This window comes from Fundulus heteroclitus, chromosome 11 (assembly GCF_011125445.2).
Source record: "Fundulus heteroclitus isolate FHET01 chromosome 11, MU-UCD_Fhet_4.1, whole genome shotgun sequence".
Taxonomy (NCBI): domain Eukaryota; kingdom Metazoa; phylum Chordata; class Actinopteri; order Cyprinodontiformes; family Fundulidae; genus Fundulus; species Fundulus heteroclitus.
The window spans coordinates 470,517-538,036 of NC_046371.1; the positions used below are offsets into that span (position 1 = coordinate 470,517).

At 45.5% G+C, this 67,520-nt stretch overlaps 5 protein-coding genes and 1 pseudogene across 8 annotated transcripts; all 6 read right to left on the reverse strand.

Annotated features, from left to right (window-relative positions):
• Window positions 1–3,758: 3,758 nt before the first annotated feature.
• Window positions 3,759–26,290, reverse strand: nup98 (nucleoporin 98 and 96 precursor). 4 transcript variants are annotated; one of them, XM_036142657.1, is made up of 35 exons: window positions 26,124–26,290; window positions 25,199–25,307; window positions 23,657–23,752; window positions 22,864–23,049; window positions 22,648–22,787; window positions 22,450–22,557; window positions 21,329–21,509; window positions 21,091–21,257; window positions 20,627–20,764; window positions 20,231–20,366; window positions 20,063–20,155; window positions 19,759–19,896; window positions 19,549–19,682; window positions 19,285–19,472; window positions 18,811–18,918; window positions 17,130–17,316; window positions 16,743–16,857; window positions 16,551–16,664; window positions 16,331–16,469; window positions 15,482–15,659; window positions 15,222–15,383; window positions 13,885–14,112; window positions 11,773–11,905; window positions 11,457–11,698; window positions 11,189–11,358; window positions 8,624–8,889; window positions 8,274–8,543; window positions 8,034–8,191; window positions 7,656–7,796; window positions 7,436–7,584; window positions 7,131–7,352; window positions 6,816–7,057; window positions 5,507–5,661; window positions 4,287–4,398; window positions 3,759–4,086 (listed from the first exon to the last, which is right to left on the reverse strand). In XM_036142657.1, exons 2-35 carry the CDS (start codon window positions 25,275–25,277, stop codon window positions 3,887–3,889), a joined length of 5,475 nt encoding a protein of 1,824 aa, XP_035998550.1. In that variant the 5' UTR covers window positions 25,278–25,307; window positions 26,124–26,290; the 3' UTR covers window positions 3,759–3,886. The 4 variants fall into 4 exon arrangements, with proteins under 4 accessions (XP_035998550.1, XP_035998552.1, XP_035998551.1 ...); XM_036142659.1 differs by lacking the exon at window positions 3,759–4,086 and adding an exon at window positions 4,911–4,940 and having other exon boundaries at window positions 4,393–4,481; window positions 5,480–5,661; XM_036142658.1 differs by lacking the exons at window positions 3,759–4,086; window positions 4,287–4,398 and adding exons at window positions 4,403–4,448; window positions 4,878–4,940 and having other exon boundaries at window positions 5,480–5,661.
• A 1,571-nt stretch (window positions 26,291–27,861) lies between these two features.
• On the reverse strand, window positions 27,862–29,802 carry LOC105922908 (odorant receptor 131-2). Its single transcript, XM_012858834.3, has one exon. The coding sequence runs from the start codon at window positions 29,626–29,628 to the stop codon at window positions 28,678–28,680; it is 951 nt and encodes a 316-aa protein (XP_012714288.2). The 5' UTR covers window positions 29,629–29,802; the 3' UTR covers window positions 27,862–28,677.
• Window positions 29,803–31,681: 1,879 nt separating this feature from the next.
• On the reverse strand, window positions 31,682–33,010 carry LOC105922910 (odorant receptor 131-2-like). The gene has a single exon (XM_012858836.2). The coding sequence runs from the start codon at window positions 32,783–32,785 to the stop codon at window positions 31,826–31,828; it is 960 nt and encodes a 319-aa protein (XP_012714290.2). The 5' UTR covers window positions 32,786–33,010; the 3' UTR covers window positions 31,682–31,825.
• Window positions 33,011–40,013: 7,003 nt separating this feature from the next.
• On the reverse strand, window positions 40,014–41,876 carry LOC105922909 (annotated as a pseudogene).
• A 7,632-nt stretch (window positions 41,877–49,508) lies between these two features.
• On the reverse strand, window positions 49,509–50,762 carry LOC118564443 (odorant receptor 131-2-like). Its single transcript, XM_036142610.1, has one exon. The coding sequence runs from the start codon at window positions 50,606–50,608 to the stop codon at window positions 49,658–49,660; it is 951 nt and encodes a 316-aa protein (XP_035998503.1). The 5' UTR covers window positions 50,609–50,762; the 3' UTR covers window positions 49,509–49,657.
• Window positions 50,763–55,010: 4,248 nt separating this feature from the next.
• On the reverse strand, window positions 55,011–56,937 carry LOC118564487 (odorant receptor 131-2-like). Its single transcript, XM_036142661.1, has one exon. The coding sequence runs from the start codon at window positions 56,769–56,771 to the stop codon at window positions 55,842–55,844; it is 930 nt and encodes a 309-aa protein (XP_035998554.1). The 5' UTR covers window positions 56,772–56,937; the 3' UTR covers window positions 55,011–55,841.
• Window positions 56,938–67,520: the final 10,583 nt, after the last annotated feature.

A 67,520-nucleotide genomic window follows, 5' to 3' on the forward strand; every position in this document is an offset into this window, starting at 1 on the left:
CTTTGTAGGAGAATATTGTGATCAACTGTATCAAACGCAGCACTGAGATCTAACAGGACAAGTATAGACACAAGTCCATTATCTGAGGCCATGAGAATATCATTAGTGACCTTCACCAGAGCTGTTTCAGTGCTATGATGAGCTCTGAAGCCTGGCTGAAACTCCTCAAGTAGGTCATTACTTTGTAAATGTTCACATAGTTGATTAGCAACTACTTTCTCAAGAATTTTAGATAAGAAAAGAAGATTAGATATAGGTCTGTAATTTACTAACTCATCTTGATCAAGAGATGGTTTCTTAAGTAAAGGTTTAATAACAGCTACTTTAAAAGCCTGTGGTACATATCCATTTACCAAGGATACATTAATCATGTCTAAAATAGGACCACTGATCAGAGGGAATACCTCCTTAAACAACTTGGTTGGGATTGGGTCTAACATACAGGTAGAAGGTTTAGATGAAGCTAAAATTTTAGATAACTCAGAAAGCTCTACTGCTTTTAAACAGTTCAGACACTGCGCAGGTTCTAAGGATTCCTCCAATGCTGCCTCACTTACTGAGGATGAGGTAATCATGTTTGGGAGGATGCCAATTATTTTATTTTTAATGGAATCAATTTTATTTATGAAGAATCCCATAAAATCATTACTGCTAAGAGCTAAGGGAATGGATGGATCAACAGAGCTGTGGCTCTGAGTAAGTTTGGCAACTGTACTGAAGAGAAATCTAGGATTATTCTTATTCTCCTCAATTAATGATGAAAAATATGCTACTCTAACTCTGCGAAGGGTCTTGTTATACAACAATAGTCTGTCCCTCCAGATTAGGTAGGATTCCTCTTGGTGTGTAGAGCGCCATTTTCTCTCCAATTTCCTAACATTGTGCTTCAAGGAACGCAGCTCTGAATTAAACCAAGGAGCCAGCTTCCTGTGAATAATCACCTTCTTTTTCAAGGGAGCTACATTGTCCAATGCAAAACGCAATGACGAAGTCATACCGTTTACAAAGACATCTATTTGTGAATTGGAATAAACAACATTGCTGCTATCTACAGGGTATTTCTGCAATACTAACGATATTAAGAGGGGGACAGACTTTTTAAAGTTTGATGCAGCATTGTCCGATAAAGATCTACTATAATGGAACCCTCTTTTGGGGGTGGAGAACTCAGTTAGATTAAACTCAAATGTTATTAAAAAATGATCAGATAGGACAGGGTTGTGAGGAAATACTGTTAATTCTTCACAATCAATGCTATATGTCAGAACAAGGTCTAAAGTATGGAGCCACGAGTGTGTCGGTTTATGCACATTTTGAGCAAAACCAATTGAATCTAGGATAGTTTTAAAGGCTACACTAAGGTTATCACAATCTGTGTCAACATGGATGTTAAAATCACCCACTATAATAGCCTTATCAGTATTTAACACCAAATCAGATAAGAAATCTGACAGCTGATCCAAAAACTGAGTGTAAGGGCCTGGTGGACGATACAAAACAACAAACAGAAGAGGTTTTATTGCTTTGCAGCTTGGATGAGGGAAACTGAGGGTTAAATGTTCAAAAGAACTGTAGTTATTAATTGGCCTGGGACTAATTAATAAATCAGACTGAAAGATAGTTGCCACTCCTCCTCCTCTTCCCACAGATCTGGGAATGTGGAAATTTGAATAATTGGAGGGAGTTGACTCATTTATACTAACGTAGTCCTCTTGTAGCCAGGTTTCTGTGAGACAAAACAAATCAATCTGTTTATCAGAAATCAATTCGTTAACTAACAAAGTCTTTGGAGGGAGAGACCTTATATTTAATAGACCACATTTAATTGTTTTATTTTTAGGTTCAAGGTGAACCGTATTGATTTTTATTAGGTTTTTATGATTTGTTCCTTTTAGATAAGTTTTTGATCTGTTAAGTTTTGGCCGTGGGAAAGACTCTTGATGCTTTCAGCGTCATTCAACAGGAAAATGAAACGCCCAGAGATTATTACTATCATTTAAGGAATGTTTATTCTCAGGGATGTAATTCAGCAGGTCCTGAAGAGGACCCACTTTTTAAGTCTTTGTTCCTTCATAATCTACATGAGAGTGTACGTTATGAAGTGACCATGCATTGCAGAGAAAGTTACTTTTCTATGCATGAGATAAGCAGATACGACCACCTTGTTTGGAACACTCGTTTTCATTTTAAAAACAAAGAGAGTTTAAGCTTCAAACAGGAAACAGAGCCGCCCTCCTAACCCTGCCTGGTAGACGAGTCCTCGGTTATCTGCGCGTTCACAAACATCAGACTCCTTCTGTAACGCTGAGCTTCAACCGTTTGTGAAGGAATAAAAACCGGTGTGGGCCAATCACGTTGCAGTTTATGGTTTAAGGCGGGACATCCATGACCTTCATGTGTTTCTTATGGCGCTGCTGCTTACATTTTCATCTGATCCTGTGATTGGCTAAAACCAGCCTTTGGTAGGCGGGCACTAGGGGTCCGTCGCCCAATCAGCTCGGAGTTCTGCTGCTGGTCCCTCCTCTCCCTGAACAGATTTAATGGAGCAGAACCAGACGGAGAACGTGCAGAACAGAATGTTCTCCGTCTGGCCGACCAGGTTACCGCCTCCAGCTGTCAGTGGATCAGCAGCAGGTCAGGAACAACCAATCAGGCGCCCCCAGGTGTGTCCTGTTGTCTCTGCACACCTGAGGAACCGTTCCTAAATCAGATTTTTATTTATTCTCAAGGCAGCGGTTCTCCCTGCATTGTGATCAGACCTAGACTTCTTCCTTCCACCAAACTTTCCACCAGTGAGTGCAGACATAGCTGCTGGACCGGGTCGGCACCAACATGAAAATTTCTGTATTAAAACCAGTTTTATGGCTCCTGATTGGAGTAAAATCTTTTTTTTTTTTTACAGCTCCTTTAAAACTGAAGCCGTTCTTCTCTGAGAGAAACCAGAACCTTCATGTTTCACTGTGTGGACTGGACCCATTCACTCATTCAGGCCCGGTTTCTACATAAGAATTGTTCTGGACCCAATCTTAGTTGCTGGAAGCGGTTCTTTGCAGAATAAAGCCGACAAAGTTTATTTCTACTTCAACTTTATTAAAAATAGCAACAAAGCAGCAGGACATGCACACACACAACGCTCCGTTCCTCCCGTCTGAAGGACTTAGAAAGTTCTGATCCAAACGGTTCTGGAGACATGCAGCCAAGAAGCTCCTCGCCTGGAATATCGGATCAGAACATTTCATCTGAGCTTCTCATTTCCATCCAAAGCAAAACCTAAAAAAATAGAACATCTGAGTTTGGTTTTCATAAATCCATTCTGAACCCGACCCAGACGGCGCCGGTACCGTTCAGACCCATTTCAGCCCCGGCTGATCAGAATCCCTCACAGAACCAATAATCCTTGGAAACCTACCAGAGCGGATCAATAAATTCAGGATATAAATCAGAACATTCCTGTGGGTTCTGCTCCGATCGGAGAAAACCCAGAACCTCCAATCTGGCTGGAGCAGAACCTCCTGGTGTCAAAAGGTTCTGATTTTATTCTGCTGAGCAGAGGAAAGGTGAGCTCTGCCTCTCGGTACCGAGCTGCAGACTGCCTGATCAGCTGGTTCTGGGACTCTGGGTCCCAGAGAAAGGATCAGAACCCAGAGTTCTGGGCTGACGGATCAGAACCCAGAGTTCTGGGCTGACGGATCAGAACCCAGAGTTCTGGGCTGACGGATCAGAACCCAGAGTTCTGGGCTGACGGATCAAACTGACTGCTGGGCTTCTCTGAAGCGGAGGAAGTCACTGGTTGAAGGTCCGGGTCTGGGGAACCAGAACCGGGCCAGTTTGTGGTTCAGAGCCTGTGTCTCCGTCAGAGTCCGGTTGTGGGACACGGGCGGCGCCGTCACTGGCCAATGACGAGCTGCTGCAGGTAGGACTGGGTCAGGCCCCGCAGCTCCTCCAGCGTGTAATCCTCCGGCATCGGCAGGCGGCTGATGTGCGGCGCCAACTGGGCCAGCGGGATGCTGAGCGGGTCGGCGCCGCCGTCGCCCTGCTGCAGGCTCAGCACCACCCGCAGGATGTTGGCCACACGCTTCGCCATCTCTGCAGGAGGGGGAGGAGGCAGAGGGGGCGGGGCTTAGTTAAAGGGGCGGAGCCACGGAACATCTGGTCAGAACAGAACCGCCTCTGACCCAAAAGAGTTTAATCTCCTGGAGGAGAACCTGAAACTAGCATCTTTGGGCCAATCAGAGGACAGACGGAGGCGACTGCGCTGTGATTGGCTCGCTCCTCTGAGCTCTCACCTGATTGGGCGAGGCGGTCCCTGGCCGTCCTGCAGGGCAGCAGCTCGATGCGGCTGCAGAGAGACGTCACGTCCGTGTAGAGGCGCTCCAGCTGGTAGCCGGCGTTCTCCGTCTGCAGACACCACAGACCCGTTAACGAGGAGCCCAGAACCCGAGCAGAACCTGGACCGGGCCGGCCCAGAACCTGAGCAGAACCTGGACCGGGCCGGCCCAGAACCTGTGCAGAACCTGAGCAGAACCTGGACCGGGCCGGCCCAGAACCTGAGCAGAACCCGGACCGGGCCGGCCCAGAACCTGAGCAGAACCCGAGCAGAACCTGGACCGGGCCGGCCCAGAACCTGAGCAGAACCTGGACCGGGCCGGCCCAGAACCAGAGCAGAACCTGAGCAGAACCCGAGCAGAACCTGGACCGGGCCGGCCCAGAACCTGAGCAGAACCCGAGCAGAACCCGAGCAGAACCTGGACCGAGCCAGCCCAGAACCTGAGCAGAACCTGAGCAGAACCTGGACCGGGCCGGCCCAGAACCTGAGCAGAACCTGAGCAGAACCTGGACCGGGCCGGCCCAGAACCTGAGCAGAACCTGAGCAGAACCTGGACCGGGCCGGCCCAGAACCTGAGCAGAACCTGGAGATCGGCCCAGAACCTGAGCAGAACCTGAGCAGAACCCGAGCAGAACCTGGACCGGGCCGGCCCAGAACCTGAGCAGAACCTGAGCAGAACCCGAGAACAACCTGGACCGGGCCGGCCCAGAACCAGAGCAGAACCTGAGCAGAACCCGAGCAGAACCTGGACCGGGCCGGCCCAGAACCTGAGCAGAACCCGAGCAGAACCCGAGCAGAACCTGGACCGAGCCAGCCCAGAACCTGAGCAGAACCTGAGCAGAACCTGGACCGGGCCGGCCCAGAACCTGAGCAGAACCTGAGCAGAACCTGGACCGGGCCGGCCCAGAACCTGAGCAGAACCTGAGCAGAACCTGGACCGAGCCGGCCCAGAACCCGAGCAGAACCTGGAGCGGGCCGGCCCAGAACCTGAGCAGAACCTGGACCGGGCCGGCCCAGAACCTGAGCAGAACCTGGACCGGGCCGGCCCAGAACCTGAGCAGAACCTGAGCAGAACCCGAGCAGAACCTGGACCGAGCCGGTCCAGAACCTGAGCAGAACCTGGACCGGGCTGGCCCAGAACCTGAGCAGAACCTGAGCAGAACCTGGAGCGGGCCGTACCTGCTGGATGTCCTGCAGGGACTTGATGACCCGGATGTAGTCCAGGTAGACTCTGCCGGCCGTGTCCCAGTCCTGGATGCTGGCGCTGTGCTCTGGTACCGCCAGGCCCTCCAGGAACTCCAGCAGGTAGTCGTGGTTGTCGTTGATGATGCAATCTGCAGGAGATCACAGGAGCAGACGGAGGCGCCTTAAAGCTTTTATTTATCTATTCTCAGAACGCCGTTTCATTTAAACTGGTTTTATCTAGAAGCTTCAGATCTCCACTTTTCTGTCCCTCTAGACCAAAGAGACGTTTTTCAACCCAATAAACTGTTTAGAGCCGCTGATGATGTTCTAAATATCTTCTATAGTAAATAAGGAAATTATTTAAAGAACCACCTTTTTATTTTTAGGATCTTAAAATTGAACTTTTTATTTATATGTCAGCAACTCACTCTGGTTGCATACAAAGTTTTATGAATTAACTAAATCCTCATCTCCTGCTGAGGATTTAGTTATTATTTTGATGTTTTATACTTTGTTTTTGCTCAGTTTAAATAAAGCACTTCATGTTTATGTACGATTTTAACACAAGTACGTACTGAGCATGTGCAGCAGGGGTTACAAGAAAGTGGCTAACAGCTGTTAGCATTTCCCAGTGAAAAAAATGAAGAAAGGTCAAAGATCAGTAAAAAAGCTAAAATCTATGATTCCTGGAAGGAAAAGCCTGGAATGTCTCTGGGAATCCAGTCTGAACGTTGGAGTTCACTGAAGTAGACGCTAAAGCTGCTGTAGATCGTTTTATTTAATAATGTTTGTCTTCATCACACAGAGCTGCTGCTTTACTGAGAGACATTAGAGAGGACCAGGCTGTTATTTTTTAAAAAGTTAATAACGTTATGGTAGTTCTGTGATACTGCCACTAGGTGGTGCCATGTCTGGTTCCTGGGTTCTGTTTAGCCCTAAAAAAAGATTATTAAAACATCATCAGGATGGAGGCTTGGTGGATATAACTATCTTATCAAACGGTTTTTGGTCTTTTTTTTTTTTAAAGTACATAATGTGGCGATGTACCTTTAAAATAAAAAAGCTTTTCCAGAAAAATAAACCTAAAACTATTTTACTTTTGGTGTCGTTCCGTTTGTTATTCCAGAACATCTGAGTCGGACCTGTGGACCTTCTAACCTCATGTCTGGTCTCCAGAACACGATGTAGCGGACCTCCTGGGACGGGTCGGCCATGTTTTAACTATAACTATTTAAACTGGTTCTGATCCAACACAGAAGATTCTGACTCCTGGTGTCTAGTCCTGGTGAGGAGTTCTCCGTACCTGAGGCCAGGTGCTGGATCAGCAGCCGGTGGCACTGGTTCCAGAACCCGGCCCGGTACAGGTGCAGGGCCTGCTGGTGCCGGTCCCCGTCCCGGTGGGCCCGGGTGGCCTTGGCTTGGTGGATCCAGCTCTGAGGAATCAGCAGCTGCTCCGTCAGGAAGCGCTCCCGCTGCGCAGACTCTGCCGTCTCCAGCAGGGGGCAGTGCAGCATCAGCATCTCCCGGACGGCTCGCTCCCGCTGCCTGAGGAGAAGCAGGAGGGTCACCTGGAGAACAGGTGAGGCGGGGCGGCGGGGGGGGATTGGGGGGGGCTCACCTGTGGTCGGGGATGTGCAGCAGGATGAAGACGGCCATGTGCCAGAGGCCGGCGCTCTCCAGCTGGGCGGCGTAGCTGGCGTGGACGAGTCCCTGCCGCGCGGCGCTCAGGTGGCTGTAATGCAGCGCCTGCAGCACGCCCCACAGGTGCCAGCTGAGCCGGAAGTCCAGGCGCCGCCAGGTGACCGTCAGCGGGTCCAGCAGCGGCTGCAGGCTGTAGTGTCTGCCGAGGAAACGGACCGGGTCAGAACCGCCTCGCCAACACCGGTCGGTTCTGTGAGACGGGTCAGAACCGGCTCTGCTTACCTGTCGCTGTAGAGCTTCAGCAGGTGGAAGCAAAGGTCGTACAGCGGCCGCTCACACTCCTCTTCCTCCTCCTCCTCTTCCTCAGGCGGCGCCCCCTCCTGGTAGGGCGGCAGGGGGGCGCAGGCGTACCTCCCGGCCTCTGTGGAGCCCTGCAGGACCACGGCAGCCGGGTTAGTGGAGCGGCCCGACCCGGCAGAGGCGGCGCCGGACCAGAACTCACCTGGAAGGCGGCCTGGTACTTGGCGAGGGCGTCGGCCACGGAGGCGGTGGGCGGCAGCATGAACCACAGGTGGACCGCCAGGCAGCGCTTCCAGTCCAGGTCCGAGCACACGTTCACCGCCGAGTCCGACGACTGCCACACCTGCAGACACGGGATCCCAGAGCGGGTCAGAACCACAACACGGGTCAGAACCACAACACGGGTCAGAACCACAACACGGGTCAGAACCACAACACGGGTCAGAACCACAACACGGGTCAGGACCACAACGCGGGTCAGGACCACAACACGGGTCAGGACCACAACACGGGTCAGAACCACAACACGGGTCAGGACCAAAACACGGGTCAGAACCACAACACGGGTCAGAACACGCACGGCTTTGCCAGCGAGCAGCGCGAAGATCCGCAGCCTCTCCTGGCTCAGGTGGCGGTCCATGTGCATCTGGTTCCAGTCGGCCAGCTGCAGGGCCAGCAGCTGGCGGCAGGACCGGGAGCCCACGGCCTGAGACAGCAGCAGGGACAGACGGTGGTCTCCTGTGGACAGACATGAGGACATGTGGTCCATCAGAACCACGGAACCGACCCACGGCCCGGTTAACCGGTCCGTCCTCCTCACCTTCCTGCTGGGCCAGCCGGCACGCCTCGCTGATGCGGCTTCCTGTCAGGTAGCTGAAGACGGCCTCCGTGTGGCGGCCCTTCCCCGCCAGCGCCACCTCCCTCTCCACCCTGCAGGAGGCGCTGTGGGACAGCCAGGCCGAGAAGGCGCGCCGCCGCTGCAGCTGCTGCTCGTACTCGCCGGGCGGGTCCTGGTCCTGGTCCGGGGGCCCCAGCCGGCCCCACAGGGCCTGGCAGAGAGTCCAGACCTCGGCCCAGTGACCCAGGACGGCTGCAGGGGGACGGAGGACACCGAGTCAACGTCAGGACGTCTGAAGCCGAGAGGAAGCAGCCGCTGCGTCTGAAACTCACGGTCCGTGTGGCCCTGCTGCTCGTTCAGCTCGCTGATCCACTCGGCGTATTCGTGCAGCGCCGCCACGCCGGGCCGCGGCGCCACCACAGGACAGGACACGCCCTCTGGGATGCTGACGGTGCTGTGCTTCAGGCAGATCTCCAGGGGGCGCTGCAGCACGCCGTGGCTGTCCTCCTCCTCCTCCTCTTCCTCACCGAGCCTCCCCAGCGGAGGGTCCAGGCCCACCAGGCGCTCCAGAACCACCTTGTAGGGACTCTCTGTGAGTCTGGAGCAGAAAAGCAGGTTTAGAGCAGACGGAGCCTTTAAATGGGACAGATTCCAGTTTGTTCATGTTAATAATAAATCTTCCTCAAACTCTAGGGTCACCTGTGGAGTACCACAGGGTTCAGTCCTTGGACCAATTCTCTTTACTATATATATATGCTTCCGATAGGCAAAATTATCAGACAGCATGTGATTAATTTCCACTGTTATGCTGATGACACTCAGCTATATTTATCCATAAATCCTGATGAATCCAATCAGTTACTTCGACTGCAGTCATGTCTTGATGACATCAAAAGCTGGATGACTTTAAATTTCCTGCATCTAAATTCTGACAAGACAGAAGTTGTAATCTTTGGACCAGAGTCCTCAAAAAATAAACTTCTTAATCAATCACTTAATCTGGATGGCATTAACCTGGCCTCTGGTAATAAAGTAAAAAATCTTGGTGTTATTTTTGACCAAGACATGTCATTTAAATCCCATATTAAACAGGTTTCCAGAGTTTCCTTTTTTCACCTCAGGAATATCGCCAAAATTAGAAACATTCTGTCCAGGAGTGATGCTGAAAAACTAGTCCATGCATTTGTTACTTCAAGGCTGGACTATTGTAATTCTTTACTATCAGGAAGTCCACAAAATGCAGTTCGAAGGAACGTTTGTATCTAATAAAGTCAGCAGCTGCTGTGTTTGCTTTTCTTTGTCTGGTTACCAGTTGCAGATGTAGAATTTCCTTTTCTGTGAAACTGAAACTAAAGCATAACTTTACAAGATGCTCAACATCTTTGATCTTAACAGAGGGAAGAAGGCTGCAGTTTATTATAAAATAATTTATTCTCATAATTTTATGACTCGCTGTAACTTCAGCGACTGACGAAGCGTCTTCAGGCTGAACCTCAGCAGGTTCTTCTGGATCAGAGAAGGAACATCTCCAGGAGGTCCAGCTGTGTTCTGCTGCAGCGTCCAGATGTTTGAGGAGACGGAGCAGAGCTGGCCGGGCGTCTCCACATCAGACCGACTCACTTCCTGCGTTTAATCTTCTCTTAAAACTCATTTTTCTCTGAATTGTGACCCAGGTTGAGATGCTGGTTTAGTGGTTTTACGCATCTTTTCTCTATTTTTCTCCTCTTCTTGTGATTCACTTTTGCTTCTACTTTCTCATATTAAATTTTTATAGTTTTAAGCTCCCGGTGAATTAAAGAATGAAATCACTTCAGGGCTGTTAGTTAAACGACGGTACTTTCACATCTGAACTGATACCGGTACTTAAGGTTAAATATTTCTGGTACTTTTGTGTGTTTATGCAGTAATAAATGTCAGTCAATATATAAACTTATTTGGATCAGCAAATGAACCCTATTAAATAATTTATGAATTTTAACACATTGCCTGAATAATAATCAAGGCAAAGTTTTACTACAACAACTGTTAGAGTGAAGGAGGTTTAGACGGGACTGAAGCTGTGGGAATAAAATTCAAGGAACTGTTTTAGTGCAACAGTTTCAGAGAAAGAAATATTTAAAACCTATTTTATCGCTCTGTAAATCAGGGCAGGTTATGTTTACGATGAGGAAACAGAGCGGCTCTCCACTCTGCTCTGACTGTAGGAGAGTTTCAGGCCGAGGCAGCAGCTGTCAGGGATTCAGCGGATGGAGAAGCTCGTAGGAGAGCTTAACTGTCCAAAGATAAACTCCAGAACGATTATTTTCACAGGAAGTCACTAGATTTTTAGGAAAAAGGTCTCTGGATGGGTCTGAAAAGTCGCTAAATATAGTGAGAAATCAGCTAAAGTGGCAGCAGTGACCAGATGCTTCCTGAGAATAAAAGTATTCCCACCCTGGCCTGGCTCTGTGCATCACATGCAGCTAACGGCCAGGCTAGCTAACGGCCAGGCTAGCTCACAGCCAGGCTAGCTAACAGCACATGCTGACATCACACTCAACGCTGCCTTCATGTTCAGCGTGAAAAAAAAAAAAAAATCGCCCGCTCTCCTGCTCCCTCAGTGCCAAGGTGATGCGTTTAGGTACCGTTTGGTTTTACGTGAATCAGGATTCGTTCGGTTCCTATAAAAGAACCGAATGCGGTACCGTCCGTACTGTTGGTGTAACTCATTCAGATGTTCTGCGACGTTCTGGGCTGAGAAGTGGATTTTATTCTGAGGGTTGGATCCCAGGATTGACCCGTAAACTTCTGGATTATGAGCAGCTAAACCTGAAGCTCCTCAGCATCGGGTCTGCACACTGAGCTGCAGCAGAACCTGCCGGGTTCTGATGGACCCGGACCGCTCCGGCTGTTCTTACGGTTTGCTGCGGGGCGGTTTGGGCAGGAAGCTGAAGTCCGTCTTGGCGCCGAGCTGCGGGGCGGCGGGCGCGCTGAGCGGGCTGCCGCAGTGGACCAGGGTCCAGCCGGGACCCCAACCCACCCTGAAGGAGCGCGTGGCGAAGAGGCCCGTGTCCATCAGCAGCGCCCCCTACAGCACAGAACAAGCAGCCGCTTACAGCAAGTCCTCGGTACCACCAGGCTTCATTTCACAGGTTCTGGACAGAACCTCAGAGGTCCGATACCAACCTTCCCCTGAATGACGGACTCCTGAAGCGGGACGGGCCCGCCCAGCCGCCGGACCCCCACCGTCCGGATGGCAGGCTCTGAAACCCGGGCAGGCAGCAGGATGGAGGCCGGGCCCGGACTCTTCCACTGGAGGGCGCGAGGCGGGTCGGCCGGCGCCGGAGAACTCTGGGTCAGAAGACGAGGCGAGTCGGAGCGCTGGGGGAAGAGGCCGGAGGAGAAACGCGCCTGAAGAAGACCTCCAACTGCAGAGAGATGAAGATCAGGGCAGGAACCATCATCATCATCATCATCATCATCATGAGGAAGAGCTGCGTACCAGAAGGTCGACCCGGTTGACCCGGCAGAACCAGCCGAGGAGACGAGACGTCAGCGGCCATCTTCATCCCTCTGTGATGCTGGAACATGTCGCTGTCATCCTCATCCTCAGCAAAGAGCGACGCCTTCATGATCTGAGCAGGGCGAGAATTATTAAATTATTATTAATTATTAGTAATCAGAGTCAGAAATACTTTAATAATCCCAGAGGGAAATTTAATAATTATTAATTATTAGTAATCAGAGTCAGAAATACTTTAATAATCCCAGATGGAAATTATTAAATAATTATTCATTATTAGTGAGGAAGATGGTCTTAATAGTGAGGACAGGAGGCTAAATAGTTAATTTTATGTCACCTGGATGGTTCTCAGCATCTAAAGGTCAATTAAGGGAATTAAACTCAGAACAGAGCTGGTTGGTTTTACATTGTTCCATCAGAACGTCACTATGCACCGTCAGCTCTACTGGTTAATGGCAGAGTACAGACATGTTTTAGAAACCGTTTATTCTTTTCTGTTTTGTTATATAAGCAAATTATCAGATGTGATCAGGGTCAGCTAATGGTGGTCACATGATGTCAGAAAGAATCAAAAGCCTTAAAAAGAGAGTTAGTTATCATGCGATCAGTAATGGAATAATTGCCCACTGAATGTACGTGAACTGAATAGTAAACTATCTTTTAATTATTAAGAATGCACTATTTCAATTTGTGAGTAGTGAATTAACATTTACTGTATAAAAGTGAGACTTAATGTAATTTATTCTGAATGATTTCTGATGACATCTATAATAATGTCTACAATGTTTATTTGTTAAGTGATTTTTGTCTTGTGGAGCCCAGGAAGACTAACTCTTCCCACTGTGGTGACGGCTAATGAGAATCTTTTTAACAATAAACAGATTACTCCAAAGTAATCTGACTACATTAAACAGGGGAACTACCGTATTTTCTGGACTAAAAGTTTATTTCACACAATTAATCTGGTAAAAATGTATTCAACCGGCTGAATAACCTGGAACAGGGAAAGTAATCAGACTACTGCGGACGGGGAAAGTAATCAGACTACTGTGAACTACTGTCTGCCTGACAGAACCAGTAGACCGGTTAGGTCCACATGGTTCTGCTGCAGGAACCGGGTCTAAATCAGAGAACCTGGTTCCTGCTCCTTCAGGACTGAAGCTCCAACCGTCCTGAGACTCAGTTACTTCCTGTCTAAGCCTAACTTCAGTGAAACGGGTCAGAACCGGTCAGAACTAGCGCTGAACGATTTTGGAAAATAATGTAATTGCAATTTTTTATCTTAATATTGCGATTTAGTGCGATCCCCCCAGTTTAATTTATCACGTCTATTTAAACATATAGAAAACAACAAATCAATTTGTTTCCTCGTCGTGTGGATTAGTTGCTATAAGACCCGAAGCATCTAAACTCAGAGCAGAAATGATTACGTTCTGCGTTTGGTTGAAAATATATTTCAACAAAAATTACAATTTTGACTTTTCTCCACATTAACCACAAGCAACAAAAATGGCCTCTAAATAAAGATGTTTGTAAACAAGGACTATTTAAAACAAGAATTTTTAATGTTTCTATTGATCAGAATATTATTCAAGAGAACAGCTTTTAATTGATTTGGACATCAATCCTTGAACATAAAGTGCAACCAACAAACAAGTCTATGTAATAAACTGATTGACCTGTACTTAATGCTGTGTATGATTATATAAACTCTAAAACAAGAAAATTAGATTATCTCACTGCTGCAACTGTCTTCCCTTCCATGTGGAGCAAACCCACTTTAAACATTTTACCAACACCTAAAGCTCTAATTCACTAATTGTTACATAGCCAAAAATTGCAGAAATCTGCGATTTGGAAATTACGTTTTTAAAAATCGCGATTATATTGAAAATGCGATTAATTGTTCTAATCAGAACGGGTCAGAACCATGACTGGACCTCTCCACAGCTATAGACACCAAACATTATTCCCCTTCTAGCAGAACCAGTCGGAGCTTCACGGCCGGAACAGAACCATTTCATCCCTCCTTAAGAACCTGCAGAGGTTCTGGTTCTGGTCAAAGGTTCTGCAGACAGACGGCGGTTCTACCTGGAGGGTGTGCGGGTTAATCCCCAGCGAGGACGGGATGTGGCCCGACCCGCTGAGCTCGTGGTCCGTCAGCGCCACGCCGCCGAGCTTCACGGCGTCCATGTGAACGGGCGACAGCTCGCCGTCGTCCTCTCCTCCCAGCATGCTCTCTGTCAGGGCGCTCTGGGTGACGTCGGCCATGTCGCTGTCCAGCTCCGCCACGCCGCCCGCCAGATCCACGGCGGTGGACTGAAGACACAAAGAGAGAGCGTGAGGACGCCTGCTGCCGTGGACCGGGCCGGTTCTGCTGCAGGAAGAGTCCTTAAAGAACCCAAACCAGGTTCTGGTGTTAAAGGGGAACCGGGTTCATCGAGTCAACCGGACCTCAGCTGGTTCTGAAGACGCTTCAGCCGTAAAATAAAAACAAGCGTCACACAAAAACCAAAGAATCTCCATTAAAATCTTTATTAAAAGGAAAAGAAATTACAAACATTCGTTTATCATCTTCAGCCGGAAACCCAAACGGCCCGGCAGAACTCAGAACCAACGGTCCGACTGTCGACCCGTTCGTTCCTAAAATCTAAAAGGAACATTTTTATTTTACAAACTCCATAAAGGCGACAAAAACCAGAAGAGTTCAAAAAGGAATGGAAAGTAAAGAGTTCTGGTTCTGATGGTTCTGATCACAACTGGGTCATTTAGCTGAGACCGACAACGGACCGCCAGCAGAAATCCTTTTTCCTTCTGGTCCGATCCACTCTGGTGCCTGGAAGCATTAAAGCAGAACCGGAACCAGAACCCGACTGGGTCACAAACCTGCTGATTAAAGCGGTTCTAAGTTTTAATCCTGTAACAAACCCAACGGGCCTGGTCCCACCAGAACCAGCTGGACCCGTCTGGACACACCAGAACCAGCTGGACCCGTCTGGACGCAGCAGAACCTGGCTTCGCTCATTCAGATGTTCTAGATATAAACTAAGAGCCCGAATCAGAACCTCACTGTTCAGATCTGAACGGAACTTAAATCAGACGCCAGATGTTCTGGTGGATCCATCAATCTGCTGCTCAGAACCTCTGGGTTTAAGGTCCGATCAGCGGATCCTTTACAGAACCTCTAAATAAGAAGCAACGGTTCTGATGAGTTCTGATGAGCAGCCATAATCCTTCATGTTTTCCTGCTAATGTCTGCAAACTAAAGCCCGGCTTCAGGTGAGCAGAACCAGAACTTTTCCAGCACGGCAAACACACGCAGCATAAAGCTGGTCCAGACCCGGACGAGCCGACCGCTGCAGTCGGACCCGCCTGAGCAGAACCGGAGCCGCTGCATCGGGTCAGAGGGAAACCACAGTTGGCGCTACCTGAGCCTGTGGCGCCACCTGCTGCTGGGAGGGAGGCAGCAGCTGCTGCAGCCTGGAAGCAGGAAGTGACATCATCGTCTTCAGCTTCTTGGGGTCGGTCTTAGGCGGGACCTCGTCGTCTTCGTCCGAGTCCTGGAGGCCGTATTTGGAGAAGTGGGTCACCTGGAAGAGAGAGGGGGCGGAGTCAGACTCACCTGGGGAGGGCGTGTCGTATGAAACCTGCGGAGCCAGAACCGGCTCTCCACTCCTACCGGACCCACCTCAAAGACCCAGGACCCGGTCTCGGGTCGGTACTCCAGGAAGCGAGCGCCCTGCTTCCTGGAAGCCTTCTCCAGCCGGCCCTCGTAGTTCATGTCCGCCAGACGCTCGGGGCTCCGGATCTGAGCGCAGGTCGTCTTGTCGTTGGGCCAGACGCCGTCCAGAGTCACCTCGGCCCGCCTGCGCACAGGAACCCACGCTCAGAACCTTCAGAACCTTCAGAACCCACCGAAGCTCTGCTCGTTCAGCGGCACCAGCCCACAGGTCTAAAAGGTTGTTAATAACCTAAAAGTTAAGCCTAGGGCTGGGCGATATGGATTAAAAAATAAATCTCAGATTTTATCAAAACAAATCCGATTAATCGGTTTTAAAATTTTCTTTATTTTTATGAAACAAAAAGGAGGAAAAAATCTTGTTTTTATGTCAAGCATTATCAGGGAGTTGACCTGAATTCAAAGTGCAACTAAAAACAAGCTGTGAAACAAGATGGCAGCCGTGAAATTATAAACAATGAAAATATAACAAAACATTTGCTGCTAGTGGTTTTACACATTGAGCTAAGAACAGGCTTCACTGCACTGTGAACTTCTAACTAAGTTAAAAAAAAAGTAAATAAGTAAATGAAGTACCTCGTATTATGGTAAAAAAAAGTTTCCACTTAACAATATTCTGACAATAATTTTGCCTAAACATATTCAGCATCACATGCTGTTCTCTTCATGGAAACCCAATGAGTGTATTGGCAAAATAAAATCCAGATTTTCCAAAAATTAAATCTTAAAGAATTGTAAATTCTAATCGATTAAATCGATTTATCGCCCGGCCCTAGTTAAGCCCCTCCCCCTCCTCACCTGTTAAGCCCCTCCCCCTCCGGCGGCTTGTTCTTGTCGTCCGGGTAAACGATGACCTCCTTGCGTCTGAAGTGGACGATCTCGTCCAGGTTCAGTCCCGTCAGGTTCACCTCCCCAGGGAAGAAGACGGAGCCGTAACCTGCGAGGACCAATCAGAGCGCAGCTCTCAGACGGCCGTCCAATCAGACGGGTTCAGGAACAGGGATGTTTCCAGCGTTACCCTTCCTGCCGACGGTGAAGTTCTCCACGAAGCAGTCGCCGTGTTCGTCCACCATGTTGGCCAGGTCATCCAGGGAGGGGATGGTGTAGTAGCCCACGCGGTTCAGAACGATGCCTGCCAACAGAACCCACAGTGGACCGGGTTAGCCGACCCGTTAGCACAAAGAGAGGAGCAGCCCGGGCCGGTTCTGACCTGCGGGGTGAGGAGACCGTTTGGACTCCTGCTCTTCCTCCTCCTCCTCCTCCTCCTCCCTGTCCCCCTGCAGAGAATCCTCGCCGAAGGACGCCGACACGTCGTCGCTGCTCAGCTGAGGAGACAAACAGGCGTCATTGTGGGCCGCAGGCCGGGTCGGTTCTGGTTCTGGAACCAGCTGCTAGACGCCATTCTAACATTTCTAACCCAGACACACTTAGTGCTGGGCAGGTTCTGGTTCTGACTGGGTTCTGCTCCAGCAGCTAGCTAGCTCTGCTCCAGATGTACTGATCGGTTCTGTTAACACCGGACCTCCGGTTCTGCTCGTATGTGAGGAGTCTAATGCTAAAGTCAGGTCTCGGAACCAAACGGGTCTCGGGTTCTGACCTCCAGGCCGTTCCTGGGCTGCTTGTGCATGTTCAGCTCGGTGATGGTGTCCTGCAGGCTGGTCTGGACCCGGTTCTGCGGGACGGGCTTAGCGATCGGGTTCACGTAGAACTGGGTCACTTCTGGGTCGTCGTCGGCCCGGCCGCTCAGGCCCAGAACCTCCCGGTTCTCCTCCTCCTCCACCTGCCTGCAAGGACAGAAACATTCAGACTGACGGAAACCGGTTCTGTTCCTTTTGGAGCTTTAATCGCCACGGGACCAGGTTCTGAAGGTTCTGGCTCACTGGGGTCCAGGCTCCATCCAGAACCCGGTTCTCTTGGCTGCGACCCGTATCCAGGGTCCGAAATTAACACTCGCCAGTCGCCAAATGCGAGTAAATTTCCCGTTTGGCGAGTGAATTTCAGAGGGCTAGCTGCCACATGGCGAGTAAATGTTTGTACCAAATAAAATAAAAATAACATAAAAATAACGAAACCCATATGATCCGTTCACAGCTGTCCATCCAGAGCTCAGTCTAGACCCGCCTTCTGCGGAGCTGGTTCAGCTTCTTTCACATTCAGAACCAGTCATGGCTGAACGCTGGATCAGAAAACAGATCTGCTAACCAGATACAGTCTAAAACGCCAATTAGTCTGTTTATAAGTTTCGTTCTTATTTATTCTGTTTTTTTTTAACTACCTGCGCTGCGGCTCTGTGCTTCACCGCTCTTACTGCGCCTCCCCCGCCCCCTCTCAGAGCAAGGTGCTTTTATCAGCGGCCAGCCTTCAAAACGTGAATCGCTACGTTTAATGTCCTTCCACTCGTACCAAAATGTCCCAATTAAAGTCAGTAGGAGAGTCGGTAACTGTTTTTCATGCTCTTTTGTTTTTAACGACACAGAACCAGCGGTGCTTCGGTGGGCGTGGTGCGTTGCGCTTGAATTCAGGTGCGCAAAATTACGTTACATGTAACCTGTAACATCGGGGGCGCAGCGCACAAGGGTAAAATCCAGCAGCGAGATCAGCGTAAAGACGCAGCGTGAACCCTGAGTGCTTTAAGTGTTGCAGCTGAGGGGAAATTTTGAACCATACACAGGGGCGGTTCTGGACAGGGGCCAACAGGGGCCTGTGCCCCTATAGAACTGTTCCTTGCCCCTGTTATGGCCCCTGTACTAAAAACATGATGGTAAATTTCTTAGGATGATAAATGCTGACAAAGATGACGTGACTGACTGGTCATTTGGATCAGTTGTAAGGCCAACATGGATAGAATAATGATAATCTGTAGTGTTTTTTTATCACCTGGATGTGAATCTGATAATTCATATTGTGTCTTTTATAATCATCTACAATATTTTCTTTTTTTTAAATCAGGAAACAAAGGTTTCTCTTCCAGGTTCCAGTCAGCCACGCCCCCAACCACGCCCCCCATAATTAACATAATTTCACTCTTAATTTCTATAAAAGCTGAGGTCTGGTCAAAATTAATATTTTGGCTGGTAAAAAATATGCCTGGCCGGTGGATTTTTACATCTACCAGCCAACTTGGCCGGTGAATAACAAAGTTAATTTTGGACACTGCCCGTATCTCTGGTCCAGAGATGCGGGTCAGAACACAGAAGGAGCCGTTTGAGGGAACCGGTTTTAGTTTTAATGGAACCGATCGGACCCCGGTTCTGATCGGACCGCAGCGGGTCCGGTACCTGAGTCCGTTGTGCGGGTAGTCTGAGGGCGAGGCCAGGTCCTCTTTGCTGCTGCTGCTGTACTGGCTGCTGTTCAGGTTCTTCAGAACCAGCTTCTTGATGCTCTTCCTGTGGACACAAACCCAGACGGGTCAGAACAGAACCGCGGTGAGTGGCCGGGTCAGAACAGAACCGCGGTGAGGGGCCGGGTCAGAACAGCCGGGTCAGAACAGAACCGCGGTGAGCAACCGGGTCAGAACAGAACCGCGGTGAGCGGCCGGGTCAGAACAGAACCGCGGTGAGCGGCCGGGTCAGAACAGAACCGCGGTGAGGGGCCGGGTCAGAACAGCCGGGTCAGAACAGAACCGCGGTGAGAGGCCGGGTCAGAACAGAACCGCGGTGAGAGGCCGGGTCAGAACAGAACCGCGGTGAGCGGCCGGGTCAGAACAGAACCGCGGTGAGGGGCCGGGTCAGAACAGAACCATGTGACGGTACCTGGGCACGAAGGCGCCGTTGGTGAGCGACGGCTCGTCGTCGTCCAGACCGTCGAACAGCTGCGACTTGGCGGCGCCGGAGGAGGCGAGCGCTTTGGGTCGGACCTTGGTGGCGGGTCGGGGCGTCAGCTTGTAGTGGGTGGGCGTGGTCAGAGCCTTCTGGGCCGTCGGATTGGTCGGTTTCAGACGCTGCCGGGACAGAAACAAGAACTGGGGTCAGAACCGAGGCGTGGTTCTGGAGGAGGCACCAGAACCGGGCCCTTACCTCCTCCTTCTTCTTCGGGTCGGACAGCGGGTTCCTGAAGAGCGGCGAGTCTCCGTAGGGCGAGTAGGCGAGAACGTTGAGCTGCTGCTGCAGCAGCGCCTGCTGCGCCGCGTTGGCGTTCGGGTCCGTCAGCGCTGCAACAGAACCCAACAGGTTAGAACCCTCGGTTCTGATCCGGCGGGCCGGCACACTTCAGAACCGGCGTCTCACCGACGGGCTGCTGCGCGGCGCCGAAGCCCAAACCGCTGGCTCCGCCGCTGAAGCCGGCGGTTCCGAAGGTTCCCATGGTTCCCAGCGTGGTACCCAGTTTGTTCTGGTTGTTTCCAAACAGAGACGTCCCGGTACCGACTGCAGGACAGAGGACGGGTCAGGTCCAGTTTAGGAGCCATAAACGGGTCGGGTTCACTCATCAGAACCTTTCCATCTCAGAATATTCACATTTATATAAATTCTTAAATTAAAACTAAAACCCAAAACGGTAAACGGACCGTTTGTGCGGTTCTGTCAGCAGTACCTGTTCCAAAGCTGGTTCCGAGTCCAGAGCCCAGTCCACCGGTGGCCGTCTTGTTCCCAAAGAGTCCGCCTCCAGCCGGGTTGGCACCAAAACCTGAAGCCAGAACCAGAACCACAGGAGTCAGGGAGACGAACGGACCGGCAGAACCAGCAGAACCTCAGCACTCACCGAAGGAGGACGTGTTGGTTCCGGTTCCCAGAGTCAGAGTGGGCTTGTTGCCAAAGAGCCCGGTACCGGTACCGAAAGACGGAGCGCTGGTGGTGGTGGTTCCGAAGCCGGTGGCTTTATTGGCGAATAAACTGGGCTGGAAGAGAAACAGAACCGCTGGGTTTACTGCCGGTTTCAGAACCAGGTTGTGTCCAGATGAGCGGACGGGAAAAAGTTCTGATCAGAACCGGTCAGTGTCAGACCCAAATAAAGCTGAGCAGAACTCCACGGTGGTACCAGTGGTACCGTGAACCACAGCCGGGCTTCTGGGTTAACCGGGCCCAAAGCGGTTCTAAACACAGTGAAGCCATTTGGACCGGTCCTGTTAAGAAGAACCCGACCCAAAGCGACCGGTACCTGAGTGCCGACGTTTCCAAAGCCGGCGTTGGGCTGGCCAAAGAGTCCGGAGCCCGACCCAAACCCGGGGGCGGTGCTGGTCTGGGTGGTTCCGAACAGACCGCCGGCCTGAGGCGCCGCCGTGCTCCCGAACAAACCCTGAGGAGAGAGACGGTGAGAATGAACCGGGCCTGGATGGGTTCTGGTGACCCGGTTCTGAGGATGAACCGGGCCTGGATGGGTTCTGGTGACCCGGTTCTGAGAATGAACCGGGCCTGGATGGGTTCTGGTGACCCGGTTCTGAGGATGAACCGGGCCTGGATGGGTTCTGGTGACCCGGTTCTGAGGATGAACCGGGCCTGGATGGGTTCTGGCGACCCGGTTCTGAGGATGAACCGGGCCTGGATGGGTTCTGGTGACCCGGTTGTGAGGATGAACCGGGCCTGGATGGGTTCTGGCGACCCGGTTCTGAGGATGGGACTCACGATGGTGCTGGTGTTGGGCTGACCCATGGTGTTGGTGTTGCCGAAGGTGAAGCCCGCGCTCTGGGTGGTGGTGGCGGCGCCGAAGGGCTTGAAGAGGCTGTTGGCCTGCGGCTGGTTCTGCTGGGCAAACATGCCGCCGGCGCCGGCGGTTCCGAAGGATCCGGTGGCTGTTGGGGGAGAAAGCCGCCATCTTGAAACTGAAAGAGCTGGTCATGTGACGGCGGGTGGCCGTACTCACTGGCGCCGAACGTGGACTTGTTGGCCCCGAAGTTGAAGTTGGTGTTGGAGGCGGCGGCGCCGAAGAGTCCGGTGGACGCGCTGGAGGTGGGCGTGGCGGCGCCGAACAGGCCGCCGGTACCCGGCGCCATCGGGTTGGTGGGGCCCTTCCTGCCCGCCTGGTAGTCCTCCAGCCTGAGCTCCTGCAGACGCAGCAAGACCGCGTTAAGGGCAGCAGCCGGAAAACGCAGATTAATTATCATTAATTATGATTAACTGGAAATATTCACGAGTATTTCATTATTCCATGAAGGCAAAGTGGTTTAAAATTAAATCCCCGTTTTTTAGACCAATTAACCGGTTTATTGGGTCCATGATTACCAGGAACCAAGAGTGACGGGGCCGCATCACTGAACTACGGAAGCCCAGAGTCCATTGGTGAAGAAAAAAAACCATCCAGATTTCCCTAAAATGTTATCTCCATAAACGGTTAATTTAAACTTATCAATAAATCTATTTATTGCCCAAAAAATATAAAATAAATAAAAAAATTTAAAAAAGTTTCCGCTACATGGAATCAATGGTGGTGTCCCGCAAAAATAAAAGCCGCCACAGCGTCAGAACAGCGATTTAAAAAAAAAAATATACATGTTAAAACTAGTATATGATATATAATATACTGTGTATTATGTATAGCCTATATTTACACACCTATACTAACCATGATCTGAGTCTGAAATTACTTTAAATATCATGAAAGGTTAAAGTGTACTTTATTTTGAAAAACCAACAGCCTGCTGTTTCCTGTCTAGCAGCCACTGAGCTGCTGATGTCAGGAAGGAAAACTACAGATAACGTTCCTGTGTTGCTACATTTTATTCAGAACGCGACTAGAAACGACGTTTAGTGACTTTATTGTTGTAATGTGACTTTCCTGAACGTTCTGGTGGTTCTGGAGTCGCTGCTATGAGGTTCCTGCTTCCCTCAGCGCCGTCTGACAGGCACACAGCTGCTGCCTCGTCACATTAATCTAGTTTTTATGTTTCTGAGGCTGTTGCTCTAAAATGATTCCCTGAATGTGACTCACACACAGCTGAGTCTGGGGGGTTCTGGCCAGAACAGAACCAGGCGACCCAAACTCACCTCCAGGGACTTGTTCTCGTACTCCTTCATGGCGGTGATGCACTGATGCTTGGTGTTGATGCTTGTGGTCACGCCTGCCTTCACCATCGTGTCACTTCCTGTTGGAGGCTGCAGAGCAGATTTCAGGTTAACGGCCATCAGAACCAGAACCCTTAGCGCCGCTCTGTGACCCGTTCCTGCGCTCGGCGTCTTACTCACGTTGAATTTCACGGTGGTTCCTGGCTGCTGATTGGCCGAGAACCCGGCGGCTCCGAACAGCGAGGTGGAGCCACCGAAGGGGTTGGTGGTGGTGCTGGTGGACCCAAACAGGCCGCCGCTGCTGGTACTGGTACCAAAGCCTGAAGGACACCATGGAGGGGTTAGTCAGCAGAACCTGGTTCTGGAAGCTCGGTGCTCTAAAGGTTCTGGACTCACTTCCAAAAGAAGTGGGTTTGTTGGCGCCGAACGCATTGTTCTGCTGGGAGAAAAGCCCGGTGCTGGTGCCGGTACCGGTGTTTCCAAACAGGCCGGTGGACGTGCCGCTGGCGGCGCCGAACCCAAAGCCGGTGCTGGTGGAGGACGTGGCCGGCTGGCTGAAGGTACTGGACCCAAACAGACCGCCTGAGGGGAGGAACCAGAGGGAAACGGTTCTGGGTGAAACCAACTGGACTCACCTTCTAACAAAAGTCTGCAAAATCCAACGTTTGTGTTTAGAATCAGAACCGGACTTCTGAGAAAACCCAATCATGCAACGTCTGAACCTAAAACCTCAGCTGGGTTCCTGACCCGACCCGTTTCAGATCTTTGACCCAAAGCCGGTTGGTGGTCACCAGAACCACGGGTTCTGATGTCTCAGATGGGTCGGCCCAGTCCAGCCTGGTTCCCACCTTCAGTCCAGAACCAGTTACACAGAACAGTTCTAGACCTAGATGGTGATAAAACTACAGCTGGTAAATTAATTAAACTAAATAAAGTCTGTGGTGTAGCCGGCCAGGGATGCTGGTTCAAATCCTGGTTTTCAGGGAGCAGCCCATAGAAATCTGTTAAATAATATAAAATATGATCTAATCTGCATTATTATAAACCTTTAACAGGATCTAAAGCTTAATGAGCTGCAGCTGCCGACAGCTTGTCCCCGTAGCTGCAGCGTTTGTGAATCTCGGGTCGGTTCTGGCCGGACACACAACAGAACCCTCTGAGAAGTCTGGAAGAAGACAGGGTAACAAACCGGGTTTGTTCTGTGTGGAGCCAAACAATCCTCCGGTGTTGGTGGTCGCTCCGAACGCAGACGTCCCAAAGCCTCCGGTTGTCCCAAAGCCGGTGTCTGATTGGAGATAAATGGGTTAGATGAGAACGTGCCGACCAGAACCTCCGGTCGGGTCTGAGGAGAACCCAGAACCGCAGCTTCACCAGCAACACAACGCCCCGCGGCGTCCGTCAGACAAAAGAACCGCACCAGAGAACCAGCGCCACCATGTGGCCACCAGTGGCAGCGAGGGAGGTCAGGAGCTCGTTTAGGGGCCAAGCGTGTATTTCTAGCCTGGTGAGACCATCCTGATCTGTTTCAAGGTTTCACTCGCAGATCAGTCTGGCTACTCTCCGTTAAAGAAAATTTGGAGCCGTTCACCAAACGAACGTCCAATCAGCGTTGGCTTTGAGGCGGGTTGAGGTGTGACGCAACGAGAAGCGCGACAGTTCAGTCTAAAGAACATGGCGGCTTCAGCCGATGAAACTAGCGTTAGCGTGGCTATCGAGCAAGTTTTATCGGAATTACAGAGTATTTCTCTGCTGAGCTAACGAGCCTTTACCTGCAGCAGCAAGAGTAGCTTGGCTTGTGGTTGTGTTTTCATCGTCGCTCTGTTACAAATCTGATTGGTTTATTTGGCCCGTCTATCACCAACATAGGCCAATCAGCTAACCAGTATTTTCGCCCCTTCCCAAAATTACTTCAACAGAAGATTTCCAGATGGATATGCGGAGCAAATCCATCTGGCGGAGTCAGGTAAGGTATTTTTCCCACACGCTTCAAGAAAAATTAAACGTCTAAAACTCTGGTCGGCAGTAAAAGAAACTCTTTAAACACATTTAATTAGATTTTAAATTCTAAAACTTAAAGTAAACTTTCAAACTTCTGAATAAACCAGCTGGCAGAACCGATGTGTTGATGGAGCCAGATATGAAAATAAAACCCGTTTACATCCCTGCAGAGCTGATGTCGTGACAGCCGGGTGTCCCAGCTGTACCTGAACGCAGCACGACCAGCAGGCCCCTCCATGGCGTCCACAGTTTGGGCTGATGGACGCTGCAGGGAGTGGGCTCCTGGTTCTGCTCAGGAGAAACTGACGTTGTTCATTCGCTGCTTCAATGGAATCAAGACTCCAGCAACGCTTGAAGAACCAGGAAGCAACTTTATTCGCTGATCAACACCTTTCTGCTTGTGGCCTTCAACCGTTTCTGGAGTCTCCACCAGAAACGTGAGCCTCTCCACGCACCCTGGTAGTTTGTGAAACTCTACCAGAACCTTTTGGACCCCAGAACCGCTTTTAATGCCCTGACAGCTGAACAAGTAGCAGCTCTGACACGTTAACTTTAACGGCCGTGCTGCACTAATTAATCTGACCTGCAGCTTTCAAACCAAACCAGTTTGTGTTCAGAGCTGAGTCGTGCTCACAGGTCCAACATGCTGACAGAATCCACGCCTGATCCCATCAGCAGGACCCGGTGACCCGCCGTTACTGTGAATTAGAAGAACTCAGAGAAGCCGACTCACTTTGCTGACCGAAGGTGGAGGAGGAGCCGAAGCCCCCCGTCCCCCCACCGAAGGGAGTGCCGAACGAATTGTTGAACATGTTGTCTGTCAGCAGGACCTCATAGATGATCTGTTGAGACACAAACCAGTTAGCTGGTGTAAAAACAACGTTAAGGAGAAAATATTCAGGTGCTGGAGGTAAATTAGACTTAAACGCAGCCAAACCCCCCAGGAAGCCTAGACAGCTACAGACTTAAAACAAAAGAACGTTAGAAAATAAGAAAAAAAGTATTTATGTTTGGTTTAACTGCATCAGAATGAACTGTGGGTCTTCTGGGTTAGAGACATTTGTCATTAAACGACATAGGCCTGCAGATTTTATCTGTCACTTCAACATGAGTCCAACAACCAGGTCCTCAGCAGGACCACGCTGGATGCTGAGCCAGGTGTGCTGCATCAGGATCCCGTCTAAAAGCTGCAGCACACCGGCCCTGGAGGCCCGGGCATGGGGACCCTGGTCTGGTAACGTCCTCCCCGCTCCATGTGTCACCAGCCCGGGTAAACGGTGAGCTTTAGTCCGCGTTAGTTTAGCACACCTTCCCATTCCGACAGGTCCAGACTCTAAACTAGCCTCCTGATTAGCGACCTGCTTTCAGCTGGGCGACACCGGCCCCCATGACGCTAATGTGGCCGTGGCTAATAAACACGTTTGACGTTTCCGCTACTGCTAAAAACGTAGCGCGTCCAGCCCGGAAATGTTAACATAACCCATTTTCCTCCCCGGAGGATAAAGTCTCCTGTAGCCATGACAGCTTTACCGCTGCGGGACTCCTGGGGAGCGAGTTTTAAACTAACTGCGCTAAGCTAACGGCTAACTAGCCCGATGCTAACCGCGTTAGCATCACAGGAGCGAGAAAAAGCGGGCGAGTTAGAAGCTGCTGGTCACCTTTACCGAACCTGCTGCCCCAGTTCGGTTCTGTCAGCCGAACCTCGTCCCTCAGAGATGAAGATGTGCCGTCTGCAGAGCTCACCGTCACAACTTTGGGTCTCTGAACGTCAACAGAACCAGATAGCTGTTAACTCCGTCATCGAGGAGGGAAAACGGCTCAGCAGCCGTGCGTCTCCACGCACTTTCATACGCGATGACGTCAGCAGAAAGCGTCACAACAACGTTCTTCCACCGGATAAAAAACAACATTCAAAAAATCCCCTCATATACTAGCTAAGGCTGGATGATATATATATATATATATATATATATATATATATATATATATATATATATATATATATATATATATATATATATAAAGCGTATCAATAAAATATAAATTACATTGACTGATATCGATAATTATTAACAAACTCTAAATATATATTTTAAGTGCAGCTCTGGCCATTTTATGCTGTTGCTTAGCGACATATTTTTGGATAAAGACGCACACACTGACTTCAAATTAAACCCTTTATTCTACCAACTTTTTATCAAAATTGCAAGTTTTAAAAAAGAAAAAAGAACACGTGCTCTCTGAAGGAGTCGGAGCTTGGTACCTGGCTCTGCGCTGTGATTGGTTGGGAGGATGTAATGATGTAATATTAACCGACATGATAGGGTAGAATGGAAAACTGTTATTCTACAGAACTTTTTGTTGACATTTTTTTTCTATCATCGATATCCGTCTATAGATCGATATATATTGTTATTAAATTATCGTCCGGCACCAATACTAGCCATACAAATTATTCTACTTAGATGTTAAAACTATACTGAAGAACAAAGTCGATGTTAACGGTGGCTTTTTATTTTGGCCAAAACTATGTGACTTTATGCACAATAACATTATTAAGAAGATGTTGTTATACCATGAAAACCATGTACAAATAAATAAATAAATATTCTGCGTCATCAATCTTCTATTATTAATGGTAAAATCAGCAAATAATAAAACCTTGCTTTGCAGCTTTTCATAAGAGGTCAACCAATATATTCCGATAGTTAAAGACTGATAGAAAAACCTAAGAAACTCAGCTGTTCACAGACTACTGTATCAGAGCATTTTCACTGGAAAATTAGGTGGAAGAAAAAAGTATGGAAGAAAGAACTGCTCAGCGACAGAAATAACTGCAACCCTGAACATATTCTGAGGCCAAGTCCATGCAGGACTAGAGAAACACAAGGCGTTGGCCTGCAGCAGCTGTCAGAGCTTCAGCAGCCAGACCACACAGGTGGATTCAGTAAAACTGTCACATTCCTGGTGTTGAACCTCCCCTGGACCAGCGACATCTGCTACAGGTACCAATACCGGCTTTAATCACAATGGCAACACAAGCAAACGGGCCCGACCTGAACCACACAGAGAATTTATGGGATGTTGTCCAGAGGAGGATGAGAGACACCAGAACCAGACCCAGAGGCCGCTATCAAAGCTACCTGGGCTTCCAGAACACCTGAGCAGAACCACAGAATGATCATGCCACGCTGCATTGATGCTAAAAGAGAATTAAAATCCTTTTCACAGAACCACGATTTGGGTTGTCATCAGATTTAACCCAGAATCATCAAAAATACCAGAAATAAGTACTTTTAGTAAGAAAAACACATTTCTATTCAGAATAAACCTTTTCAACTGCATTACTGAAATAAATCACTTTTCAACGACATCATTTATTGAGATTAACTTGTTTGATATTAAAGTTCCAGTATTGTTTTGCCCATTACATTTTAATTTAAAATAATCACCAGAAACTAAGTTGGCCCCAAATGCTAAATATACATGAAATGTGCTGTCTGGATCTCATCTGGAGGTTCTGTGCTGGAAGAGGTAAACCCATCGTCCTTCCAGCCACTGGCGTCGCTCTGCCCAGCACAGGAGGTGGTGTCAGGCCCTGAACCCGGGACCATCACACAGAGACACACCAAGAGGAGCCAGAAAGGCGCCTGAAGCTGCAGCAGACAGAGAGCCGGCTCTCAGAGCTCCATGAGAAAACAGCAGACCTGGACGTCAGTCAGCAGCCAGCTCCCTGCAGGCTGTCTGATGAACGCCCAGCAGAGAACCAGATCACTACCTGCACATCTGCACTAATTCACACATGCATCCTTTATTCTGTAAAAGCTCTATTTATAATCACTGCAAACATTTCTGTTTCACTTTTTATAGATTTACATGTAAAACGTCCTGATTCAGAGCAAAGTGGAGCGGGAGTCAAATCCGTCTGTGCAGAGATTTGGTGAAAGTAGTTTCTGCTTCAGATTTGCACTAAAGTCTTAATCTGTGCCTGAAGCTCATCTGGAGCTCCTGGAGGCGACGGATGGAGGAAAGTTATGAAACACAGCACACTGTTTCTCAGAAAGCACTGCAAGACATAGTTCACTATCACATCTTTTTATTTTAATTTAAATAAGGAGAAACCTTTCTAAAAACGTTTAAAAAGATGCAATTTCAACATCAAAGGTCACAATTTTAAGAGTTATGAACACTTGGAAAGACAAAGGTAACATTTCAGCCTTTGGCTGCAACAACTTTGACTTTAATTCGACAGCTCAGATTGTGCAGAAGAACCGGTCTGATACTCTGATCTCTAAGGCCGTAGATAAGAGAACTTAAACACGTCGGAAATAAAATGATTAAAACATAAAGAAATTTATGTAATCGTGCAAATACATCCCTTGTTACAACTTTTATAATCAGTAGAAGCAGTGGGTTGAAAATGGTTGAGGACAGACTGAGACACAGCTGCACCATGTGCAGCAGCAGCGTGTTACGAGCCTTCAGAGCCGAAGATTTGTCCGTGGAGGCCGACCTGGCGGCTTTTATTACCCCTAAATATGAAGAAAGGATCACGACACCAGCGGAAACAAAGAGAAAAATAGTGAAGCCTCTGTTATAATCTTTAGACCGGGGGCCGAGCAGCATGGCCAGGTCGGAGCAGAAGTCGGTCATCTGCAGCGTCTCCTGCTTCTCAAAGGGGAAACCCAGCAGCAGGACGACGCCTGTGAGGTTGTGTAGAGAGCTGAAAGCCCAGAGAGCGATGACAGCCATCCTGGTGTTGTTGATGGTGATGATGGCCGCGTGCCTCAGTGGGTAACACACAGCTACGAACCTCTCCAGAGACATCACCAGCAGCGTGAGAGGAGAGATCACATTGGAGAGGGTTGCAATTCTGGTAATGGTGCCGCAAACAGGATAAGTCAGCCTGATTCTACAAACAGCGAGAAGAAAGAGAACCTGGGCGGTCATCAGCTGCACCGTGTCTGCAAAGAGGAGGTTATACAGCAGGATGTAGCGACAGGTGTCACAAAACACAGATTTACTCCTGAGCGTGAACATCATGGTGCCGTTGATGAAGAGGAAGATGCAGGAGGGGATGGTGACCAGGGTGAAGGTGATCACTCTCTCCAGGAAGTCCTGATACTGCAGCTCAGCCGAGACGTTGGACTGAGAGACGGACATGCTGCACAGCAGCAGAACAAAGAGCAGGAAGCTCTGACTCAGGTGTCTGCTGGGTTACTGACTGCTGCAGGACTTCATGCAGCCAGGTGGGCAGAGCTGCTCTGCAGGGCTGCCTTCACCCCACGTCTGATTTATCTGCTCTGATCTCACCTGCTTTTCACCTGATGCATCATCAGCGACACGTCACAGCCTGAGGAACGCACGTTCACGTCTCTGCTTCACCCAGAGAGAAAGAAGAGCCGCTGCCATGTAGGAGTTCACTGATGTTTTTACACACAATGCTGCCTGACATCTACGTCACATAAATGAGCCCAAATAACCCAGGATGCTTTTAAACAGGTAAAAATGTAGATAAACGTATCACCTGGATAAAGCAAGATGCATTAAACCTGGTGAACGCTGTCAGATACACAACAGGTCTCACGTCACAAAGCTTAGATGCTGATGGTTCCTGTTGAGCTGACGGCATCACGCTGCAGGATCTGGCTTTAACGTGGCGGATAAAAACCGACTGAAAGGCTCCACTGAGTTCTCCCTAAGATGAGTTTGTAAACCTCCGTTCACTCTTCTGTGTCTGACAGAAAATAAAGAGCCAGACGGACATAAATGGACTAAAACTGCACATTTATTCAGTTGTTCTTTATCTTTATTTAGGCTATGATCTGATATTAAAACAGGGGAGAAAAGAGAGAGAATCAGCCCGACAGAAATGTTGTTTTTCTCTCTGTCACTGTTTAAATCGTTCATCTGTGTCCAGGAATAACAGAAAGGTTAATAAATATGGTGGAAGAACGCTGCGTGTGTGAATTAGCAGCTCATATCGCTTCATTCACACTAAAGTGGCAGAAACGGTGCTTTGTTAACGGGGTTTCAGCAGGTTAGTGTTACAGTTACACATCATGCTGCTTTAAAAACTACGGCACTGTTTTCCTCAGAATGGTTCCAGCCTTTTTTCCAGGTTCTGATGGTTCTAATGGACCACTGAAGAAGAGGAAATCCTATGAGACTGTCTGAGAGACAGGTATGAGGACAGGTATGAGGACAGGTATGAGGACAGGTATGAGGACAGGTGTGAGGTCAGGTATGAGGACAGGTATGAAGACAGGTGTGAGGTCAGGTATGAGGACAGATGTGAGGACAGGTATGAGGACAGGTATGAGGACAGGTATGAGGACAGGTGTGAGGACAGGTGTGAGGACAGGTATGAGGACAGGTATGCGGACAGGTATGAGCACAGGTATGAAGACAGGTGTGAGGACAGGTATGAGGACAGGTATGCGGACAGGTGTGAGGACAGGTATGAGCACAGGTATGGGGACAGGTATGAGCACAGGTATGGGGACAGGTATGAGGACAGGTATGCGGACAGTTGAATTTTCCTGTTGGTTCAATGGTTCATGCTTTCATCACCGCCGCCCTGCTCCACCTCCACTCAGAGGACAGTTCTGTGGGAAACCAGCAGGTGTCGCTGTAGTCGCTCCACCTCCCAACATGGTCACTCTCCCCCATCCTGACCCCTGCAGCAACGCATAAACCCCCCCAGCGCTCATCCCCACACTTTGCTGCCGTTTTCTAAGTGTGTCTGTGAGCGAGTTATGCCTTTAAATCAGGTGAATTACACTTTAATTAAGTCAGTAAAAAAAATCCAGAATTCTCTCTAGAAAACAAAACAGAGCAAAACTGCCCTGGCTAATGTAGGCAACCAGCTTCTGTATGTCTGAAGTGTTGCAACACAAAAACATCGCTGAGGAGAAATGTTGTCTCTAATCTGCTCTGCTAATCATTCAGGTTCATTAGAGCCCCCCCCCCCCCCCGCTAGGGTAGGCAGGATAGGTGATGGATGAACTCGGAGGTTTTCCCCAGGCTGAACAGCCTGTTAATCAACAGCTTCTCATTAAAGGTTTAAGGTCAGTCTGACAGAATCATTTGAAAAACAAACTTGATTTTCATTTATTACATTTCCAGTCATAAGTTCAAATACAGCATTTTTATTCAATAAGAAATGTAGATAAAGCTTAAATGTTTTGTTTTAACAGACTATTCTGATCTGTCGCACAACAGAAAAAGCATTAAAACAAGAGTTTAGTTGATTACATTTTTTAACACATCTTTCTATAAGGGATGAATTAATCTGAAAACTGCATGACTGTCTTAACTTCTTGCACACATATGAAAGCCTTGACAAACTCTGAACTTCTCAGCCGCTGACTGCAGCAGTTTTACGTTTCAGTCGACAACAGAGGTGGCCCAGAAGAAGAGGTCTGATAGCCTGATCTCTCAGGCCATAAATCAGAGAGCTCAGACACCTGGGGAATAAAATCATCAATACATAAAGAAATCTATGCAGCCGTGAAAACACCACATGCGTAACAATCTTTCTAAGAGCCAGAAGCATTGGGCTGTAAATAGTTGCGGACAAAATAAGGCATAACTGCACCAAATGCAGCATCAGGGTTTTACGAGCCTTCAGCGCCGAAGCCTTGCCCGTGGACGCTGACCTGGCTGCTATAATTACGCCAGTGTAGGATAAAATGATTACTGCGGCGGCTGAAACAAACAGCAAACCAGTGAAAGCGTTATCATAAGTTTTGGACCTGGATCCAAGCCACATGGTGAGATCAGAGCACACATCGTTCATCTGCAGACTCTCCAGGTCCTCAAACGGAAAGTCCAGCACCAAAATAACACGCAGGGTATCGTGTAAAGAGCAGATAGTCCAAACCGCAGCGACCGCCAGCCGTGTGTTTCTGATGGTGACGATGGTAGCGTGCCTCAGCGCGAAGCACACGGCTACGTAGCGCTCCAGAGACATCACCATCAGCGTGAGAGGAGCGGCCACATTGGTGAAGTTGGCCAAAATGGTCAGCGTGCCACAAACCGGATACGTGAGTCTAATTCCACAGGCAGAGAGCAGGAAGAGGACCTGACATAGTACCAAATGTACAGTATCTGCAAACAGGAGGTTAAACAGCAGGATATACCGACAGGTGACACAAAACATGGCTTTGCTCCTGAGAGTGAACAGCATGGTGCAGTTAACGAAGAGAAACACGCAGGCAGGGATGGTGCACAGGGTGAAGGCGATCGCTCTCTCCAGGAACTCCTCATACGGCAGCTCAGCAGAGAAGTTGGACTGAAGCTGGACCGCAAACGACATTTCACAGGATATTCAAAATAAGTCAGGGTGAACCGTGCATTTCAGCAGCAAGGCGGTTCAAAGCGCTTTGCATCATGAAAACATAAAAGCATCATAAACACAGAGACACGGCCACAGTTGGAAGTGGAAATCAGGTGGAAACTTTGATATCAAAACAAAAATGCATGAAACACTTTAGCTGTAACAGTTTTCTAAGCATTTGGCTGTTTATTGTAGAATAAAGAAGTCAGCCTTGACTTATGCAGGTTCCCAGCAGTTCAAAGGTCCGTGTCTGCAGAGCTTCTCTTATCTCACTGTTCGTGTCCTCAGCGGATTCATCACATGTCCGCCTGTCATCAGCCTGTGACGTAATCTCCTCTAACTCTGCATCAGAACCAGCAGCTCAGCTTGATTTAGTGAAATCCTTTCAGATCTCGTTTTACTCGTTAACTATATGCAAAAACCTGCAAAAAATATATATTTAAGTTTAGTCTCCAATAGATCGTAATGATTATCAAAAATCATGCAGGTTTTACATCCTGGAGAACATGAAGGAAGGCTGCTTGGTGATGGTTTCATTCACTAAGATTCCCAGAAAGTTTGCCCAAAGCTTTCCTTTGCAGAGGAGCCGCATCTCCACCATCAGGGCCTCCTGGAAGATGTGCAAACTTTCTCTGTCGTTGCATAAAACTCTGGATTCAAGTAGCTTTACATATCAGGCAGGCCATTTCACTTTCTGGGTTTAATGTTCTCTTTAAACACAGTTTGAGATGTTAGCTTTTGATGTTTTTATTGTTTATTTTTGTGGGTCTGCATTTTTTCTTAGATTTTGCTAGGTTAAACGCTTTATTCTGTTTTGAATTACTGCGTTCTAGATTGTATAAATAATGCTGAGTTGAGAGTATTATTAGTTTTGAAAAAAGGGAAATATGGTTGTTTTGCAAACAGAATTTTTTAAAAATAGCTCAACACCATAACCCAATCTCTTTTCCCCTGACTTTAACAACTAAATATTGTAGCTGATTATAAAAGGCACAATATGAATTATCAGATTCACATCCAGGGAATCAAAACATTACAGATTATCAATAGTCTGCGGGTTTGTTTATCAGTGCAGATCTATATCCTCATTGGTGAATCAGGCTGAGCTTCATTAAGCCTGTATGGTCCCACATTTTCCCCTCAGCTGAAACACTCGAAGCACTCAGGGGTTCACGCTGCGTCTTTACGCTGATCCAGCTGCTGATGTTTACCTCTTTTCAGCTTTATAACCATCATCATCGTCACCTTTCACAGCGACAGGTTTCCCATCTCAGTCTCTGCCCTGACCAGACTAATCTCCTCTATGGCGCAGGGCGCTCTGGTGCGTAATTACTAAGCTGAAGGCTGAGTTTGAAGTTGTTCTCTGAGCGCGTTTTGGTTGTGGTCGGGACGGACAGAATGATTACTTTCTGCTTCGCTTTTAGTCCACTAATAGTCTTACATTGGGAATCCTATAGGAAATGTAGGACTTTTTATGTATTGCAACCCCAGTATTGATGAGTACAGACTCAGCTTTTTAAGCTCTGCGATCACTGCCTCCTAAGTGACGGTAGAAAAAAACCCCACTTTTTTTGGTAACGTCTGGTATCAGCATGATTTATAAGTAATGATACCGGTCTGAGGCGTTGAGGTAGGCGGATTTTACCCCCATTGGTGCACTGCCCGGGAGGGATAAACAGTGGGGAAAATGCATAAATAAAGACTCCTTTTCCTTTATAGGGAAGAGGAGGAATGATGGGTCTGAGCTAAAACCCCTGATGTTGCAAGTTCCTTAAAATTACCCTTAAAAGTGCGCACCTAAATTACATGTAACGTAATTATGCGCCCCTGGATTAAAGTGCAAGGCAGCAGCCCACCGCTGGTTCTGTGTGGTTAAAAACAAAAGAGCATGAAACACAGCTACTGACTCTCCTACTGACTTTAACTGCCATCTTTTGCTGCGGGTGTGAGGACATTAAACGTAGTGATTCACCTTTTGAATAGTGGCCGCTGATAAAAGCACCTAGCTCCGAGGGAAGGGAGGAGAGAGGAGCAGTTAGAGCGTTGAGGCACAGAAACTAGTTAAAAATGCAGAATTAATAAGAACGGAACTTATAAACAGACTAAGTGGCGTTTTAGACTGTATCTGGTCAGCAGATCTGTTTCTGATCCAGCGTGCAGCCATGACTGGTTCTGAATGAATGCTTCATCTGGCAGCAGCTCTCCTACTTCCCTGCTGCGTACGCAGTACCGGACGGTACCGGCTTACTTTCACCACTGGTTAAGATCAAAATTATTTATAACTCTGATCACTCTTCCTGCTGCTCTGTTAACACCAACTGTAGCAGGAATAATTACTGATGGCCACAAGCAGTGAAAGAAGCTGAAACAGCTCCACAGAAGTTGGGTTTAGACTGAGCTCTGATTGGACAGAGCTGTGAACGCATCATCCGGTGCCCAGATGAACCAGTGTTATTTTTCTGGGTGAGAAATGCCATGTGCTGCGTGTGAAGTCAGTGAAATGCGTGAGAGTTGAGAGTCCTGATTATTGGGCTGTCCGTGAAGCTAACAGCTAGCGTTAGCTCATGTTTGGGAGGTTTACTGACCTATGTTGCTCTCAAACATCCATGTTGTACTGTTAGCTTAGCACATACACCGTAATATTGACACCTTTCAGGGTAGCCAGCTACGGCGAAATGCGACGCCTGTTCCATATCATTCAACCTGTTAAGGATGCAATTGCATAATTGAATACGTTGCCTTACCAGATTAAAAGTCAGTTTTTAGTCTTGGATTTTGTAAAAAAAAAATAATAATAATCTAAATAAATGTGATAGTCCGACTTTATAGTGATGGGATTTATATTCTGGAGCGATTCATAGTCTGAAACACATGACAGTATTAAATAACTGAGGAGACAACAGATGGACATTACTTGCATACAAGTGAGAAGCCATCCTCTTCCGGTACCCAGAGAAAAGCACCGATCAGACCTGACATTATGCACGTTTTCATGTTTCTGAGCTTCTCTTTGTCCAGGGGTGATCTTATGTAGTCAGTGCAACACTCAAGATGTTTTTTCCCCTGTTTAATTTTATTCTATGGTCCTGCACATCTAGTAGGTCAATTTGTGCCATTCTCATTGCTCAAAATGCATCGTTTGCATCGCAGACAGTTAACTCGCTCCTGAACACACCTTTACATAGGGGCAACATATAAATCACTCGCTCCAGTTGCCTTGTTGGCATTTGGCATAGCTCTCAACTCTCACGCATTGACCGTGTGACACACGCATTTCATCAATTGCACACGCTCACACGCATTACTTTGAAAATCTCAATCTTACAATGAAAATCTCACTCTTTAAACGCACGCGTACGGACGCTTCACGTCATGGCGGAACCAATTTGCGGTGCAATGGTTTCCGCACGTCAATTAGTAGAGGTAACACAGCTGCAAGGACCGCCGGCGCGCAAACCAGTTTCCCTCATCCAAAGTGAAACAGTTGTACGGTCCGTGTTGTGTGCGAATTAAATGGTAAGTCGTCATGTGTTATTACAAACTGTAAAATGAAAGCAAAGTCCGTCTAAAATAGTGATCGACCGACAGCACCCCCCCCCCCCCCCCCCCCCCCCCCCGTTTGAGAGTCTGAATCGACCGACAGCACCCGTCACCCCCCCCCCCCCCCCCCCCGTTTGAGAGTCTGAATCGAACAACAGCACCGCCACCCCCCCCCCCCCCCCCCCCCCCGTCAACAATCTCACTCTCAACAGTCGTCAAAAGTTGAGAGGTATGGCATTTGGTGTTAACGTACTTTTAGAGGTGATATGTTTACTGCAGGTGAACCCGATATTCAGCCAGACACAGAGTTACTTTAAAAGGTTTAATGTGAGGATGAGTAGTGGCGGGTGAGGCAGACAAATTTAACCAGACTAGGCAGATGAATCTTGGCAGACGGTGCAGGCAGGCTGGGATGAGCAGGAGACCAGAGGATGCAGCTAGTGACAGAGCAGAATAGGCGATGAGAACCGGGGAACCACCAGAACAGGCAGAGCAAGCGGCTGGAACTCACAGAGAAACAGGCAGAGCTGCAGTATGTAGACACAGACGCCCCAGCAGAAGAGTCCAGCTGGCTGAGCACACATGAACTAGTAGAGCAAGAGCGCATCCCGCTGGACGATCTGACACGAGAAGAGCCGTTCTGGCAGCAATGAGTTGCTGAGGCAGGTATATGTAGGCTGGTGAACAGGTGAGCTGAGTGGACTAATTAGTAGCAACAGGTGGAGATGATCTAGAGTAGGGTGGTGGCGGATTGGATAGTGGCTGATGGCTGAGAGATGACAGGCAATAAGAAAAGTCCAGAAAAGTCCAAAGGCAAAATCATGACAGGTGACCTGGATGGTGAAGAGTTCATCAGAAACTGTTTTAGTCCTTAGAGAGCTTGACACTTGACTGGTACTTGGGTTAAAGCGTGTGTCAAACTCAAGGCCCGCGGGCCGAATCTGGCCCCTAAAGTCAATTTATCCGGCCATCAAGAGCCAAATAAGGCACATCATGTCATAAAGTAGAGGCATAAATCCTTTTAAATTGTATAAAGTGGCTAAAACTTTGCCTCCTGTAGCTAATGTTGATTTTTTAAACTGTGTAGTAACAGCATCCTGCCACTAGATGTCAGTTTCCCACAACACGTTAAAACAACCCAGAGAAAAAGTGATGCAGAATGATGAGTTTAAAGTGTAACCTTACACCAATATCAACAGTTTTTTTGCAGATAAACTGTATAAACTGGGCCTAAGGTTCTACTGTTATGTTACTGTGCATTTTTTATATTTCTATGTGAACTGAAATGAAATTCTGAAATCAAAAGTATCATTTATACACATGTAACCGGCCCTTTTCATGACTCCGTGATACCAAAGTGGCCTAACATAGAAATCAGTTTGACACGCCTGGGTTAAATTTAAATTTAAATTCTGACAAGACAGAAGTTGTAATCTTTGGGCCAGAGTCTTCAAAAAATAAAGTTCTTAATCAATCACTTAATCTGGATGGCATTAACTTGGCCTCTGGTAATAAAGTTAAAAATCTTGGTGTTATTTTTGACCAAGACATGTCATTTAAATCCCATATTAAACAGATTTCCAGAGTTTCCTTTTTTCACCTCCGGAATATCGCCAAAATTAGAAACATTCTGTCCAGGAGTGATGCTGAAAAACTAGTCCATGCATTTGTTACTTCAAGGCTGGACTATTGTAATTCTTTACTATCAGGAAGTCCACAAAATGCAGTTCAAAGCCTTCAGCTGATTCAAAATGCTGCAGCAAGAGTTCTGATGAAAATCAACAAGAGGGATCATATTTCTCCTGTTTTAGCTTCCCTTCATTGGCTTCCTGTTAAATCAAGAATAGAATTTAAAATTCTCCTTCTAACGTATAAAGCCCTTAATAATCAAACTCCATCATATATCAGAGCTCTGATTACTCCGTATGTTCCTAACAGAGCACTTCGCTCTCAGACTGCAGGTCTGCTGGTGGTTCCTAGAGTCTCTAAAAGTAGAATGGGAGGCAGATCCTTTAGCTATCAGGCTCCTCTCCTGTGGAACCAACTCCCAGTTTTGGTCCGTGAGGCAGACACCCCGTCTACTTTTAAGACTAATCTTAAAACTTTCCTTTGTGACAAAGCTTATAGTCAGAGTGGCTCATGTTACCCTGAGCTACCTCTATAGTTATGCTGCTATAGGCTTAGGCTGCTGGAGGAAATCAGGGTCTAATTTTCTCACTCTACTGATTTCTACTGTTCTTCAGTCTACTGTTCTCCAGTTTTGCATTGTATTACATTGAAATGACTATCGTCATTTCAGCTTTTAACTTTTTGCTCTCTCTCTTTTTCTTCATAGTAGGTACACCTGGTCTGGCGTTCTGTTAACTGTGACATCATCCAGAGAAGACGGCTCACCCGCTACTTCCATCTAATGTAGAACAGATTACTAGATCAATGTGTGCTTCTGTGCTTTTTTGTCTCTCTTGTTGTGTCTCTGTTCTGTCTTCTGTAACCCCAGTCGGTCGAGGCAGATGACCGTTCATACTGAGCCCGGTTCTGCCGGAGGTTTTTCCTTCCCGTTAATGGGTGGTTTTTCTTCCCACTGTCGCTTCATGCTTGCTCAGTATGAGGGATTGCAGCAAAGCCATGTACAATGCAGACGACTCTCCCTGTGGCTCTACGGTTCCCCAGGAGTGAATGCTGCTTGTTGGGACTTTGATGCAATCAACTGGTTTCCTTATATAGGACATTTTTGACCAATCTGTATAATCTGACCCAATCTATATAATATGATTGAACTTGATTTTGTAAAGTGCCTTAAGATGACATGTTTCATGATTTGGCGCTATATAAATAAAATTGAATTGAATTGAATTGAATTGAATTAAAGGACTTTATGGTATTATGGTAAGTAACATTCAACCAACAATCTGTTTGATCACTTTATTCAACAAGGGGAGACATTATATTTATACACTGGTTGGTTTGGACATAATTTTTTCTTCATAAAATGAAATGTTCCTCAGCCAAAAACCTCTTTAAATAATTATTTTGTGAATAAATGACCAACCGTTCTCTCCTGTTTTGTTGTTGTCTGACTCATCTGTTTGCATCATGTTAGAGGGACATTCAGGTGTCTAAGCTGCCAGGGGAGTGACTGATGGACAGGTATGATGAGTTAATCTGGTTGGATAAAGAATGGCACAAAACTGGTTGGACAGAGAATCTTTAAGTAACCAATCAGAGACCAGCCTGAATTCACATGAATCCTATAGGTTGAAAACACTCATCTGTGCCGTGCTCCTCACAGCATTCACAAAAAAAAAAAAAAAAAAAAAAATAGTAATTTGGGGTTATTTTACAATTCACGTTTTCAGATAATTACTTTTTATTTTGTAATTTATGTTTACTGTGTCCACTTTTTTCCTGCAATTCTGAAGGGCAGCACCCTAGCGCCCCCTATTGACACACTACTGCTGATCAGTATGATGTTTGCTTAATAAATGATCGTTTACCTTCTTTAGTGAACAACATAAAGTCTTACTAGGCCTCTATGGCACAGAAATATCTCTTTCATCAAACAAAGGAGGAAATATAACTTGTAACAGAATTTTATTAAAGTGAAAAGACACTTCATTTAACAATTTTATTAATATTTAGGGATGAATTTTGACAAGTTGTGTGAGAGCTGACCCTCTGCACATAGACGTAGGGAGTAAAGTCAGCAGTTACCAATAATTTAAACATCTTTTTCATGGGTATGTTCATAGATGTCAGAATAAACATGTTCTAATAAGAGTATACATTTCAAATACTGACATGTAGGGATGTAATGATGGCACTAGATTATTCAATATTAGTCATAAGATATTTCTAATTAAGGGAGGAATCTGAAAAAAAGCTTTTCACTAGTTGTCAGAAGGACTTTCCTGGTGAAATGACCAGCGCTCCTACAGCCTGGAGGCTTTTTGTTTGACGGTGGACAAACAGGAAGGAGTCAGAGAGAGAAGGAGAGGACAGCCGGGGAATGGGTCGACCCGGCTGAGCCCGGCACAGCGGTGCTGAGCACTGACAGGTGTAGGATGTGCATGGTGCATTCACAGGAGAACCCTTAATGAATAGAGATCTATCAAACCTTTATCCTAATTGTGAAAACTAAAAAAGAAAACAGATTTGGTGCTTTTTAGCATCTGTTTGAAAATGAAAACATCTAAATCAGACAGACTGGAAGTAGATTATCCCACAGCAAATAGAAAGTTTAAAAAAACAATTTGTGATCGGTGAAACTTTTGCTTCTTTGCAAATGCCAAAAATGACCATATTACACCTATTTTTGACATTAGGACCTGATTGATTTAAAATTCAATTCCTGAATTGTTAAAAATTCACCTTCTTAGTTTTTAAATATATATGCTAAGAGCTCATCTTGTCACATCAACTAAAAATAATAATCTCTAGACCCTAACCCGTCGGCAGCATAGGCGGTGTAATAAAACAGGTCTGATGGTCTGGTCTCTCAGGCCGTAGATTAAAGAAGTCAAACACCTGGGTAAGATGATAAAAAGCACATAAAAAACATTCTGGACCCACACAAACACGAGTCTCCTTACGGTCCTTGCCAGGCCTGCGAGCAGCGGGTAGTAAATCGTATGCGACAGACTGAGGCCCAGCTGAACTAAGTGCAGCAGCAGGGTCTTACGGGCTTTACGGGCCGACCCTTTATCTGTAGAGGCTGACTTAGCTGCAATTACAACTCCAGTATAAGAGCAAATCACAGCTAAACCGGCTGAAATAAACACTAAGGGCAGTGTATGCTTTATCATAATATTCACCCAACGAGTTTGGAAACCAAGCCACATCTGTGCAATAGTCCGGCATCAAGACACTCCCCAAGTTTTCAAGGGAATGTTCCAATAAAAACAGATTTCTGGTGACATTATTGAGCGAGCTAACAGCCCAGGTAGCAATAACAGCCACTGCGGTGTTTCTGGTAGTGATGATGGAAGCGTGCCTCAGTGGGTGGCAGACGGCTACGTATCTCTCCACAGACATGACCACCAGAATGAGAGGAGACATTCCAGCAGTGAGATTAGCTATGGTTGTTATAGTACCACAAAGAGCGTAGGTCAGCTTGACTCTGCTCACAGCGAGGAGGAACAGGACCTGAGTCACCACCAGCTGAGCAGTATCTGCAACAAGGAGGTTATACAGAAGAATATAGCGACAGGTGTACCGGAACACAGGTTTGCTCCTCAAGCAGAACATCAAGGTGCCATTAATGAAGAGAAAGAAGCAGGCTGGCGCTGTGGACAGGAAGGACACTACGATTCTTTCCAGCACGCTCTGGTACTGCTGTTCAGTCGTGCTGTTTAAGGGCAGAGACATAGCAGGCAACGTTTAAAACATGAGGCTGAGAAACAAAAGCAACGTGAAGACACCACAGCTGGAGAAAGAGACGCCAACAGGCTGTGTGCAGCTGGCCGACAGCGTTCCTCCTGGGCAGAGCAGGTCTGCAGGGCTTCTGAGGCTTCCTGCGTTTTATGAGTTTTGACCCACCGGCCTCATCACATGACTGATCACATGACTCTGTTAGGGGATCACCACGTCATTAATGCTCCTCTGTTTTTCAGACATACTGTAGAACGGCTTCTAATCCACAACAAACCGTTTAAATGCATTAAACTCACACCAAGCCACTGGGATTGCAACTCACAGCTGCAACTTTTTCAAAATGTTTATACGGCACAACATTTCAGTTAAAGTTGTGTTACTAAGTGCATTTTAGAGTGTTTTTTTCCCCCCAACTTTATTTATTGAACATTTTGAACATAAGACAGACATTATTGGGACAAATTCAAAGTATCAATACAATCTCGATGTCACAGATCGATCAACCCCCAATCCACCCTGGCTTCCCACCCCACCCACAAGCCAAAAAATTAATAAATAAACAAATAAACAAATAAACAAAAAATATATATATATCTAAATAAAAAGTATAAAGAGAAAAACAGATAAAAAAAGGGGTAGACATGAATGTAAATGTAGATAGATAAGTAGAGATCATGTTAGGCATTCAAGTATCCTCAGGGTCAAGAAGATTTAAAGAGTCAAAATACCTAAGAAAAGGGTCCCATGTAGCCTGAAATAACTTTATGGAGCCTCTAAGAGAAAACCTCAATTTCTCTACTTTGAGTAGAGAGTACTAAAGCACCTCTCGAATTCAGCAGGCATGTGAAGGGGGTTGAGAATCTTTCCAGTTAAGTAAGATCAACCTACGAGCTAAAAGCGTGGTAAATGCTATGGCCCACTCCATTCCTTTAGGCAAGTTAGAAGCAGGGGGGATCCCAAAGATTGCAGACATTGGATTGGAGACAACCAGAGAACCATATGCTTCAGACAGTGATTTAAAAATCCCTGTCCAGAATAGTTTCAACACGGGACATGACCAAAACATGTGTGAGTGATTGGCAGGCGAGAGTTTACATCTGCCACAGGCATCATTTACAGAAGAATAAATTTTCGCTTGTCGGGAATTGGTATAATGAGCCCTGTAAACAACTTTGCATTGAATTAGTCTATGGTGGGCACAGATGGAAGATGAATAAACTAGAGCCAGTGCAGATGTCCATTTTTGTTCTGTGAATGCAATGTTAAGACTCTCCTCCCAAGCTGATTTAACTGCGTTTGCGGGTGTTGAGGTTTCTGACCAAATAAGCTTATAGAGTGTCGAGATACATCCTCTAAGATTAGGATCAATTACGAGAAGAGAGTCTAATAAGGTTTCTGGGGGGCGATTCGGAAAGTAAGGGAACAACTTCTTAACATAGTCACGGACTTGGAAAAAACGAAAAAAGTTGTGTTTTGGAAGATGGTATTTGACAGACAACTGTTCAAAAGAAGAGAAAATGTTTTCAGAATAGAGATCTACTATTGACTTGATACCACTATCATGCCAGATTTTATATGCTAAATCTTGGGACGGTTCAAACGTACAGTTTTTAAACACTGATGTCAGAGCGGATGGATTTGAGAGGCCAAGCTGTTTCCTAAACTGAATTTTAGAGTGTTTTTTAATCAATTTTCCATCAAGACTTTTAGTATTTACCTTCAGCTAAGGCCTTTATACTCCGAGGAGTAGTTTAGTGTTTGGATTACATTTATTATGTTTATTGTGTCAAAACCACTAAACAGCACCTCAGAGAAACATAGATATTATACCAAGCCATCTTTAATTAAAGAACAGTATGAGGACTTGAAACTCAAAGAAAAAGAGAGAGAGCAAAAAGTTAAAAGCTGAAATGACGACAGTCATTTCAATGTAATGCAATGCAAAACTGGAGAACAGTAGACTGAAGAACAGTAGAAATCAGTAGAGTGAGAAAATTAGACCCTGATGTCCTCCAGCAGCCTAAGCCTATCACAGCACAACTATAGAGATAGCTCAGGGTATGAGCCACTCTAACTATAAGCTTTGTCAAAAAGGAAAGTTTTAAGATTAGTCTTAAAAGTAGACAGGGTGTCTGCCTCACGGACCAAAACTGGGAGTTGGTTCCACAGGAGAGGAGCCTGATAGCTAAAGGATCTGCCTCCCATTCTACTTTTAGAGACTCTAGGAACCACCAGCAGACCTGCAGTCTGAGAGCGAAGTGCTCTGTTAGGAAAATACGGGGTAATCAGAGCTCTGATGTATGATGGAGCTTGATTATTAAGGGCTTTATACGTTAGAAGGAGAATTTTAAATTCTATTCTTGATTTAACAGGAAGCCAATGAAGGGAAGCTAAAACAGGAGAAATATGATCCCTCTGGTTGATTTTCATCAGAACTCTTGCTACAGCATTTTGGATCAGCTGAAGACTTTGAACTGCATTTTGTGGACTTCCTGATAGTAAAGAATTACAATAGTCCAGCCTTGAAGTAACAAATGCATGGACTAGTTTTTCAGCATCACTCCTGGACAGAATGTTTCTAATTTTGGCGATATTCCTGAGGTGAAACAAGGAAACTCTGGAAACCTGTTTAATATGGGATTTAAATGACATGTCTTGGTCGAAAACAACACCAAGATTTTTTACTTTATTACCAGAGGCCAAGTTAATGCCATCCAGATTAAGTGATTGATTAAGAACTTTATTTTTTGAGGACTCTGGCCCAAAGATTACAACTTCTGTCTTGTCAGAATTTAAATGCAGGAAATTTAAAGTCATCCAGCTTTTGATGTCATCAAGACATGACTGCAGTCGAAGTAACTGATTGGATTCATCAGGATTTATGGATAAATATAGCTGAGTGTCATCAGTATAACAGTGGAAATTAATCCCATGCTGTCTGATAATTTTGCCAATCGGAAGCATATATATAGTAAATAGAATTGGTCCAAGGACTGAACCCTGTGGTACTCCACAAGTGACCCTAGAGTTTGAGGAAGATTTATTATTAACATGAATAAACTGGAATCTGTCCGACAGATAAGATTTAAACCAGCCTAATGCTTTTCCCTTAATCCCTACAGTATGCTCAAGTCTTTGTAGGAGAATATTGTGATCAACTGTATCAAATGCAGCACTGAGATCTAACAGGACAAGTATAGAAACAAGTCCATTATCTGAGGCCATGAGAATATCATTAGTGACCTTCACCAGAGCTGTTTCAGTGCTATGATGAGCTCTAAAGCCTGACTGAAACTCCTCAAGTAGGTCATTACTTTGTAAATGTTCACATAGTTGATTAGCAACTACTTTCTCAAGAATTTTAGATAAGAAAAGAAGATTAGATATAGGTCTGTAGTTTACTAACTCATCTTGATCAAGAGATGGTTTCTTAAGTAAAGGTTTAATAACAGCTACTTTAAAAGCCTGTGGTACATATCCATTTACCAAGGATAGATTAATCATGTCTAAAATAGGACCACTGATCAGAGGGAATACCTCCTTAAACAACTTGGTTGGGATTGGGTCTAACATACATGTAGAAGGTTTAGATAAAGCTAAAATTTTAGATAGCTCAGAAAGCTCTACTGCTTTTAAACAGTTCAGACACTGCCCAGTGTCTGAACTGTACTAAGAGCTGTACTAAGCTGTACTAAGAGCTAAGGGAATGGATGGATCAACGGAGCTATGACTCTGTGTAAGTTTGGCAACTGTACTGAAGAGAAATCTAGGATTATTCTTATTCTCCTCAATTAATGATGAAAAATATGCTGCTCTAACTCTGCGAAGGGTCTTGTTATACAACAATAGACTGTCCCTCCAGATTAGGTAGGATTCCTCTTGGTGTGTAGAGCGCCATTTTCTCTCCAATTTCCTAACATTGTGCTTCAAGGAACGCAGCTCTGAATTAAACCAAGGAGCAAGCTTCCTGTGAATAATCACCTTCTTTTCCAAGGGAGCTACATTGTCTAATGCAGAATACAATGACGAAGTCATACCGTTTACAAAGACATCTATTTGTGAATTGGAAGAAACAACATTGCTGCTATCTGCAGGGTATTTCTGCAATACTAACGATATTAAGAGGGAGACAGACTTTTTAAAGTTTGATGCAGCATTGTCCGATAAAGATCTACTATAATGGAACCCTCTTTTGGGGGTGGAGAACTCAGTTAGATTAAACTCAAATGTTATTAAAAAATTATCAGATAGGACAGGGTTCTGAGGAAATACTGTTAATTCTTCACAATCAATGCCATATGTCAGCACAAGGTCTAAAGTATGGAGCCAAGAGTGCGTCGGTTTATGCACATTTTGAGCAAAACCAATTGAATCTAGGATAGTTTTAGAGGCTACACTAAGGTTATCACATTCTGTGTCAACATGGATGTTAAAATCACCCACTATAATAACCTTGTCAGTGTTTATCACCAAATCAGATAAGAAGTCTGACAACTGATCCAAAAACTGAGAGTAAGGGCCTGGTGGACGATACAAAACACCAAACAGAAGAGGTTTTATTGCTTTGCAGTTTGGATGAGGGAAACTGAGGGTTAAATGTTCAAAAGAACTGTAGTTATTAATTGGCCTGGGACTAATTAATAAATCAGACTGAAAGATGGTTGCCACTCCTCCTCCTCTTCCCACAGATCTGGGAATGTGGAAATTTGAATAATTGGAGGGAGTTGACTCATTTATACTAACGTAGTCCTCTTGTAGCCAGGTTTCTGTGAGACAAAATAAATCAATCTGTTTATCAGAAATCAATTCATTAACTAACAAAGTCTTTGGAGGGAGAGACCTTTTATTTAATAGACCACATTTAATTGTTTTATTTTTAGGTTCAAGGTGAACCGTATTGATTTTTATGCTTTGTTCTTTTTAGATAAGTTTTTGATCTGTTAAGTTTTGGCCGTGACCGAGTGTCATTACCGCGAGCGTGAATAACAATCTTACTGTATTTACGCTTATCCTTAGCCAGCAGTTTCAGGTAAGATTCTATGTCCCCCGTTCTGGCCCCTGGCAGGCATTTAACTATGGTCCCTGGTGTCTCTAGTGCCACGTTTCTGACTATTGAGCTCCAAATCACCAGGATCGGCTTCTCAGCGGGTGTGTCGCTGAGTGGGGAAAATTTGTTAGAAACGCAGACGGGTTGGTGGTGAACTGGGGGCTGAAATCTAGAGCTATGCTTCCTACGAACTGTCACCCAGCCGGCCTGCTTACCCGGCTGCTCGGGTGCTTCTGGAGGACCACTAAGTGAAGTGACGCTAGGTCTATGTGGCTCCGCACTAGCAAAGGGGCGGCTATGAGCTGGTTTTTCCATAGCACGGAGCCGGGTCTCTAATTCTGACACCCTCGCCTCCAAAGCTACAAAAACACTACATTTATTACAAGTACCATTATCACTAAAGGAGGCAGAGGAATAGCTAAACATCTGACACAGAGAGCAGGAGATAAGGGCAGACTTAGTCAGAGACGGAGAAGCTGAAGTAATAGTAGGAGAGGAAGCCATTGTGGAGCTAAAGCTAGGCTAGGCTAAAGCTAGGCTAGCGCCCTTCTACCACGCCAAGAAAGCAAACCGTGAAACACGAGGAGTTCCCAAGCGTGATGTGCAGCAACAGAAAATGTTTTAAAAGTGCTTATGTGTTAGAAACAGATGTTACAGCAAAGAGATTAAAGATAAAAGCGAGAGAATCTGGAGCAACAAACCGTTGCTCACGCAGTGAAAACAGGAAGTGATACAATACGCATTACCTCAAACAGGATGTTTCAGTTAGAATAGTTTTCAGTTGGTGCAATATTAATATCAGATATCGATATCGGCCTAAATTTTCATATCGGTGCATCCCTAATCCAAAGCACAAGCTGTGAGTGAAGGTGAGCACAACTATATTTAGGTGATAACAGCCAACCTTACTACGTACTAAAAGCTCCTTTTCTGCCAATGGAGCAATATCCCATTACCCATAAGCCTAATTATGTCCAGATGCTGAGGCTCCATTGCTTTCCTCCTCTCCTCACAGTTGGTCGGCCATTTGTAGCGAGTCTTGCATTTCAGAAACTGCCAAGTCAACCTTCTGAAACCAAAGCTTGTACCCTGGAAAAAAGCCCCAAAGATAAGGATTCTCAAATTTTATGTTCAAAGGTTTAAATCTGATTTCTGGATAAGGTTGACAGTCCAGAACAACCACAGATGATTAAATCTTGTTGATTAAATTTGCATTCAACTGACAAGCTAAAACCAATAACAGCAGAAACAAATGAGTGATTCTGCCCTAGACCTTGGACCTGATAAAGTTTGTTTTTCCAGACTTCATTTAATTTAATTATTTTCTAAATTCAATCTTCCTTTTCATGTATTATGAATCAAATAGCGTCGTTGACTTTAAAAAGTATCTACTCATATGCTTAATGTAATTAATGTTAATGCTACAACAGCAAATTTACCCAGATTTGTTAGGGATTTAATGTTTTTGTAGACCTGCTGAATATGTTATTTTAGGTATTTATTTCATAAAACTGTTGCACAAAATTCACCAGAAACTCAAACAACTGTCTTTTCTGAGACAGAAAAATTCCTCAGACACACTTAAATTTTACACGCTCATTGTGAGAAAGTAACAATCTTGATTATGCAAAGTTGCTGAAGAGTTAAACCAACAACTTAAAACACGTCAGATTACACACCTGCTCGCTGTAATCGCCTGTTCATGATTTCATCATGATTTATAGTTGTTACCCTGTTGGGTTTATCCGGTGCTCTTAAGTGCTCTGAAAGGCACTTTTAAATAAAGTGTATCATTATTAAAACACGTGTAGCTTTTTTGTTTATTAGACAGACAATGACAACCAGACTCTGCACATTTGCACCGCAAAAATGGAACTAAAAATAAGTAAAATTTTCTTAAAATGAGTGTATCTGTCCTTGATTTGAGTGGATAAATAAGATTATCTGCCAATGGAATACGATTTTTGCACTTAAAATAGGAACAATCCATCTCCATCATCTTATTTCAAGTGCAGGATGTCTAATTATCTTATTTTAGGGGTCAAAATACTCACTCTATTGGCAGGTAATCTTATTTACCAGCTCAAATCTAGGGCAAAAACAGACATTTTAAGAACATTTTGCTTATTTTTAGGTCTGTTTTTGCAGTGTGGCTTCAAAAAGTCAATAAACATGCCTCTCAATCAGCTCAGGAGCTATATAATATACCAAGCTATTTATGCCTTAAATTCTGCAATTCAGCCCAGATTTTCTGAACCATAGCTGGGTCCAGATTGACGTTCTGTTCCATTCAGAGTCTGGACCACTCAGAAAGATTGCCCTGATCTAACAGACAAACTGAAACTGCTCCAACACATTAATGCTGCAGTTCCACACATGTTCCTGAATTATTTTAGCAAAGATTAGAATAAAAAAGGATGACATATACATAAACATTTTATTTAGCCTTTAGGAGAACATTTTAACCTCAACTTGAATTCTATAGAGGAAACAATAAACAGTAATATAGCAACAGAATTAACATAATTACCATAAAATGGCATCAGTTAAGGCAAAAACAACACAGGAAAACAGTAAGAAAAGGAGTTTTTCTTCACTGAGATTTTTAAAAGTAGAAGCTGCATGTTGAGACAATTAGCATATTTCTTTAAGGCAGTTTACCATTTGAAAACATGTTTAAACTACAGAAACATCAAAAACATTCACCACAATGTATGACTTTTCAAATAGCAGTAACAAACACATATATTTCTACATCTTGTGTCATACTGGGCACCAGGTCTTGTAAAACAAAAATAAATGTGACGCTATAATTTTAGATGGTGGAATATATTTGTGATGAGTGAACTTTACCCCTTTGCCATTTATTTTACTGCAACAGAACAAATCAGCTTCTAGGCGCTGATTTTAGCTCTGAGTCGACAGCACAGATAATACAGCAGAACAGGTCTGATGGTCTGATCTCTCAGCCCATAGATGAGGGAGCTCAGACATCTGGGGAAGATTATGAGACAAACATAAAACACATTTTGAATCCACAGAAGTGCCACTCTTGTCAGAACCTTGGAAAGAGCGATGATGAGCGGGTTGTAGATGGTGGAGGAAAGACTGAGGCCCAGCTGAATCAGGTGCAGCAGCAGGGTGTTACGGGCCTTATGAGCTAAAGCTTTATCTGTGGAGGCCGACCTGGCGGCTATAATCACACCCACATAGGAGAAAGTGGCAGCAACACCAGCTGACACAAACACAACACAAGTATAGGCTCTGTCATATTCACTGGTGAGAGCACCAAGCACCAATGCCAGGTTAGAACAAAGGTCCTTCATGTGCCAGATCTCCATTCTGTCTAAAGTGAAGTCCACAAACAACAGAACACGAGTGAGGTTGTTCAATGAACTGACAGCCCAGATTGCAACGACCGCCACAGTTGTGTTCCTGATGGTGATGATGGCAGAGTGCCTCAGTGGGAAGCACACAGCCACGTATCTCTCTAAAGGCATCACCACCAGGGTTAGGGGAGAAATCCCAGTCGTGAGATTGGCTAGCATACTGAGAACGGTGCACAGCGAATACGCCAGTTTTACTCTGCAGACAGACAGCAGGAACTGCACCTGACTCTGCGCCAGCTGGACAGTGTCTGCCAGAAGGAGGTTGTACAGAAGAACGTAGCGACACGTGTCCCGAAACACAGCTTTGCTCCTCAGAGTGAACAGGATGGTGCCATTAATGTAGAGAAAAATGACGGACGGGACTGTAGACAGGGTGGAAATCAGAACTACCCGTAATAGATTCTGACTCTCAGTCACTGCAGTCATGTTAGACTCCGACTGGGACGCATTCAACATGGTGGTCAGGTCAAAAATAGTTAAAATGCACCCACTGGTTTCATGAATACAGAAAATAATGCAGTTAGTCTTCAGAAAGGTTTAAATACAAACATCTCGTCAACACAAATTACTGTTAGCTTACAAAAAGAAAGTCCAGAGTCATGGAAATACAACGAAGCTGCTCACAGCCGGCTTTAATGTCAAGGTGGTGATCTGACTTTTCCTTACTTCGGAGAACAAGTTCTGCTCTCATTAAATGTCCACATGACACGTCAGCAGCATTCACCAATGAACGAGCTAATCCCTCTGGTGCAATCACCAGACGGATTAGCTCAGGCTTCAGAGCTCATCATAGCACTGAAACAGCTCTGGTGAAGGTCACTAATGATATTCTCATGGCCTCAGATAATGGACTTGTGTCTGTACTTGTCCTGTTAGATCTCGGTGCTGCATTTGATACAGTTGATCACAATATTCTCCTACAAAGATTTGAGCATACTGTAGGGATTAAGGGAAAAGCATTAGGCTGGTTTAAATTTTACTCTCTCTCTTTACTCTCTTCACTATATATATGCTTCTGATCGGCAAAATTATCAGACAGCATGGGATTAATTTCCACTGTTATGCTGATGACACTCAGCTATATTTATCCATAAATCCTGATGAATCCAATCACAATCAGCAATTGCATTGCGGTATGCCATTGGGTAGGTGTTAGGACTATTGCATTGCTGTAGTTACCTATTTGCGGTCACCCCAGGTTCTTTTATCTGATAATGTGGTGTTTCTATTGTAGACTTCTGTTGTAATAAAAGCGTCTTGAAACCGTAACTATATTTTATCATATTTAATCTAAAAAGCGGATGGATGTTTACAGCTACAGTACTGGACTCACAACCCAACGCAACAGGTGCCAGAGAGCCCTGTTCATTCCTCACACAGACATTAAATAGGACCCATTATGTACACCCATTCAGGGGCGTGCACAGTATATCAGTGTTCCGTTCATCACATTGGTGGAGAAGATCATGCTATAATGCTATAAATCTGTAATTTCCATGGCAACTGATTTTCCTGTCCATTCTCTGTAATCTCATAATCTCTAACAAATCCCCCTGTAGATGTGCCCAAAAAGCACATCATAACGGAAGCAGTTCCAAAATGTGGGCTGGACAAACATCAATGGAAACCTTTAACACCAATCAGCATGAATAATTCATAATTCAGCATTTATCACTCAAGAACGCAGCCCCAGCATTTATCTACAATTTAGGGTTCAAATAATTGAGTAAGGCCTGTTTTAGGTTCCTATGTGCACATTATTTTAATTTTACATTAGACTAGGTAAGCTAAGCATGTTCAGTAACCAAGGTCGAATCCGTCTACTCTTCCCCCACCCATGAAAATTATTACTATTGCATTTCCTATAGCTCTTCCAAATTTAGGCCTCAGTGATGCGTAAATCCTTGTGTTATATTTGCACCACATATTGTCCAAGTAGATTAATCATGTGAATAATTTAACTTTTCTCCAACCTTAGAATTAGCATTTTCACATCATTATTAATCGCTATCGTGATTATTGAAGAAATTGTGTAGTTCCTTCAAACCCATCCATCCATCCATCCATCCATCCATCCATCCATCCATCCATCCATCCATCCATCCATCCATCTTCTTCCGCTTATCCGGGGTCGGGTGGCGGGGGCAGCAGCTTCAGTAGGGAGGCCCTCAACTGGCTTCTCTGGACGTGGAGGAGCAGCGGCTCTACTCTGAGTCCTCCCCGGATGACTGAGCTCCTCACCCTATCTCTAAGGGAGAGCCCAGACACACTAAGGAGAAAACTCATTTTGGCCGCTTGTATCCGGGATCTCGTTCTTTCGGTCACGACCCAAAGCTCGTGACCATAGATGAGGGTAGGAAAGTAGATCGACCGATAAATCGAGAGCTTCGCCTTTTGGCTCAGCTCTCTCTTCACCACAACGGATCGGTACAGCGCCCGCTTCACAGCAGACGCTGCACCAATCCGCCTGTCGATCTCCCGCTCTATCCTCCACTCATTCGTGAACAAGACCCCAAGATACTTGAACTCCTCCACTAGGGGCAGCACATCCTCCCCAACCCGGAGAAGGCACTCTACCCTTTACCGGTTCAAGACCATGGTCTCGGATTTGGAGGCACTGATTTTCATCCCAGCCGCATCACACTCAGCTGTGAACCGCTCCAGTGAGAGCTGTAGATCACGCCCTGATGAAGCCAATAGGACCACGTCATCCACGAATAGCAGAGACGCAATCCTAAGGCCACCAAAACGGATCCCCTCAACACCTTGGCTGCGCCTAGAAATTCTGTCCATTAAAGTTATGAACAGAATCGGTGACAAAGGGCAACCTTGGTGGAGTCCAACTCTCACCGGAAACGAGTCCGACTTACTGCCGGCAATGCGGACCAGACTCTGACACCGGTCGTACAGAGACCTGACAGCCCTTATTAAAGGGTCCGGTACTCCATACTCCCGGAATACCCCCCACAGGATCCCTCGGGGGACACGGTCGAATGCCTTCTCCAGATCCACAAAGCACATGTAGACTGGTTGGGCAAACTCCCATGCCCCCTCCAGAATCCTGCTGAGGGTATAGAGCTGGTCCAGTGTTCCACGGCCAGGACGAAAACCACACTGCTCTTCCTGAATCCGAGATTTGACTATCCGACGGACCCTCCTTTCCAGAACCCCTGAATAGACCTTACCAGGGAGGCTTAAGAGTGTGATTCCTCTGTAGTTGGAACACAACCTCCAGTCCCCCTTTTTAAATAGGGGGACCACCACCCCAGTCTGCCAATCCAGGGGAACTGTTTGGTGCATAAGAACAAACAACAGTCAGAACCCGTCCCCCCACCCAGAGAAAATACATTTTGGATAAAGTGTAACGAACGAAACTGAACAGGTGGATTCGGTATTCAGGCCAACAAGCAGAATGTAGGTGTTAAAGACGTTTTATTGCTCTCAGACTGGCAAGACAGGGACAGGCAGGCTCAATGGTCTAAATGGCAGTCCAAAAACCGGTACACGAAAAGCAGTCCAAAAACAGGAAGAAGTACAGACAGGGATAAAGCAAGCTCAGATATTCCTTAGGCAGATCCGGGTCGGCAAACGGTCAATCAGTCAGACAGGGCAGGAAAAACAGGTTCAGGGGTCAGGCTGGCTCAGAATCAAGAGGCAATCGGGTTTACATCGACAGGTCAAAAAAGAACGCTGGAACAAAACTCACCATGGGCTTCTAAATAATCTGGCCGAGAACTGAAGACCGAGGCAGAACTATATAGTGGAGTGCACAGGTGAAACGGAGTGAAACTAATTACAAGAAGACAGGTGGAACTAATCAGGACAAGGGAGCTGACAGATTGCTGAGGGGAGACCAAACAGAGCTGATAAAGTGACAGGTGGAAAACAGGTAAGCTAAACAGAACAACACGTCTAAATCAAAGCCAAACAAGAAAGAACCCAAAAGCAGAAACTTAACTAATAAATCTGATAACATATAACAAGACAAAACCCAAATCGTGACATAAAGCTGTGTGTAGTGCTGAAGATTTGGCTGGTTGGATGCCGGTTCAGGATCTTCCTGCTACCTTGTTTTACTGAAACATCATTAGTTCCGCTTTGTAGTCCAACTGTTTTTAATGTTTGCTTTTAGTTTCCTTTTTTTCCCATGTTCTATTTTGTTTCTATATTTTATTCCTACTTGCTTTTATTCTGTTTTTTTCCCTGTATTTTAATCATGTAAAGCTGTGCTATACAAATAAACTTGCCTTGCCTTGCCTTGTTGTGAAGAACCTCGGCCTTCTTTAACAGATAACAGCATGGTATAAATATTTTGTCTTCTCTGTGTAGATTTGCACCTCGTTTCTTAAAGCAACAGCACTTCCGTTAAAAAAAGAAAAAGAGAGGGAAAAGGTTTGACGGACGTCAAGCTAAAGTTGATTCATAGAACTGCTTCCTGTTTCCTCCCTAGGCTAACATTCTTTTACAAACTTAAGCGTTTACTGTTTGGGTGTTAAGAACACATATAAAGTATTTTAGAGCTGAATCAGCAAAGAGTTTCCGAGCGGTTTTGTACAATTATTTGTTGAGACTGACTGTGTGTTACAGGGGATACGGTGAAACCTTGACTCTGTAGTGAGTATTAAAAACTGCCTTGAAATTAATAAGATGATTAAATTATGCTGCAGAGAACATTCAACTGACAGACAATCAAAGTTAAGACACACATTGGATGCATTCTTTTAAGAATTACTGGAAAACTATTGCAAATACATTTGAACTTAAATATTACTCCTTTTAATTAATATTTCAATTGCAGAATTTTAAGCTGGGAGCTAAATAATTGTGCACAGGAATGTTAGTCTTCAACTACGGAAAACAAGTCCAGTTGCTTTGTTATTACTTTTTTTGGAGTTCTTTGGCTATTTGATAATTTAGGAAGTGTTATTTTATCCAGGAATTGCTTGATGCCAGTATCTGATGGATTTATCTGTGACGTGTATAAAGATTTGTAGAAATCTCGGAAGGTGTTGTTTATACTTTCCGGATCACATAATGTATTACCAGTTGAGTCTGGAACTGCAAATATAGTAATTTTTTCTTTGATTATTTTTATCTTATTAGCTAAAAAGCTTCCTGACTTATTACCATGTCCATAATTTTCTATTTGAAGTCTTTGTAATAAAAAATTATTTTGCTTTTCATTATATTCATTTAATTCTAATTTTAATTTACAAGTTTTACCCAGCATTTCCTCTTCATATGAAGCCTATAGGTTGAAAACTCTCATCTCTCCCGTGCTCCTCACAGCTGAAACATTAACATTCACAAAAAAACAAAGCAAATAATTTGGGGTTATTTTGGGATTCAATGAATAGAGATCTATCAAACCTTTATCCTAATTGTGAAAACTCAAAAAGAAAACAGATTTGGTGCTTTTTAGCATCTGTTTGAAAATGAAAACATCTAAGTCGGACAGACTGGCAGTAGATTATCCCACAGCAAATAGAAAGTTTAGAAAAACAATTTGTGATCGGTGAAACTTTTGCTTACTTGCAAAAACCAAGAATGACCATATTACAACTATTTTTGACATTAGGACCTGATTGATTTAAAATTCAATTCCTGAATTGTTAAAAATTCACCTTCTTAGTTTTTAAATATATATGCTAAGAGCTCATCTCGTCACATCAACTAAAAATAATAATCTTTAGACCCTAACCCGTCGGCAGCATAGGTGGTGTAATAAAACAGGTCTGATGGTCTGGTCTCTCAGGCCGTAGATTAAAGAAGTCAAACACCTGGGTAAGATGATAAAAAGCACATAAAAAACATTCTGGACCCACACAAACACGAGTCTCCTTACGGTCCTTGCCAGGCCTGCGAGCAGCGGGTAGTAAATCGTATAGGACAGACTGAGGCCCAGCTGAACTAAGTGCAGCAGCAGGGTCTTACGGGCTTTATGGGCCGACCCTTTATCTGTAGAGGCTGACTTGGCTGCAATTACAACTCCAGTATAAGAGGAAATCACAGCTAAACCGGCTGAAACAAACACTAAGGCAGTGTATGCTTTATCATAATATTCACGCAACGGGTTTGGAAACCAAGCCACATCTGTGCAATAGTCCGGCATCAAGACACTCCCCAAGTTTTCAAGGGAATGTTCCAATAAAAACAGATTTCTGGTGACATTATTGAGCGAGCTAACAGCCCAGGTAGCAATAACAGCCACTGCGGTGTTTCTGGTAGTGATGATGGAAGCGTGCCTCAGTGGGTGGCAGACGGCTACGTATCTCTCCACAGACATGGCCACCAGAATGAGAGGAGATATTCCAGCGGTGAGATTAGCAACAGTTTTTATAGTACCACAAAAAGCGTAGGTCAGCTTGACTCTGCCCACAGCGAGGAGAAACATGACCTGACTCGTCACCAGCTGAGCAGTATCTGCAACAAGGAGGTTATACAGAAGAATATAGCGACAGGTGTACCGGAACACAGGTTTGCTCCTCAAGCAGAGCATCAAGGTGCCATTAATGAAGAGAAAGAAGCAGGCTGGCGCTGTGGATAGGAAGGACACTACGATTCTTTCCAGCACGCTCTGGTACTGCTGTTCAGTCGTGCTGTTTAAGGGCAGAGACATAGCAGGCAACGTTTAAAACATGAGGCTGAGAAACAAAAGCAACGTGAAGACACCACAGCTGGAGAAAGAGACGCCAACAGGCTGTGTGCAGCTGGCCGACAGCGTTCCTCCTGGGCAGAGCAGGTCTGCAGGGCTTCTGAGGCTTCCTGCGTTTTATGAGTTTTGACCCACCGGCCTCATCACATGACTGATCACATGACTCTGTTAGGGGATCACCACGTCATTAATGCTCCTCTGTTTTTCAGACATACTGTAGAATGGCTTCTAATCCACAACAAACCGTTTAAATGCATTAAACTCACACCAAGCCACTGGGATTGCAACTCACAGCTGCAACCTTTAAATGTATTTGTACAGCACAACATAACTTTTCAGTTAAAGTTGTGTTGCTAAGCACAATTTAAAGTGTTTTTTTTATAAATTTTCCATCAAGACTTTTAATATTTACCCTCAGCTAAGGCCTTTATTCTCTGAGGTATAGTTCAGTGTTTGGATAACATTTATTATGTTTATTGTATCAAAAACACTGAACAGCACCTCAGAGAAACATAGCATATTATAATCAATCAATCAAATTTTATTGTCAATTACAATTTGCACTGCAATCGAAAAATCTGTTCCAGTACAACCGTCCATCCCATACACTTAAACAAACAAACATTTGGGGGAACGATTGACTGACGCCTTGCCAAGGAACGCAGCCAGTCGGCCGCTGCTATGCTATCAGCGCAGCCATTAGGCGCATTCCTCCAAACAGCCCCGGACCCCGCCTACACGGAGTTTACGAGGCACTGCCCTTGAAATCTGTCGAAGGAAGAACAACAACATGGGGGAAAAAGGGGGGGGGGAGAAAAAAAAGAGACAGATGTTTGCCTATTTATGCCAATAAAGAGTCAAACAACCGACACAAAAAACCCTCATAGCACGAAAAGCACAAATAACACAAGACAACATATATGCAGAAGGTTAACATTTGAGACCCGTCGCGTGTAAATTCATCAGTTTTATGAGCATCAGTTATGTGTGTATGTTTGGGTGTAAGTGTTTATATCTCCGTGAACACTCTCCAGAGGCCATTGTCCTTGATGTTATCAGCCGGCCAACAGTTCAGAAAAGCATCCACAGGTGTTAGCGGGGGAGGAGGGAGCGGGGGAGAGTTCTGAGCTCTCTACGCCATAACAATCCAGGAGTAGAGATAGGGAGGGCAAATATGTTATTTGTTATGAGACAGCTACACTGACTTTCCTGTCAGCTTTAAGTCTTTTGCTGGCTCCAAATGGTAAATCCAATTTTCACAATTGTTGGGCTTTTCCGGGCTTCTCTTCCAGATTTTATCCCATCTCCCCTTGAGTTCAACCACCAAAGCCAGTCTGCGTTCCAGCACATCCAGCTTTTCGGCGTCACTTCTCGACCTTCCAGAACTGTCCGTTCACCGCCTTAGTGAGCGTGTCATGCAGCCGGCAGTCTGATCAAAGCCAAATGGCTCCGACATCTGCTGTATTTGCTGATACATCAAAAATCCACAAAAAACAATAAGTAGAGATCCAAGTATCCTTAATCCAAATGTGAAAGTTTCAAACGTCCAGGAATGTCAAGGTAGAAAGTCACACCGTTTTCCTCCAGGAATTTAGGGTGTATCCCACAAAATAAGTCAAACGACCCCTTTCGTTGCCTACCCGTCGAAAAAAATGTATCAATAGCATTGAGAGACCAGCTTACCAGATCCATGTTTTTCAGAGTTCGGTTAATATGATGAAAGTGCTCAGAAAGACAGCAGAAGCAGGAGAGGGGTGGGGGGGGGTGAAAACTGCAGAGGAGAGAAAAGACACGACCGACCTCGAAGAAAGACAGAGACAGACCATCCAAGCCATCTTTAATTAAAGAACAGTATGAGGACTTGAAACTCATTCAAAAAAGCCCTGTCAGGAAGTGAGAGATGAATTTGCCTCCGGGTAACCACCTGATCAATAATCTTTATAGTCATTATGTTGACAATTCACTCAGATTCAGACATAAAACACAGGTACATGAAGACATTTTTTTTCAAGAGAACAACAATCCCTGAGAAGCTTAAAGGTATTGTAAAGCAGTGCATAAATGTTCCAAACGGGGATGCTGTTGTTTTCTGTAATTCCTGGCACTACCGCAGTTCTGACATGTTTGTCCTGCTGGGGACACCGTAGTGCAGGGGGGTTTTGTGCGCTGTTTTCCTTACAGTGTGTTTACTTCACTGAGCTATATAATACACTGGAATGTTGATTTTGCCGAAAAACTGAAGTCACTGGCCGCCATCTTGCTCCTCCCTACTCTCATAGAATCTCATAGGATTTGGTTGCAACAACAAGCAGTTTTCTGGCTGAGTGAAAACGTTTCACAGGTAATTCTACAGTCAGTGGATGTACTAACACTATCAACTACTAGGAAATTAGGTGCTGAAATCTTTTACATGTTATTCATATTAAATTTATGTATATATAAGTATGTGTATATGTATCTATGTATATATATGTATACATATATGTAAATATATGTTTTTGTATATTGTTATTTATATATTTATAAAAGTTATATATATATATATATATATATATATATATATATTTAAATAAAAAAAATGCTAAATATTTCAGCATATGACTTTCTCAGTACTTGATAGTTTTAGAACATAACATAAAAGTATATGGCATTTGACATTTTAAAAGTCTTAAGCCTCCCCTGAACATGAAAAAATCCTCGTTATTCGATGCTGTAGCGCACATATTCCCTAGTGACTGGAGGAAAATAGGGAGTACCAATATGGCGGCTGGTGGCTTCAAAGCGACTCGTTCTAACAGCCGGCGATTAGCACTCCAGTGTATTATATAGCTCAGTGTTTTACTTCCTGTAAGGTAAGCAGCAGCTCTGCTAGCCCGGTGTAAAATATACTTTACATTAATATACAGAGCTATTTCTGTTTGGTCAGTTTGCCAGTTAAATACAAATTACATTTTGTATTTGTGATGTTTGATTATTTTGTAATAAAGAAAATGTTTGAATGCTGACAATGTGTAAGGTGGATGAAATAAACGCGCCAAGGTCTCCCCACAACTAAGAGCCCTGTGTCCAATTCCTCTTCTGCACGGAACACATCCCACCTTCACCCAAAAGAAAACACAACGCAGAGCCCAAAGGGTGTCTTCCATCAGCTGCAGGTTTAAAGAGGGAAAGCCTGGGTTACAGTATAGACGTTTTTTTTTTTCCAGAAATGTATGTAAGAATCACCCAAGTCCCTTTTTGACCATCTTACCTGCTCTTCCGGTCTTCAGGAGGATCGCATGAAAAAAATCTCCCAAATCCTCTCTAGTCTTATTTCTTTCTACTGAGGCCTTCCTCTTCTTCTCATAAACATTAACAAGGTTCGGTTTATGTGACCTCAGCCATGTTCCAAGTGTACGGTGAGAGAAGCGGAGCTACAATGAACGGCTAACACTGAAGCTAACTGCTTAGCTAATCGCTAAGCTAACCGGATACATCAACCCTAGAAGTGTGAATGCGCAGTAAGTGGAAACTATGAAGAAAGGAGCACGGACACTGGTGTTAGGTGAGTGTGTCGGAATGGTGGCATGTGGGACAACCGGTAGATAAGGTGATTTCCCCAGAACTCGAAGCCGAAAAAAGATTGTTCACCAAACCTTCACAGTGTGCAAATAGATGGAAGCTGTCAGCAAACAATCTTCCAATCTTTAATGACTTTAGCTGAAAGATTTCTAGGCCAGTACAGACTGTGATCTGGGAGGCAGTTTCTGACAATCACTCCCGAAAAATAGGATTTTCTATTTGCTAGTTGGAAAGTTCAGATTGCTGCGGTGAGTCCGGTTAGAACTCCGAAGAAAGCAGAGTTGTACTCCAATTGGTCTAACTTGTCCTTGCAGTTTATTCACTAATTGCTGTAACAGTGTGTATAGTTTTCTAGAAAGACAACAATAATACAATATCAGTGTCTGAATAATTCTCAACAAATGATTGAACTAATATCTCACATGAAAACTGCAATATTAATAAATACAAACATCTTTTCTAAGTAAATACACGGCAGGAGAAAGCAAACCGTCTTATTTAGCTCTTAAGTGTGCACGTGTACAAACATGTCATAAACTAAAGACAAACTGAAATACTAAACAAACAATGTCACCGACTTCCAACATTACTTACTTGCATTTCACGCACACACATTGAAAGAAGGCGGCAACAAACTGCAACAGCTTGACGAAAACCACAAACCACGAACGGTAAACTCTACAGCTCCTTTTTTTTCTCTCTCCTTTTCAGTCTGCATGCTACCCTCCGGTACCTAAGCCCCGCCCCTTAAAGGGCTCTACACAGTAAACCGTAAGGCAGCCTTTTTCACAGCCGCCCACGTATTCACCTGTGAATACGAATAACAAAAAAAGGCTATATAAGAAAGATTAATCGTCCTTAGACAGGGCAGGTAGGCTAACAAGCCTGGCCACGGGTCGAACATAAGATCGTCCTTTCACAGTCACTTCAGCTGATCTGATCCGAGTATCTGGTCCAGGGAAAACTTGAGAAACTTTACCCACAGGCCAGAGGGCTCGCGGAAGCTGGTTGTCCACAATCATGACCACATCTCCTACTTGTAGATTGGCCGACTCAGTCTGCCACTTCTGTCGAGCTTGGAGCCCTGGCAGGTAGTACTTCAAAAAGTTCTGCCAGAACTGGTCGGCTAGAATTTGGCTGTGCCTCAATCTCCTCTGTCCAAGAAATTCTGGGCTGTCGTAGATGACTTGCGGCAGCGAAGCATCCCGCCGGCCCATGAGGAGATAGTTGGGGGTCACCGGGTCAGGATCCGCTACCTCAGATGAGGTATAACCTAGGGGTTTTGAATTGAGCATCCCCTCAATTTCAATCAGAACGGTGTGCAGCACCTCTTCAGAGACAATCTGGGCTCCGATGATGACTTGAAGAGCAGTCTTCAGAGAACGAATTTCACGCTCCCAGCAGCCTCCAAAGTGTGGGGAACCAGGAGGATTGAAAATGAACTTGATCCGCCATCCGGGGTGGGTTAGGGTGACCTTTCCACCTCTTGCACTCAACACAGGATCGCTGATAACGACGTACTGCTTCACGTCCACGTAGCACCCAATATCTCCTTCTGATCTCGGCAAACACTCTTTCTGGCCCGGGATGTTGGAGCTTACTATCATAATCTTGTATGATGAGTCTGGTCAGAGCGTGTCTGGGATCCAAAACAATGGGGTGAACTTAATCTACAGCCAAGTCAGGATTCCAGCGTAAACAGTCTCCTACTCTGATGAGCCCTGTTTTCTCATCATACTCAGGTGCCAGTAAAAGAAGACGACTGGATTTGGCGATAGGTTTCCTGGCCTTTAACTGGGTGATCTCCTCCAAGAATGATTCCCTTTGGGCTTGTTGTAGAGCTTCTATCTCAGCAGCAGCATAGGAATCAGCAGTGAGAGGACAGTCAGACAGGTGATGAGCGATGGCCTCTAAGTAGCTGTTCCAGGTTTGGTGCTGGCGTGGATCTGGAACACTAGAGCTACACGTAGTAAGACAAACAGCTTGTCGTTTCAGCTCACCTTCAGGATCACTCTGGGGTGGTGTTGGCAGATCAGGCCAGCAATCTGGAGCTAATTTCAGGAATTCAGGTCCATTTGTCCATCTGCTGCCTCTACTGATGTCTTGGATGGTGAGACCACGAGTGATGTCGTCTGCTGGGTTGTCTCTCGAGGGCACATACCTCCATGTGGAGGTTCCCGTCATCTCTTGTATTTCCGCCACTCGAGTACCCACGAAAACCTTTTATCTGCAGGAGTCTGAACCCAACCAGGTTAGGACTGTGGCTGAGTCAGACCACAAGATGCAGCTGCGTATGGGAAGAGTTAACTCAGAGCTGATGAACTTGTAGAGCTGAGCACCTGTTAGAGCAGCACACAACTCTAACCTAGGAACAGATTGTTGTTTCTTTGGAGCAACACGAGACCGAGCGCCAAGGAAGGCAACCTCAACTTCTCCTTCAGGACTCTCTGTCCTGAGATAAGCCACTGATCCATATGCCTGTTCGGAGGCATCACAGAATACATGGATATCGCTCATACAGTTGGGCTGGTCTAACCTGTGACTGGTGTGGCATCTAGGCAGTGTGATCTTGTGCAGTTATTCCAGCTCTGCTTCCCATGCATACCACTTCTGCAGGGGGACCTCAGGGAGCTGTGGGTCATCCCAACCTCTCTGTTTCTCCCACAGGTGGCGTACAATAACTTTGGCTCGGGTGGTCAGATTGATATGATTCTGAGGTAGGCTGACGTCACTTCCTGTTTGCGGTAAGGCGTATTGTATCACTTCCTGTTTTCACTGCGTGAGCAACGGTTTGTTGCTCCAGATTCTCTCGCTTTTATCTTGAATCTCTTTGCTGTAACATCTGTTTCTAACACATAAGCACTTTTAAAACATTTTCTGTTGCTGCACATTACGCTTGGGAACTCCTCGTGTTTCACGGTTTGCTCTCTTGGCGTGGTAGAAGGGCGCTAGCCTAGCCTAGCTTTAGTTACTTCAGCTTCTCTGTCTCTGACTAAGTCTCCTATCTCCTGCTCTCTGTGTCAGATGTTTAGCTATTCCTCTGCCTCCTTTAGTGATAATGGTACTTGTAATAAATGTAGTGTTTTTGTAGCTTTGGAGGCGAGGGTGTCAGAATTAGAGTCCCGGCTCCGTGCTATGGAAAGACCAGCTGATAGCCGCCCCTCTGCTAGCGCGGAGCCACATAGACCTAGCGTTAGTTCACTTAGTGGTCCTCCAGAAGCACCCGAGCAGCCGGGTAAGCAGGCCGGCTGGGTGACAGTTCGTAGGAAGCATAGCTCTAGATTTCAGCCCCCAGTTCACCACCAACCCGTCTGCGTTTCTAACAAATTTTCCCCACTCAGCGACACACCAGCTGAGAAGCCGACCCTGATTTTTGGGAGCTCAATAGTCAGAAACGTGGCACTAGAGACACCAGGGACCATAGTTAAATGCCTGCCAGGGGCCAGAACGGGCGACATAGAATCTTACCTAAAACTGCTGGCTAAGGATAAGCGTAAATAAAGTAAGATTGTTATTCACGCTGGCGGTAATGACACCCGATCACGCCGATCGGAGGTCACTAAAGTTGGTGTTGCTTCGGTGTGTGAGTTTGCTAAAGCAATGTCGGACTCTGTAATTTTCTCTGGTCCCCTGCCTGATTTGACCAGTGATGACATGTTTAGCTGCATGTCATCATTCAACCGCTGGTTGTCTAGGTGGTGTCCTGAAAACGACGTGGGCTACATTGATAACTGGAGAACTTTCTGGGGAAAACCTGGTCTGATCCAGAGAGACGGCATCCATCCTACTTTGGATGGTGCTGCTCTTCTTTCTAGAAATCTGGCCGGATTTATTAGTTCTCCTAAATGCTGACAACCCAGGGTCCAGACCAGGAAGCAGAGCCGTAGTTTAACACACCTCTCTGCAGCTTCTGTACTGTTACCCATCCATTATCCTATTGAGACGGTGTCTTTCCCACGGCCAAAACTAAAAAGATCAAAAACTTATCTAAAAGGAACAAATCATAAAAACCTAATAAAAATCAATATGATTCACCTTGAACCTAAAAATAAAACAATTAAATGTGGTCTATTAAATATAAGGTCTCTCCCTCCAAAGACTTTGTTAGTTAACGAATTGATTTCTGATAAACAGATTGATTTGTTTTGTCTCACAGAAACCTGGCTACAAGAGGACTACGTTAGTATAAATGAGTCAACTCCCTCTAATTATTCAAATTTCCACATTCCCAGATCTGTGGGAAGAGGAGGAGGAGTGGCAACCATCTTTCAGTCTGATTTATTAATTAGTCCCAGGCCAATTAATAACTACAGTTCTTTTGAACATTTAACCCTCAGTTTCCCTCATCCAAACTGCAAAGCAATAAAACCTCTTCTGTTTGTTGTTTTGTATCGTCCACCAGGCCCTTACACTCAGTTTTTGGATGAGTTGTCAGATTTCCTATCTAATTTGGTGTTAAATACTGATAAGGTTATTATAGTGGGTGATTTTAACATCCATGTTGACACAGAATGTGATAACCTTAGTGTAGCCTTTAAAACTATCCTAGATTCAATTGGTTTTGCTCAAAATGTGCATAAACCGACGCACTCTTGGCTCCATACTTTAGACCAGGGATGGGCAACTGGCGGCCCGGGGGCCGCACACGGCCCTCGTCATCACTCAGTGCGGCCCGCGAATAGATCAATAATAATTTAATAATGATAAAAAATAAAAAAAAATAAAAAAAAACAGTAATTATACTTTTGACCGATAGGGGGCCGTACCCAAACAATAGCGGGCATGGGCCGCTTTGCAACAGCGAGGAAGAAAGTCAAGAGCCCTGGCCACTAGCAGTGGAATAAAGGGAAAACTTGACGAGAAAGTCACATTTTTCAAACAATATGGGAAGAAGTACGGACATGTGGAATTTTTTTTTTGGTCTCTTGTCATTCACACACAACATAAACCGTGAGAGCCGAGTGAGTTTTGAAACAGCAAAGCTTTGTCTTAAGCAGAAGATCAAAACGTGCAGCACCGCATTCACAGACCAGTGTGATGCATTTGAGTGTCAGAAAGCTATGGTGCATTCAGGAGCATGGGACATTAGATTTTTCAGAATAAAAAGCTAACATGTGCATAATCAAAAAGTAACAGAAATACAATTATAGAGCATTCAGTATTGTAAGAAAGCCCACACAGTTTCTGGATAGACACATTATTGTTTGAGTTAAGCTCTGTGCCGTTTTATGCCTCTTTCCTTGTAAATTTGAAATGACCCATGCTCCTGAATGCATTGATATGGAGTTTAAATTCCTTTTTTGCAATTTTTTTTTGTTTGTCTTTTGCTTAAGGACATTTCAAACTGAAAAACTCACAGAGAAAGAAATGGCAATTAGAAGGATTTTATTGATACAATATTTTAAGTCTTTGGCGCTCAGACCTCGGCAGGAACATTAATGCTGAATTATACTTTAATATGCATAAGTAGATGTATGAGAACAGGTATGTTCCCCCCAGGTCTGAAACTGGTGGTGGAGTGGAGATAGAAGAAGTTTGTTCAGTCCATATGGTGATCTGTTTAAGATAGATGTCCAACTTGATAAACACAGGTTTGCATGAACTGTCCATGATGAGCAAGCTTGAAGCGACTGTGGAGAGGAAAAACTCCCCTTGGGAAGAAACCTCTGGCAGAACCGGGCCCAACATGGTGGTCTTCTGCCGGACCAATAACGAGGTGATAGGGAGTGATGAAGACTGAAGGGAGAAAACACTCTGATGGGTTGAGGATGGAGGAACGTCTTGGAAGCTAGATGAACTCAGCTATGATGGTGGAGAAGGGGTTGGGGGTGGGTTGAATCGGACATCTGATTCGAAATCCGACATGCAATCCGTTTGCGCTTGCTGGTTAGCAGGCTGAGACGTGGATTTGAAGTTGCTTTTAAGATGAGCGTGGGATGCTGATTGGCTTCATGGAGGTGCGGTTCGTAGCTGATTGGCTCACATCAGAGGCGTATCAGACTCTGATTGAATGGAGGCAGGCGATGAGTTTCTTCGATTGAACTTGCGCCTTCAGCTTCATATTAAAATGCATTTATATGCAGAAAATAGTTATATGTTAGTGCAGTAAACATACAGATATAAATTCATCTAAAATTTGTTCTTATAGGGCTTGGGCGTCGTGACGTATTACTTTCCGTGGCCGCCATATTGAATGCCCCGCCGCCACTACTCAGACTACTGCCTATGACTACCGCGTACTGTACTCCCTCTCAGCCGTGTTTTAATTTGATTAATTTCACCTTAACTTGATTTCAACCATGGTAAACCATTGCTGTGTTATGGGCTGTAACAGTGCAACACATGATCGCCATGGGAAAAACATAGAAAATGGGTTAACTTTCCACCGCTTTCCTGCCTGGAGGCGCAACCACAGAGAACAAGTGTTAGAGACAACGAAAAGTCTTCGGCTCGCTTGGATCGCGGCTGTAAGACTACCGATCATAACTTTCCACAGTATCCCGATGTCAATGAGAGTGTGTTCCCTCCATTTTCATTCTGGTAAGTTAAAGATGCACGGTTTTATTTAATAGCCTACAGTTTCTTTCCTTCAGCCGCACACCACATACATGCACATAAATACTAAAACGGCAGCGGGAAAAGGCTCAAATACGTGAGAAACCAGGAGGGTTTAGGGAGGGTTGGCAGTTAATGTTACTAACTACACCTTTGAAACACATAGCAGCTAGTTAAAAGTACATTACATGCGTGAGTGGTTGTTAGCACTAACGGTTAGCAGCTACTAAACTAGCAGGTGTCAGAGCCGTCTGAGCACAGCTTACCTTTGTAAGGATTACTGTGTTCCCACAGTTTGCTGGCTTTAAGATCTGCAGCTCCTGAACCCATCCATTCGTAAACTGCACATGAGACTCCAAGGATTTGTAGCTTTGGAACTGTTCTGAAGTATAGGCGCTCACATCACAAACTAGGTAGCCGAAGACGTCCGATATGCAAAACAGTGGCAACAAGTGGTCGTCGGCGCTCCATAATAATGCTGATTTTGTCAACATACCGGTCCCTGATTTCTCTATTTAATGTGTCCCGGTAAATTTCAGATCCTTTTCGGGATTTTAACATATTTTTTATATCTATTCTTTCTCAACTCTACTTCTA

What these genes read in the sequence shown, in the direction of transcription:
- LOC118564443 (XM_036142610.1), bottom strand. Translation starts at nt 50,608, where the DNA reads ATGTTGAATGCGTCCCAGTCGGAGTCTAACATGACTGCAGTGACTGAG.
- LOC105922910 (XM_012858836.2), bottom strand. Translation starts at nt 32,785, where the DNA reads ATGTCGTTTGCGGTCCAGCTTCAGTCCAACTTCTCTGCTGAGCTGCCG.
- nup98 (XM_036142657.1), bottom strand. Translation starts at nt 25,277, where the DNA reads ATGTTCAACAATTCGTTCGGCACTCCCTTCGGTGGGGGGACGGGGGGC. An exon ending in CTCCACCTTCGGTCAGCAAA is followed by an intron (nt 23,753 to 25,198) that starts GTGAGTCGGCTT and finishes ATCTCCAATCAG; the next exon opens with ACACCGGCTTTGGGACAACC. An exon ending in GATCCAGCACCTGGCCTCAG is followed by an intron (nt 5,662 to 6,815) that starts GTACGGAGAACT and finishes GATCTCCTGCAG; the next exon opens with ATTGCATCATCAACGACAAC.
- LOC118564487 (XM_036142661.1), bottom strand. Translation starts at nt 56,771, where the DNA reads ATGTCTCTGCCCTTAAACAGCACGACTGAACAGCAGTACCAGAGCGTG.
- LOC105922908 (XM_012858834.3), bottom strand. Translation starts at nt 29,628, where the DNA reads ATGTCCGTCTCTCAGTCCAACGTCTCGGCTGAGCTGCAGTATCAGGAC.